The sequence below is a fragment of the Lemur catta genome, chromosome 10, assembly GCF_020740605.2.
Source record: "Lemur catta isolate mLemCat1 chromosome 10, mLemCat1.pri, whole genome shotgun sequence".
NCBI lineage: Eukaryota > Metazoa > Chordata > Mammalia > Primates > Lemuridae > Lemur > Lemur catta.
The window spans coordinates 49701545-49773633 of NC_059137.1; positions in this window are offsets into that span (position 1 = coordinate 49701545).

The window sequence follows — 72089 nt, forward strand, 5'->3', positions numbered from 1 at the left end:
CACCAGTTTAATACTTAGTTGTCACATTTGTAAAATGGTGATTAATATGAGATTCAATGAAATACTTTATGAAAAGGGTTAGCCCAGGTGCTAGCCACACAGCTCAGTAATATTGGTGGTTATTGTTTTTAAGGCAAGAGAGAGACAAAGCACTGCTCAGAGCTGGAACTAGTGATATGAAGCTAAAGATAAACTGGCTGAGGTGGCCTGTGTTTGCAGATCTTACTACCCACTGCATCAGATGAGGTACTGGCCTAACATTGGCCCTGGGAGAGAGACTGAACCCTAGCTCCATAATCCTGAGAGAGAGACTGAACCCTAGCTCCATAATCCTGAGAGAGAGACTGAACCCTAGCTCCATAATCCTGAGAGAGAGTCTGAACCCCAGCTCTATAATCCTAGGGAAAGTCTGACTCCTAGCTCCATAAACCCGGGGAGAGTCTGAACTTGAGCTCCAACCCTGGGCAAATTCCTGAATATGTCTGAATCTCAGAGGGGAGCAAAATAAGTATATCATAATCATGAAAAAGTGGAGCCTGGAGGAGCACTGACCTGACATCTTGCAGTGCATCTGCAAGAAAAATGGTGGGAAATTGGACTGGGTGTCTGGGTGAAGTGTGACTATAAAGCTTCTAGTGTCCATTTCTGAATATGGAATGGAAGGGAAAAAAGAATGTAACAAAAAGATAAAATTCAAAGCAATATATGCAATAGATCATACGTTTGAGAATCTAGAGGCAAAGAAGCCAGCTAGGAGAATGGAGAAACAATCTGGAAGTAGCAGAATGACTGAAATTGATACTTTAAAACATTAATTAAGAATAGACGGGAAGTATTATTTAATGGGCAGAGTTTCAGTTTGAGATGATGGAAAAGTTCTGGAAATGGGTAGTGGTAATGGTTGTACACAAAGTGAATATACTTACTGCTTCTGAATTATACACTTAAAAAGAGTTAAATGGCAAATTTTGTGTTATGTAGATTTTAATACACATAGAGTAGACAAGAAGAGGTACATACAAGACATTTCCAAGTTAAAATATGGTATACAAGATGGCTAATAGGATGTAGGTGAGGAAGGAAAAGAATTTCTCAAGGAAAATCATATGGACTCAGGCCTAGGTGCCCAGGGATAGCACTTTTGGAAAACAGGGAGTGAAGTAGGGGGTCTTTTTTGGTGAGGGAGATGATGATTGCTTTGGTGGACATCCTGCATTTCACGGCCTGTAGGACAGATAAGAAAAAAGAGTGATCCTTAGTAGACAGAAATACAGATCAGAGCTCAGGTGACAGTCAGAAGTGATTCTATAAATTCAGGAATTATCACCAATGTTATAAAAGGGAATACTGAGAACTGAAGTACTTCACTTTTCACATTCTTCCTGAAGATCTTCCTAAAGAACACACTATGATCATCTGGACCTCATGTGTTGTTGGAATGGATGAAGAAACCAAGCCTTAAGGAAGTAAGGTGGCCCATACAAGGTCACCCAGAGAGTGACCCAGATGTCCTGAAACCCACCCATTGGTCTTCCTGCTTTATTTACTTAGAACTCATCACCTAGATTCACTAAGTACATAAACTTTCTGGGAAAGATTATAGAGGGAAATGATGAGAGAAGTCACAGTTACTCTACAGAATGGCCACAATCAAGAAAGTCCAGTGATGGATAAGAAAAGATGTGAGGCCCTTGTGGGTCTATGGGAGATTAGGAGAGAAAATGTCGGGAGGAGAGTCATCTTGGAAGCTTGACATGAAATCTTGGAAAAGAGCCTCCTGACTCATTTCTACTATCTGTCTGAGTCACCTGATGTCCTCATCACATAACACTCACCTTCCCTAAGAAACCATCCCAAACAATGACCACACCTCTGCCTTGGGACCCCTCAGGACTCACACAACCTTGACTTCAATAACGTTGTGGTCATGTTCTTGGAGATGTCAGCTCTATTTAAAATAATATTATTCAAAGACAAATTTCCCACAGAAATATTGGTATAATTTTGGGTTTTGTTCCCAGAGAATCCCCAACTGACCTACTATACCATAAAATGTGGGGCAAAAAGTTAAAATAACTTATCAAAACTTACTTACATAACTTAGACAAAATAAATAAAACCCAAAGATAGCCAGTGACACCAAGACTCGTGCTTTAGGTAGAGCGGTGTTGTAGAAAGGACACATGATTTGGAGCCAAATGGGGCCTTTCTCAAGAACAGCAGGGGTCGGCCATATTCCACTTCTAAGGTATTTGCTAGTTCTGTGATTGGGTCCACCTTGGGGACATTGGTTTCTCTGGCTTGTTAACATGCTCTTGAGGCTTCCAGCCCACCCAGGTTTTAGTTTCTGACAGAAAGGAGTAAAACCACTAGCCAGGAATGGCAACTACTTTTCAAGAAAGTCCAGAAAAGTTGATGATGGATATTTAAGCTGCCAAACCATCGGTGGACTGCCCTGTTTTTGTGCTGCCTCTGCTCATGTTCTAAGGTTGTGGTAGAGAAATTGATTGTTTACTGTATCCTAAGGGAGTTGGAGGAGACAACTGTCTGTTAGAAAAAAAAAAAAATGTTCCTTATGTGTCTGGTGGTGATTCTGGGTTTTCTATTTTATTTAGTAGCTTGTATTCCTAAACTGCTTTCAAGACTTTAATAATGTATTTTCCTGACCATCCAAAATACTTAATCAGTGTCTTTAAAAATCTTGCTAGCTTCTCTCTATAAAGATAAATCGTGAAGTCGTGGAAATCATGCACTCAGAACTATGAAAGTCGTGACCTCATTTGACAACTGAATGAATGCTCCATTCTACCCAGAAGGGCAGAACAGATGCACATATATAATTGGTCAAGTTTCTGTAAAAATTGTCAGCATGATAACTGGTTAAAATGATTAAGGAATTAAAAGCTGCAAAGTAAGAGAATGCAGGAGCAGCACTTATTGAATATTAATTTATGTTTGTTTTCCCTAAAATACTTCCTTTTCTTCTTTTCAAGAAGATGGCCTGATTCTTAATAGTTTCCTGCAGGCCAGAAAGCAAGAGCTGCTTGGTTGCTCCGGTGCCTCCTGTCTTCCTAGAAGAGGTGCTGTGAGGTGAAGACGCACCTGTGGAGGCAGAGGGAGGCCTGTGGGGCAAGGACAGGAGCAGCCACTGAGGTTACCACGATGGCAAGAAGTGAGCAGGAGGCAGAAGTTTCCACAGGAAGTGGGGCCCCACGTTCTTCTCTCCCCCAGCCGGTGCCCAGTGGGGGGATGGGAGCACCTGCCCTGGAGCTCAGGGACATGCTACCTCACCAAGACTCCCAGGGGACACAACTGACGTGGGCTGGCAGGGGGCAACTCAGAATAACAAGTGTGGATGGGACTAGGTATGGGGAAATATCTCCCCAGGTGAGCTCTCCCTTCCTCTCCGCTTCCCTGGGGAGCAAGGAAACACTTCTTCACCTCAGACTACTCCCTCTTGGCCACACAGCACACATCAGATAAAATCCCACATTCTCACCATTTTCCAGACTGACTCTCAGAATTACAGCATCTCCGGGATGAAAAGGAACTCAGTCATCATCCATCCTCTCATATAATGCAGAGGACAAATGCTTTTCTGTTCATGGTATGCTTTAATATTTTATCTTATTTTAAATATGCTTAACTTAATAAAAATATAAAAGTTTAAAAAGCTTCTCTATTCTTACATCTTATTGTTTATGGGCCTACATCTTGTCTGTGAATTGATAAAAGATATAAACCCACAGAAAAGAGATTGAAAAGAAAATGAGGAAAGAATTGAAGTGAGGTGAGCAGCTCTCCAGAGGTGACTTGAGTTCATTCAGGAAAGTTGTGTGCAGCACCAGCTCCGCACCAACCAACCATGTGATCTTGCAAGAATCATTGTTCCCCTTGGGACCACAATGTTCTCATCTTTAAAAGGAGTCTAGTGCAGAAATGTTGGCCAATTCTCTTCCAGCTCTATTAGTCTGTGATTCTAAGCTGCACGCAGGGGATAATATGGACTTCCAGGAAGAATATTTGCATTCAAAAAAGGTTTTTAGGATTTCACAGTTTAACACCAGTAAGAATTGTATTCAGAGGGAAAGATATGTTTAGCAGGTGGGCCTTTTGTCTCCTTTAATCATAATATTATGTTAGGCTGACCAGAGTTTATTCTTCACTAGACATAGATATAAAACAGATTATGGCACTGGTAAAATAACACATTATCAAAGTAAGAAATTTCTGCAAATTATTTGGAAAAAATAGGAGGGAGACATAACTTATAACTTAATGTATTACAGTCTGTTTTATAGAAGACTTTATAGATTGTCTCTATGTTTTTATTGTAAATGCAGACAGAATATACCTTCTTTTTCAAAGGAAATTATTTTGTACCTTGGTATTCTTTTAATAAGATCTACAAAAGCCTTCTATGGCCAACATCCTTCTGCTATTGTTTTTAAGGGTTATGTCCTCTAGTAAGTACTTTCTTACTTATTTGCTGGATCAATGTGGGGAAAGGAGAATGGGATTTGAGAAGGGGGGAGGGAGAGAGAGATATCCTTAATTTCTATTTCATAGCTGAATTGCTCGATTTCTAGAATCCTAGTGATTCCCTATTTCATTAAGATACAGGGATTCATGTGGCGTATTCAATACTTTAGTTCAAATTGTACAACTTCAGGCTGTTTCTACCAACAAAGAAGACATCCAGAAACACTATCATTGGTGCTGTGGTTATAAACTCAAATCTGATTACCCTGGCAGTCCACTAATAGCTTAAGAGGAAATAAGACACAATTTTCTGATTTGCTATTACCACATCCCACTAAAATTCTCCCAAAAGTCAACCTGCATTTGAGACTCTGTATACCCAGTATATGTCTTTCCACCTAAAATTCCCTAATGACACGGTATAACACAAACCACTCAACAACTTTCTGCAAGTAGTTATTTGATAGACAAAAAATTTACATAACAGTCAGCAGCCATCAGACAATCTGTCACTGCTTAATGAAAAGCATCTAAAACGATCAAGGATTTAAAGCTTAATCTATTTGCAACCGCCTCCTCTAAACAAAGGTAAAGGCTTAACACGCCGCATGGCCACACCACTGGCACGGAAACACGAGGGAAACGTGTGCAAGACTTCTGCTGTGAGGGAAAAACAAAATGAAAATGATGATGTGCTGGTAGTCTTTGCTTTAAACAGAACTTCCAAGACATGGCAAGTTTCCTGGTGACCATTTTCTACTATCTGTAAACTGCCAAACCAACACGTACCTCTCCTTTCTCCCCACCCAGTCCCGAGGTCACTAACCTTCTCAGCACTGGCAGCGAAGACTCTTTAAAACAAGGATGACAAGATGTGAAAACTTTCCACATGCAGCTTGCCAAATGTCTAAACTGGATGTATCACTTTTCAAGCCCACCAAGCTAGAGGAACATTTTGGCACTGCTGAAAATGTTTGTATTCTCCTTCTATTAAAGCGTGTGTGTGTGTGTGTGTGTCCGTGCCTGCACCCCCACACACATCCACACACTCCATTTGTTAGAAATTCCCTTTAATTTTTCTCCACTCCTACTCCATTCACATACACCCACGCCCACACCCATTTATACAGCTATTACATCAGAAAATGCTGTCTTCGAGATATAGCACAGTGCAATCCATCTGGTTGTCTAGATAGTGAATCACAAAGTTATTTCTCTACAGTGTAAGGGAAAATAGCTCTATCACCTATGCTCTTCCTACTTGTAGCATGGGCTTCTCTTTAGGTCTAAGTGGCCTGGTTGCCTCCACATGCTTTTGCAATAGTTCACCCTGCCTGGCACCAAACCCTCACAGCTGTGCCATATGTCACACTTGATTAACAATGAGTCCCTGGTTATGCACTGAAATGCGGTCTTTACAACTCCTAGATGCCTCCCTGCTGGCTGCACTGCATCTTGAAGGACACACAGTTTGGAAGATCTCCCTTGTCGCTTCTCCTTCCCCACCCCGGTTGGCAGAAGGCACACCGGTTACGATGATGCATGCTGCTGATGATAAACTGAAATATCTTGTGCAGGAAACTCCCTCTATATTCTCACACTGCAACTATTTGTTGCAATCTGGGTTTTCACCACACTGTTTTTGCATCCAAAGGCATAAGCATAGACATATTTTTCAAAGATTCAGAGATAACTAATTAAAACCCACATAGAGTTGTTGGAAGAACTGCTCAATGTTAGATTTACCCACATCATGAGTTTACCCAATCTTCTTCCATTTCTATGTTTTTATGCCAAGCAACCATTGCTTTAAGATTTCCAAAGTATTATATTGATAGTTTGAAATTAAATAGTTGCTGTCTTTGCAGGCTCCAAATGCCATCAGCTGATTTTACTCCTCAAGCATCAACTGCATGGCTGCAACCAGTGGTGGGCACTCTGCCGTGTGCGGCGGACACAGCAATAAGCAGGGAGACAGACAAGTAAGCAGATGACTACAACATATGTGATCAAGACAATGGCAAAGGGGCCTTGGAAGCATATATTAATAGAAAGGTATTGAGCCCTCAATGGAAGGCCCAAGGAGGACTTCCAGGAGGCAGGTAATGCTGGAACTAAATCTCAAAAGAAACTGGCTACTTATAGGGAAGAGTAATAGGAAGAGGGACAAGAAGGGGTTTGTGAGGGAGATTCTGGAATGCTTGATCTGGGTGGTGATTACACAATTATGTTCACTGAGTTATAATTCATCACACTTTTACTTATGATTCAGTAAAAACCATTTTTTAAAGAAAAGCACTGGAGTATGTTATTTAGTTTAATACTGATCAGCACCCTATTAAATAGTTGAAATAATCTCCACTCTGAAGATGAGGAAACTGAGATTCATTCTGAATGTGAATGCTGTGTCAACTCTGTGACCGTGTTGGCATTTTGATGGAGGGCAAGGCAGGCAAGGTCCCTGGCCGTGGGATGTTCGCACTCTAGTTGCAACTGAGTAATTTGTCCCAGGTCACACTTTTAATAAGAGGCAGACCCAAAACTAACTATGGTCTATTACAGAGCCTCTGCACTTCTCAGCACAAGATTTAGATTTAGTCCTTTTGTTATAATCCACAGAAGCCACTGAAGAAATTTCAGTAGCCAAAAAATGATCAAAGCTACAGTTTGGAATAATCACTGACAGCAGTGTGGGGAAAAACATTCAGCAGAGAAAAATCGCTTATGTTATGGTCAACTGATTTTAAGTAAAGATGCCAAGATAATTAAATGGGGGGAAAACAGTTTTATTTTCAATAAATGGTGTTGGGACAACTGGATATCCACATGCAGAAGAATGAAGTTGGACCCCTATCTCACCATACAGAAAATTTAACTCAAAATGGATCAGAGACCTAAATGTAAGAGCTAAAACTGTAAAATTCTCAGGGAAAAAGGCATGTATAAATTTTTACTACCTGGGATTAGGCAATGTTTTGTCAGATATGACACCAAATGCACATGCAACCAAGAAAAAAGTAAACAAACTGAACTTCCATTAAATTGCCTTTGTTTTTTAACAGCAAGAGAGGGAACCTGCTCTAAGAATGTGGACTATTCTCCTCCCCCAGCAATACCAAACTGGGTGAATGAGTCCCTCCAACAAAGTCAAAAGAAAGAAGAAAGTTATATTTCCTCTCTTAAGCTCAACAGTATTTTCTGACATTGGACACTAGGAATTTTCTTGATATATTCAAAGGAGAGAATATTAGGAGAAAGAACTTAGGACTATAAAACTATGTTTTGAAAGAACAGAAAATGTTTGAATTTACAAAATTGCCTTTTGAATTACAAAGAAGTCGAGTATGCTTTGATGGCTTTCCTTTTTACTTCTCTTAAATCATCTTGAATATTTGGAAATTCAGATTTAAATAATTACTTTTTAAAAAACTTGTTCAAGTATGTCCTTAATTTTATATACATATGTGTATGTATCCATATGTATATGCATGCATATACTATATCACATATAACAGGTATATTCAATTGGACTTCATCAAAATTAAAAACTTTTACACAAAAGACATTCCCAACAAAGTAAAAAAAAGCCCACAGAAGAAAATATTTGCAAATAATAATATATGATGAAGGCCTAGAATCCAGAATATATAAAGAATTATCAGAACAATAAAACAACAATGTTGGAAAAACATTTGAATAGCCATTTTTCCAAAGAAGATATATGAATGGCTGATAAGCACATGAAAAGATGTTCAACATCATCAGTCATTACGAAATTTCAAATCAAAACCACAGTGAGATCCTGCATCACACCCAGTAGAATGGCTAAAATAAAAAAGAAAGACAATAACAAGACTTGGCAAGAGTGTAGGGTAATTGGAAGCTTCATACATTGCTAATGGGAATGTAAAATTGTGTAGTTACTTTAGAAAACAATTTGTCAGTATTTTAAGTTAAACATGGAGTTTAATGTGGAGTTCATTTAAACATGGAGCTTAATATGACACAGAAATTATATTTCTAGGTATGTACATGAAAGAATTTAAAACCTATGTCCACACCAAAATTTATACATGAATGTTCATAGCATTGTTATTTATTATAGTCAAAAAATAGAAACAACACATACCTCCATGAACTCATGAATAGATACACCATGTGGTATATCCATACAATGTTATATCATTCAGCCATAAGAAAAGAACAAAGTAATGAATCATGGTACAGCATAGGTGAACCTTGAAAATATTATTCTTAGCGAAAAGAGCCAGACACAAAAGGCCATATATTAAGCCCATATATTTGAAGAATTGAATTTCATAATATTATATGAATGTCCAGAATGGGCAAACCCACCGATTCAGAAAGTATGTCAGTGGTTTGCTAGGGGCTGGGGAAAAGAAGTCATAGGAAATGATGGCTAATTGGTACAGTTCTTTTTGAGGGGATGGAAATTTTCTAAGGAATTTTAAGAATGGTAATGATTGCAAACACTGCATGCAAAGTCAGTTTGGTGGTGTAACAGACAGCAGGAAAGGGTCACCAAGAAACTTGCCACAGTTTCAGAATTTGTTTGCATGGTAAAAACACACCATCATTTTAATTTCTTTTTTCTCATAGTAAGTCTTAGACATTTCCCTCTTGCATATGTGTATGTATATGTCATCCATATGCTGTATCATGTATATCAGGAGTATGGTAGGAAAAGACTGATAAAGTCAAAATATTAATAGAAGTTATCTTTAGTAGTCATCTTTCAATAGGATTTCAAATAACTTATTTTCACTGTAGTTCTTGATATTTCCTAAATGTTCTATAAGGAGTTTGTATTACTTTTGTAATTGGAGAAAAATATTTTTTACTGGTTTGTTTAATAAGTTTCAGGCTGTATAATTGCCTTTACTTCAAGGTTTCCCCTTTAGGGACTGACCCAGTAATGAAACTGTGGGTGGGTATTTCAATCCCAATGCCAACAAGACCAACAAAAATTCATTAATACCACAAAAACACATTAGTTTGAGTTTTTTTGTCTGCACAACTGTCAGGGTACTTCAAATTGTCTTATAAAAATGGAATCATTTCAAACACATGGCTGAATTTTATACACAGCTTTCCCTTTATGTAGAATTGTCTGTATTTGTTTTAGGCGAGGGAAAAAGAAAGTCCCTGATGACATTTCGCAAATACCAGTTGATGATTTTCAAAACTATTTCTTTTTGCTACAGCCAACTGTATCCTTTGGAAGTCTCTTGCCATCTGCCATCAATAAAAACAAACCTTATCTTAAAACATGGTTTTTTGAAATGTCATTGCAGTACTCCACCTATTTTCTTGTGAGGGGGAAAAAAAAAGCTTTTGTTTGACTTCCACATTCTAGAGTGCCAGACCATATTTCTGCCTAGCGTCTGTGTAGGAAAGGGGCTGGGGTGGGGGTTGAGGAAGGGGATGGATAAAGAGATTTAGTGGCAAACATTCATTTAATAGCTCTGTTCTATTACTAGTTTTTAGAATGTATTAGATTTTAGGACTAAGCAAGTTTGAGATATATTCTATATTGGTACCTCTGAAATTTAATGTGCATATGAATTATCTGGGGATCTGGTTAAAATGTAGATTCTGATCCAGTAAGTTTGTGCAGGACTAATAGTCTGTATTTCTATCAACAATGTGTGTGCTTTTATGTGTATGCACATACAATGTTATGCATACATAGACAAAAGTACATTTAATGAGGAATACGTGGTATTAGATATAACTTTTGTCATTTTATTTTTAATTCAAACTATTCTATGGCTATCTCATTCATAAAAAGGAGATATAAATTCCTGCTTAAAAGCCAGCCTCCAAGATGTACTTATACTTCCTCTAGTCCCTCTCACATTGTAGCAGGGATGGCATGTGATCAACAGAATTGAGCAAAACAGATGGCAGGCCACTTGTGAGATTAGGTCAGAAAAAGTCCTATGGCTCCCATCTTGGGCTCTCTTACACGCTGTCCTGGGTCCCTCACTTTGGGTGAAGCCGGCTGTCATGCTATGAGCAGTCCTGTGGAGAAGCCCACATGGCGAGGAACTGAGGCCTCCTGAGGGAATCCTTCAGCCCAGTCAAGTTGTCAGATGACTGCAGCCTCAGCCCACCTCTGTAACCCCAGAGACAGCCTGATTCAGAGCCACCCAGCTACGCTGCTCCCAGATTCTTGACCCTCACAATCTGTGGCTCCATAAAATTTTGTTGTGTTAAGCTGGTAAGTCCTGGGGTAGTTGGTTACATAGCAGTAGATAACAAATACATGGCATATATATATATATATGTATAAATATATATAATATATAAATATATATTTTATATGTATAAATATATATATAAATAAAAATAAAAGAGAGAGAGAGAAATGACTGCATGGAAAACTGGTCTGTTTCTAGAGCTCATGAGATTTTTCTAATAGAATTTTTTTGTCTCTCACAGTTAAAAGAACATGCTGTGTAATGGATTTGGATATTTAATCAATCTATTTCTATCTCTGTCTCTGCTACTCACGGAGCAGTGTTGGCAAAGGGTGAGAAGTGAAGCCAGCACCTCCTCACAGACATACACCCTGAGTCTGCATACCCCTGGCAACATTATTGCTGCACACTCTCCCAATTTAGCAGACCACAGTGGACTCCTCCAGAAACCGAACCATGATTGAAAGTAGTAGGAAGCAGCGCTCCACCTTCTCTGTAACATGTCATGCTAAAGAAGGAAAACGATCTCATGTTAGAGATATTCAGAAATGCAAGACATAATTCATAGGTAAAAATCACAATGACTAGCCTACATCCAAAATAAGAGCATGATGATGGCAGTAACTGTTAATTATAATAAAAGCAACTTCTTACATCATGTCTTACTTATATTACTGTTCTGATCCCTTTTTATATATTAGTTCATATTGTTCTCAAAAATTAATGAAGTCGGTACAATGATTATTCTCATTTTATAGATGAGGAAATTGTAGGTTAAGTCACTTGCTCAGAATCATAGTCAGTATGTGATGGGGCCAGTCTGGCTCCAGGCTCTCAGCTGCCCCTCATACATAACAAATATTTGCTATATTTACATACTATTACTTTAAAAGTCCAGGGACTAATTAAGTGGAAATAACATGCTTTGCATTATTTCTTCTTAGTTAAGAAATACAGGGATTCTAGACAAATCGGGAATGCTACCTTCAAATCAACTACAATTTCAAATAAAGGCGTACAAGTTTACAAGGGTATATAAGCAATTGGCTCCACTCTGTATCAAATTGACAGTGCAGATGACATTGCAGCTTTTTAAGTCCCACTAATCCTGACGGCTGAGGATAGAAGGATAAAATTGTCCCATCTGCATTTTGTGATTTTAACACTTGGCCATGCTGTTTCTATGTTTATCTTTGTTTTCTGCCTCTTGGTTCCAAAGTTTTCTCCCTCTCCCCCATTAAAGGCGATCTCAGACTGAAAGCTGGTTGGCCCACTTCTCTAAGCATACCAATCAGATCATGAGTAATGACTGGGCACTTTCATGTAGGGATGTTCCTAACAACAGGCTTGAGTCCAGCTGCCATGTGTTGCCTAAATTGAACATTCAAACACGGTGGAAAACACTAGACCTGTGTCCTTGGATACTGGTCGCTTCAAGGGCTGTTTATGGTTCATCGTCTTAAATCAAAATAGAAGGAGATTTCACACTGGGTCCTCCGTTTCCAGTACACATCTCCTTAAGCAAGGTTGTCATCCTTTTGCAGTAAATCTGATCTTTAAGAAGAATCACTGTGTGAACCAGATTTCTTGCCCATCTTCTCCATTTCTGAATGGCAGCAACAGCTCTTTTTAATTTTAATCAAGACACAAGTGATACTTTTTCACTTTCAGATCAGAAAGAATTTACAAAACTCATGAAGTAATAGCAAATTTAGTCCTACCTGCCAGATATTTACATAGGAGTTTATTTTAGAGCTTTAGATAACTATATATTCATGGTGGATTTAATTGCAATGGCAGATGTTATTTTTAGGGCTATGTTGTAAACAGGTATATTGAAAGGAAGTTTAAAGAATGTGAAGTTTCAAACGACCACACATTAAAGCAAAACATATAGTTGGTACAAATTTGTAACCCTCATGTGGCTAACCATGAGTGAATGGAGAAGCAAGGTAGCCAAGGATGGTTTTACTAGAGAGGTCCAACTTAACATACATTTTTTTAAAATTATTTTTTATTTGTTTACTCAAAAAATATTTATTGAGTTACTACTATGTGTCAGATACCATTTCAGAGATACTTAGGATGTTTCAGTGAATAAAATAGACAAGGATCCCTGACCCTGAGTAATATTTTCTAGTCAGGGAACACGGATACTAAATAATAAAATAAATAAGTAAATTCTATCATTTGTTAGGTGGCAAGTGCCATGATAAAAGAAAATGGGGAGGATTATTGGGAATACTGGGAGTCCCTTTTTAAATAAGATGACCGGGGGGAGCCTCATAGACAAAGCGCCAGTTCAACTAAGATTTAAAGGTTGAGGGAATTTATCTTGGGGATATCTGGAGAAAGAACTTTCCAATCAGTGGAAAGGGCTAATGCAAAGGCTCCAGGGTAGGAGTGTGCCTTGTGCATGAGAAAGAGCAATAGGCCAGAGTGGCGGGACCAGGGGGGCAAGAGTGAAGGGAGTAGGAGAGGAGTAATAGAGGCCAGGTGATGTCCGGCCTCGGTGGTCATTCACAGGACTCTGACTTTAACTCTGATAGGCGGACCAACTACAGAGATTTTAGCAGAGGAAGGACATTATATTTTGTACTGAATTGCTTTGACTGCTGCAGCAGGGCAAAAGAATAAGCATAGAGACTATTACAGCCATTTAAGAAGAGGAAGATGGAGGTTTAAAGCAGGTGGCGGCATGGTGTAGAATAAAGACTGATTGGATTCTAGACATATTCTGAAGGTAAAGACAGAATTCATTGCAGAATTGAGTGAGGTGTATGAGAAAATCGGAGAAGCCAAATAAATGCCTCAAAGGTTTAGGCTTTGGCAGTTTAAAGGATGGGGTTTCTTCAACTAAGATGGGGAAGGCTGCATGCAGGTAGGAAGATGGTCCTTTTAGACATTTAAATATGAGATGTCCATTAGAAATCTAAGTGGAGATGGCAACAAGGCAATTGGATATGAGAGTCTGAGGACAGGAGGCTGGACTAGAGACAGAGCATTTTAATAAAAATGGCCTGTTCTTGTGGTCACCAGATAAGACATCTGCTACATAAAATGCAAGCCCCTTTTTAACTAGCCCTAGGACTCACGGGGAACTACTGTGCATGGAAAAAGAATTGATAGGGAGGACTTCATAACACAGTGAGCAGAACGTCATTCCCAAGCAACGTGTCAATCCGACAGATACGTGTGCAGAACAAAAACCCAGTAACCAAGAGCCTTTATGTCAGAAACACAAGTCTTGCTCAGGATAATCAATATAACTGATGCAAATGTAATGATTTTGTTCTCAAAGACGTGCGTTGCAAGGGAAAAGTCTTACGTGAAAGCCATTTACACATTTTCCCCCTTACTTTCTGCTTCTAAACATATCTTGAAGCTACTGATTCTCTAAAGACAATCTGCCACAACTATGTAGTCCATTAACTGTCCATAAATTTCAATGTTCACAGTTTATGCAGTAGAAACTATCTACTATTTGTGATCTATCAGCATGTACTGGAGTCAAGACTTCAACTGCACCAAGAGGCAAAGCAATGCCACACCATGACATGACATGAACATGGGTGTGTCTCTGCTTCCTCGATTAGTGCTGGCATGACCTGGTACATGATTATCTCCACAAGAGCAGAGAACGGTTTTATAAGGCACAACTTAGTAGAACTATTAATAGAATCAAGCAGAAGCTCCCATGTGGGAAAGATTAGACTCTTGAGAGGAAACACTGTTTCCTTTATGAGAGGCAGCATGCTGGGTGGCTAAGGCATGAACTCTGGGGCCATACTCACCTAGGTTTAAATCCCAGCTCAGTACCAGCTGTGTGACCATGAGCAAGCAACATAACCTCTGTGTGCCATACCATCATTGTCTGTAAAATGAAGATAATCATAGTATCTACCTCCTAAGGGTTGTCAAGAATATTAAGTGAATTCATATTCATAAAGTCATTAGAAAAATGCCTAGAACATAGTAAATCCTATAGAAGTATCTGGTAAATAAATAAAATACTGATTTTTCTCTTTTAACGTGTACCTCCTTTTGCTTACCCCTGCCATTGGTGTTTTTCAAATTTTTATAGCTTTTCAGAAATTGCTGGCAGCAGTTAAATATTTGTGAGTTTTATTCCCATAATTGTAGACTTGTTTCTCCCTAAAGCTCATCTCTGAGGTAGTTTCTGAGGCATGCCAGGTCCCCCTGCCTGCCTTCCTGCCTGCCTTCCAGAAATTGCCTGCAGCATGCCTGGTAGAGTTCCAAGTTCTTCACAGTCAGCCAAGTAAGGTTTAGTGTTATTTTTCATCACCTTGACGTCAGTGAGAAATATCACTAAATTAATGCAAAAAAGATGTTCAATAGGATTTCATGAATAACTCAAAGCCCACTGCAAATAGAGGATTGTCTGTGATGTTTTGAATTGATGGAAATCTGTCTAGGGATTTCCAGCAATTCATAAACCAATTTCAGCTGACCGATTTAAAGTTTCGTTTTTTAAAACCTGGCAAGTTAGAGTGAAAGTAGAATCCCTTCCAGGCCAACACCCTGAATTGATTCAATTATCATTGACAACGAACGAATTCACTATAGGTATCAGCAAAGGTCCCTCATGGAGAAAGTCAACCCCAGCGGCTTAGGTCCAAACACTCTTGACTTACCTTAAAACATGACCGAGGAAAGAATTGTCTCCACCTCATTAGGCCTGCCCACACTGATTTCTAACTCCCACAGTCCCTGCAGCCTTCACCACTGTCTTTGGACATGCTTTTTCCTGCATGTGCAAAAGCCATTCCACTTGCACTCTAAGCTTGAGAACTTTCTCCCACATGTTTCTTGCAGGCTGCCAATATTCATCAGCAAGGGATTTAATATGAATCTTCTTTTTTTTTTTCTACTTGATATTTTCAGCTCCAGAGTCTGATGTAACACTTTTATTTCTTCATATATGAGCAAGATCAAAAGCAAAGTATTTGGGTCTCAAAAAATAATAATTTCAAGAAAATTCTTTATAGGGGAATCTTTAATTTTAATATTTTACTGTGTTTTTCACTCGGGTTTTCCCTTCCTCCCTCCTTTCTTCTGTTTTAGCACTTGTGCCGCCCAAGATCTGTCCATTCTGATATCACGGTACATACCTTGCAGTCTCCAGAAAGTCTGGTTCAGTTTAAATTTCCTTGCATGATGCCTGCAGCACAGACTTGTCAGGTCAAACTCATTCTCTAGGATCAATTCCTCTAGTTTGATTAAGCTGTTTGGTTTATATAGCTTTGTCTATAGCTGTTTCTCCTGATCCTGGGAGAATGTTTGAGTTGAATGGCCAACCTCTATCATTTTATTAAAACTGCTGTCACTAATGATTTTTTTTTCAACATGACATCCAATGAATACCTTTAGCCATCCTATTACTTGATCTCTCAGTGGCATGTGACCCAACTAAAGCCCTCTCTTCTTCGACCCCTAACATTCTACCTTTGTCCTTGGTAATTCTCTTACCTCTCTTGATGCTTCTTATGAGTCTTAATCTATCACAACTCCTATTCCATTCTCTGGAGTTATGATACTTGTCTTTTATTTCTCTGCTCAATCAACACAGCAATCCTAATTTCACCACCCACTAGCTCTATAACTTTGAGAAAGTTATTTAGCCTTCTCTGTGCCTCAGTTTCCTCATCTACTAAGTAGAATCACAGTATCTATCTCGTGAGATACCGAGTTAGATACTGAGGTAATGTTTAGTTTCTTAATAGTTAAATAGTTACTTAATACTTTGATATTAATATACTCAGTAGTTAAATAGAATTAATATTTATAAGGACTCAGAATAGTAATTGGCATCGAGTAATCACTATTTACATATTGTTTGTTTTTTTCATTAACTCTCATAGCTTCAAAAAAAACTCACATGCTGATGACTTCCCAGATCTACCTTCCAACCAAAGACCCATCTTTCTAGATCCTACATATCCTCAACCTAGATGCTCCCTGGGTACCTTGAAATTTAGCAGCTCTCATAGTACTTTACTCCTACCTGCTCTAACTCAAGAATTGGACTGCCCAGTTGCCTAAGCCAGGACCCTGGACCTTGACTTTTTCTTCTACTTCAACCTACACATCTCACCACCAATCCCATTAATTCTCTTTCCTAGACATATTTGTAATTTAACCTGCTTTCTTCAATCTTGTCCAACCCCATATATCCTCCTCACTGCAGTGTTTTCTTTCTAAGATGTAATCAGATATTTCCCCCAAGGAAAATCCTTCCACTATGCCTCCACCACAACCACCACTACTGTCATTAGTCAGTGAGGGCCCAAACGCCTTCGCATGGCCTACCACGTCCTCCTGCTGGACCTACTGATCGCCCTTCGTCTCTGTTTTCACAACCACATTTTACGTGCTTTTTGCAATCCAATCATATCTAAATGACTTATTTCCTGAGTACACCATATTAGCTCAGAACTCAGCCTTAGCACATACTACCCCACTCCTAATCCCCACAACCTTCTAGCTAATTCTTTATCCTTTTCTAGTCCCCCTTTTCCAGGGAGAAAAGCCCTGGACTAGACATTAGAACACCTGGGATTTAATATCGGCTCCACCATTACTGATGGACTGTACTAGTGTAAGCCACACACTAATGACTGTACCATTCTAATACTGTTTTCTCTCTGACAAATCACTCATTCAACAAATACATATTAAGCTCTTATATGTCAGACCCTGTGCTAGGTTCTAAAACTACAGCAGTGACTAGATGGTACCTCTGCCTTCATAAGGTTTACACTGTAGAGGGGATATTGATGTTGAGCTAGTACTCCCTATAAATCCCTACCAAATGGAGTAACTGCTTTGTGTTCTGCCACTGTCCCCTCCTATTATGCATGCTTCTATTACAGCTCATACCACTGTATCACTACTAATGATTTTCTGTGTGCTTTATATTAGGTTTCTTCCAAAAGGAAAAAAAAATAAGACAAGAACTTGAGTCCAGGTGTTTTGGGGGGATGATCTCAGGAAGCACAGGTGAGGAAAAATGAGACAAGAAAGGGAACAAACCCAACAAAGGAGGTGTTCATGAGCAGATGGCCGTTATAGGCAACTGGGTCTCAGTCCTCCTGAAATCTTTCTAAGAAACTGTGTGGAACATATCTTGATATTAGCACACCAGACAGCGTGGGACCTCAATTACACCATCTCTATTAATGGAGCATGGCCCCTTAGGGATATCAATTCCACTGCACTTCCAGGTTGCACTTGCATGTAGCCAAGCTGCAGGTGAACTCAGGTGGACCAAGGCAAGAATAGGCAGGGCCCCAGTGACATCTACTACACTGTCAGTTTCCCTACTAGCCTGAGCACTGCAGGAAGTACACATCAGCCATCTTCCCATTCACAGGACTTACCAGAGCTTCTGGGGCCGAGCAACCACCCAGTAAGTGTGCTGAATGGACAAACCTCCACTACATCAACGCGGTAAAATAAGCACTTGTAACAGGTTCTTGCCATTCTGTAACTCTGAAGGCTAAAAGGGCACAAGTGCGGGGCTGCAGTTGGGGAAACAGTTTTATTGATGAAATGCCAATTAGATGAGTTTTGTAAATAAAAAAAATAAAAAATGATTTATTACTTTTTAACTATTGATCACATTTGAAAAGATACATGGTACTGACAGTGCTGATGGGGTAGGTTTGCCAATGATATCAGGAAAGAGTTGTATGGAAATAGCTGCTGACTTTCCTTGGGCTCAACACTTGACATATGTCCTTATAAATGAAGGATATAAAAGAAGTTGACCCACAACTTCTTTCTCTATACAGGCTGTATTTAACTATAAGAGCCCCCGCAAAACAAGACAGCCTGTAGAGAACGGATGTAAGGTTTATGTCGGTCGGCCTAGAATAGACTCCAAAATTTCTTGTTTAGATTTTTGAGTAAATATTTGTTGACAACAATGGTAATAAGCTTTGCACAGTTTGCTTTTTTGGCAGAAAATGACTTCCCATTGCATAGGTACATAAAATAAGCACATAAAATGGTTAAAAAGGCTTCTTGGACATCAAATAACTCATACTAAACATACTGATGAGTTAAGTATAAATAAATGAGAAACACATGGATAAAATTTTCCTTAAATACATAAAGCTTTAGACATTAAGTGAAAAAGAGACTGACAAAACACATCTGGGGTTTTGCCCACTGGAAAAGTTATTTTTAGTTTTGGATATTAAAACAAATTACAATTCAATCTGTCCAGCTTCAGTATAAACTCTTGATTTATAAAATAATGCTTGTCATATAATGATTGGGAAGATAGTATAGACAGATAGGAGAACTTAGCCCTGACCCAAGATGGAGAAAATTCTTCAATCTCATTTAAAAGCAAAAGGTCAATTTCCTTGCTGTTATTTTTAGTAAGGGAAGCTTAAAGAAACACATTTCTCCACTTCACTCTAAAGAATGAACACATGGAAAGAGCATCATTTTAGAGAATAAAATTGCTGCTACCTTTTTCACATCTGCCAAAACCAGATCATAGCTTGGAGGCAGATGCCAGGGATATTTGCTTCACTTAAGTTTGTTAAACAAAGTTGATCCAAAACTAAGTTTAATCCCCACCTCCAACCCTGAGTCAACTGATACATATTATGGGAAAGGTGGTTGGGTTAATTCATACTGTACATGTGGGGCCAGATTAATTTTTGCTCCTTAACTGTCACCTTCAAGTGGGCCCAGCAAAGTGAGATCAAAAAAGAAAGCAGCCCTGGGGCCTCACTAAGAACCTTCTGAGAAATCTGGTCACTTTTCCTAGCAAGCATAAAGGGCGGCCTATTTCTACTTGGCTTAGAGGGTCTTCTATGCCTGAGCGACAGCTCTGTAGTCACCGTGGAAAGAATGGCAGCTGCAGCAATCCCATCCCACAGGGTTTTCTCCCACAAAAGCCACAGTGAATGATTGACTCAAACCTGGATTCCTGAAAGCACCTGGCCCACGATGTCCCATTTGGGGGCTGTGGCTTTTTCAAAGGGTAGTACAAAGGAGGTAGGTCACAGGAAATTATCTTTAGGCTTCATCCCTTGAACTAAGGATCTTAATTTCAGCCCTAGGTTCTAGTGGACTGAATTCTCAGAGACCTGCCTGGTCCTACAACCTCCCTACCTGCAGCTTTCTCTGGGCCACAGTTCACAAAACCAGTTTCTTCTTGAGGATCCTTCGACTGTCCAGAAATCCACGTGAATTGAATAGAATAGAATGATCAGGGATAAGCCTTGAGATGCCCCAGAGCTCAGAACCAGACCGTCAGATCCAGGTGAGAGACAACGAATGCCTGCGAGAAGTATTCAGAGAAAGGGAGTCCTCAGGCATCCGTGAGGAGAATGCAATTCAAGCAAAACTGAGTAACTAAAAGTAGTTCCTTAAGGAAATAGGAAAGCAAAAAATTAATGAATAAAGAAAAGGCGCCTAAAAGTCAGTGCTCATTGTGTGCCTGGAGTGGCTGGGCGTGGGGTGGAGCTGACCAGGCCTCCCTGCCTGTGTTCCCTTTTCTCTTCTCTCGATCGCCCTCTGCTCCTTTCCTGTCCCAGATTAGTTTGCATAGAACAGTGAATGGTGATACTGCTCATGAAGAAAAGGTGGCATTGTCTGTCACTCTCTGCTCTCTTCAGTTTGACGGGCAGGGTCAGTGGCAGCAGAGCTGTGACTCTAAGTCGCTTCCCCGTTATGTCTGAGAACTGTGGGCACTGTACAACTGCAAGAGTGGTGCCACACTGCCAAAAGCTAAGAGTTCTAAGGGACATGGGGTTCCAGTACCTATGAATTAGGCTACATGTTTTTGGTAAAGACAATCTAGTATAAACTTCAGATGCATGTTTTATTATCATATCATGAATAACAATTGCCCCAGTGACTCCAAATTCTGAAACAAGGACTTCCTTATAGTTACACCTTTTGGATTTCAAAGACATGGTCAAAAGACCTCCTGGCCATACCTTAAATTTTCCCTCATGAAAGAAGAAACACAAAAGTCCTAAACTGAAGTTGGAAGACAGGAGGCAGGGTGATTTGTTGCCTAGGGCACTTGATATTCTTCAGAATGTCCCCAGACTAGCCAAGCATAGGCTGCAAGGAAGCACTGCAGTCAACTGTGCCTCAAGCCAGCGTGCCCAGGCTACAAACCTGAATGTTTCCAAGGGATCCCTGGCAGACCTACTTAATCTCCAGGCTCTGGACAACAAGAACAGGAAAGAGAGAACAAGAAAGAGGACGTAACACATAGGAGTGACCAGATATGAATGTAAGGGAGTGAAAAATTATGAGAATTTATTTCCTCCAACAAACTACAAATTAGGTGAGGGATAGAAATTTGTCAAAAAAAAAAAAATGTTGTATTCAGCAAGTCCTAAATTTCTGGTGTCTACATATACAGTTGTGATGAGTCTTTCATGATTCTGTCTCTTAAGTCATTTTATAAAATTGCTGGTGAGTCGTGAAAAGACTGCAGGGTTGAGTAATGCCTATGGATTCATTATGGCCCCCAACTTTTAATAATTCTATGTCAACATCAGGGGTATAATGTTGAGATAAGAGACAAAATGTATCTCCCTCCCTGCCTTGCACACAGCAATGCTGTCTTGAGTAACTGCTGGTGAATTTAAACTACAACATGTATTCTGATAATTTTTTTAACCACTTAATATATAATATATATATATATATATTTTTTTTTTTTTTTTGAGACAGAGTCTCGCTTTGTCGCCCGGGCTAGAGTGAGTGCCGTGGCATCAGCCTAGCTCACAGCAACCTCAAACTCCTGGGCTTAAGCGATCCTCCTGCCTCAGCCTCCCGAGTAGCTGGGACTACAGGCATGCGCCACCATGCCCAGCTCATTTTTTCTATGTAGATTTTTTTTAGCTATCCAAATCATTTCTTTCTATTTTTGGTAGAGACGGGGTCTCACTCTTGCTCAGGCTGGTCTCGAACTCCTGACCTCGAGTGATCCACCCACCTCGGCCTCCCAGAGTGCTAGGATTACAGGCATGACTTAATATATAATATTTTTAATCCTAAGTATTTTTACAATGGATTCATAATTTAATAATTCTTATTCAGTAAAACCTTTTGGTAATTATTTTTTTTAATTTTTTATTGATACATAATAATTATACATATTCAAGGAGTACATGTTATATTTTGATACAAGCACATAAGATATAATGATCAAATCAGAGTAATTGGGGCATGATTCACCTGAAACATTTATCATTGCTTTATGTTGGGAACATTTGAAAACTTCTAGCTATTCTGAAATATAATAAATTATTCTGATAATTTTTATTTTAATGTTGAAAAGAGTTTCACGTCAAAGAGATAAATAATTATACAATGAAAAAGGAAAAAAAACTAGCTAACCCTCTCATCCAAAGTCCAGGACAGGAGATAGTAAATGACTCATCCACTGACTAATTTTTACTTAATGTTCAAGTAGAATGCAAGGGTTAACCAAAAATAGCTCTAAATATCATCTTGATATTGAGGATGCAGTGTTTTGTAAATAATGCAAGAAGTTCAAATAGAATTCCAGGGGTTCTTCCACCTCCTATTTACTACATGCAAACCAATTTTTTATATTTTAACATTCTCTATGATTGGGATTCTAAAAACCTTTATGATCATTATTCTCAAAACTCTTGCCTTTAAGAGTTCATGTGAATACATTTTGCCCAATTCTTGGGCCTTGGAGGAAATAAACACCACAAATTTTTTCTTCAAAAGCAGCTTTCACTCTAGAAAGGCTTTGCTCCAGTCTAAAAAAGACCTAATTTCTAAAATCATGCACTATAAAGCCACTCCCTATATGCTTTAAAGAGAGGGGATTCCTTCAGGCATCATTTTATTCTCTTCACCCATCAGAAATTGGCAGTGGTTTGGTGGCAGGAACCTGCACTGGAGGCTCGGCACTGTGGGTGTGATAACTGGGCTAGTCCAGACTTATTTCTTGTTCAGCATTTAACACTTGGTGGCATAACTTTCTAATCTGTGCCAGGTTATGTACCTGGCTTCCAGTTAATGCCTTAAGGTATGCAGTTGACATCATATTCACAATAATGGTTAATGTTTGTGGGAAAAATGCAGCACATGAAGCACAGTCTGGACTTCATGAATCTTCCTGGGCTGAAGCATAAGGAGATTGGTAATTATTTTTGTTTTATTTTTATTTTGTTGATTAATTATTTTCAAGTCTCCAGACTGTTATTTCTTTTTTCTTTTTCAAGTCTATATTCTTCTCTTCACAAGTCACAGAGTTTAGTTGTAAAAAGATTATGTGATTTCCAAATTCATCTAGACCTTCAGCTCCCATTGCCCAAAGTACTGCCATGTTCAGCATCACAACAAAGTAGTGCTCTCGTTTGATAGTGTCTCTCACAGTGGATTTCTACCCAGGCAGTTTTGTTTTAGTGTCATGCATGCAAGGAAATGCTTCTGCTGCAGGAGAAAGAGGTGAATTCTAGTGGTCATATAATTAAAATCTGCATTAGGACCCTGGGAATTGCAAAGTTCATGCATAATGACTCAACCAATATAAAGCCACTGGATTAGAGCCATCCAGTTCACAGGACGTGAAGAGAGATGAGAACTATCATAGCCTTATATGTGGGTTGTTAATATCTCCAAATCATAAGACTAACTTATAAATGAACAAAAGTGAAATATTATTCACAAAGTGGCTAGAGGAAGCTGCATAAAAAAGCCCAAATCTATGTAGATGACAACTTATTTTTGTTAGGCAGTAACGAAAGCTTTAACATGGAGATTACCACATCTTTGTGCAATTTTCCCCTCTGAATATATGGCCCTGGCAATATGCAGTCTATTTGATTACACATCTGGGGGCTGGACACTCAGGCCCATGCCTATCATCTGAACTTAGACCGTCTGTCCTGCTGGCTAGAACCTCATCCAAAAGATAAAACTATATGTGTAATCACTGCTACTTGCTAGCTGCTCTGATAATGCTCTGTTGAAAGTAACCAAATAAGTGAAGGTGAGGACGGTATTTTCAACGTCAAGAAGAGATTATGTAGATTCTATTTTAATTTGTCTACACTCTGTCATTTTGATCATAGGTAATTGTGGATTGGCTCTAGTTTAAAGCCAGCCAAACAGAGATCTTAAACTCATGCCATCTTTACAAGGTTTACAATAGCATGCCCTGCTTATTTGGGCCTTTTTTTCCTCAGCACAATAAATGTGTGCTAAGCAGAGTTGAAACTTGTCCTGAAAAACTCATGGCCTCAGGGGTTCCATTGAGAAATACTGTGTGGGCAAACAAAGCTCTCTCTTTGCAGCTTTACAAATGATAGGTTTTCACTTTATAAGATGTTTTCACTACATTTTTAAAGCATCTGCTGATGCAAAACAGCATGGGCCAGTAATCCCAGTTTAGCATTGTATCTGGAAACAAATGTCTATTCATGGGAGGCTCACGCTCTCCCCTAGTTAGCTGCTTTCATTCAGAAGCAAGGAGAACAAGATGTGGAGTAAGGGGGCCAAAGCAAGATGCTTTAGGCAGTGTGATTCCACTTTCCCTCAAGCACATCCCTCTGATCACTGGCCTGCCTAGTGATCGACTGGATAGCTTTGAACAAGCAGTACAAGAAGCTCCCAGGGTAGAAAGGAGGCGATGACAGTCACCCTAGGAGTTCAAAGACAAGAAACTTCTGCATGGAAAATAAACATAGAATCTCCTGACTGATGTTGCAGAATAGTCTCTTGCAGAACTGAGCATTCGACTGCTGTAACAAAACCTGTTCTGCAGCTGGTTTGTTTGAGTAGTTTTCCTAAAGCTTATCAGGGTTCATTTTTAGAACCCTGACACGGTACGGAGGGCCTGTGTTTTTTGTTCTGCCCTCCAAAGAAGATTACTTGACTAATTTGTCAGTATGGTTTTCCCAAAGGGAAAAATGGCTATGCAGGAGAAGATGTCACTAACTTAAATAGAATTATACCTGTGTATACATTCTAACACAATGGTATCTTTCTACAACCCGTGTATCTTTCTATCTTCCCAATGGAAACAGCCCATGTCCTTTATTGCATTTGGCATTACGGGTAAGGTGTGCAAAGCACTCTTTGTGAGGCCCATTTACTTTCTGCTTTCTTATTGCTATGTGATTTATCCACTACAATAATACTCATTCAAGTCCCATATTTTTCTCTCTAGGGCAGCACACTCTAGAAACTAAGAAGATGGTGTCTTATAAAATAGGGGGCTTAAAAATACTCATGTCGCAAAGAACAGGGTGGCTTCAATTTTGCAATATTAAATAAAGCAATAAAATTCGAAGCTCAAAAGGCTGTGAAAATATGAGCTGGTCAATGGTTAGACAAGGGTCAGAGAAGTCCAGAGATTTGGCTTCTCCTTCTCTTTATAGGCCATTCCTTTAGGATGCTGTCAGTCTCAACAAGTAGGGCCAAGTCCTGATTATCCGTAGTGATCAGGTCACGGATAATTAACATCTGCAGATCATAGACTCACAGAAAGCCAGAGCTAGAAGGGAACTCAGAGAGCACACAGCCCAATTCACTTCCTTTACAGGTGAGATCACTGAGAAAGAGCATTTTGCACACATTTACACACCTAGTAAAGGATAGAGCCTAGAACAGAACTGAGTTTCTGACTCAAAGTACTTATTTCTTTTCACTGTCTCCCACGGATTATTTTTAGACGCTATTTATTCATTTATTTAAACCTACAACCTTGACCTCTTTCCCAAAAATAAATGTTTATAGGGGCATGGTTGCTGAATAAACCCTAATTTACCCTTTCGAGCCGAATTTATCTTACTTTGCTTCTGTCCAGCCTGAGTTTGAATCATCCTGTAAGTGATAAAGTGACCAAAAGGCACCAGAAGGATAAAGAAAGCACAGGGTCACCTGCAAATGACTGCTTGTGGCATGAATGACTACATTTCAGCTCTTAAAGAGGCAGCCCAGACCAAGGATGGCCACCTGCAGGTTACAGGAAGCACAGGCAGTGACTAGAAGTCAGTAGATCGGGAAAAGAAAGAAAAGAGCCAGAATGGAAATGATGGAGACTCCAGTCTCTTTAGCACTAAGTACTCTGTAGTCAAGTCAAAGGCTGTGTGATTTGGACAGAGCTGCTCATCCCTGACCTTGTCCTTTTTCACTTGGGTGAAAAGTTCACCAGTGGAAGGGAAGTATACAGTAACTAGTGAAGGGAAGAAAGAACAGTTCCAACACTGCTAATGGTCTGTTCCATAAGGACCTTTGAAAGGAGAAGAGGCCTGGGAAGTGGGAGATATGCTCCACAACTCTTTTAAGAGCCTTGTGATTGCAGAGTTAGTAAATCTTCCTAGGCCCCAGCTTCCCATGAAATGAAAAGAGTGAACAATCAGTTTCCCAAAGCATATTCTAAACAACGTCAGTTCTGGAAGGATGTTAATATTTATCATATACATGCACACACAGATCAAATAAATTTTGGAATCTCTGGGTTATCAAAAGTCAAACTGGTTTTGGCACTAGGAACACCCCAGGGCCTTAAACATGCTGGTGTATTAGAGGTGTAAACCTGCGGTCTCCACGACAACAGGCACTGTATGCAGCAATGCCCTCAGACCACCTACGGGACTAGCGTTCCACAGAGCACATGTTCAGAAACAACGGCCTAGAAGATATCTATTGCCCCTTCCAGATCTTAAATTCTTAAATGTGGGCCGGGCGCGGTGGCTCACGCCTGTAATCCTAGCACTCTGGGAGGCCGAGGCGGGTGGATCGCTCGAGGTCAGGAGTTCGAGACCAGCCTGAGCAAGAGTGAGACCCTGTCTCTACCAAAAATAGAAAGAAATGATTTGGACAGCTAAAAATCTATATAGAAAAACTTAGCCGGGCATGGTGGCGCATGCCTGTAGTCCCAGCTACTCGGGAGGCTGAGGCAGGAGGATCGCTTAAGCCCAGGAGTTTGAGGTTGCTGTGAGCTAGGCTGATGTCATGGCACTCACTCTAGCCTGGGCAACAACGCGAAACTGTGTCTCAAAAAAAAAAAAAAAAAAAAAAAAAATTCTTAAATGTGATTCTATGGAATATAAATTGAAAGATCAAAATTTCACTTCCAAAAATTGCTCACATCACATACAACATTGCTGTTTTTACAGCAGGTACTCAAATGCTATTATAAACCTACAATGACAGATACTTGATAGCTTGTAATCCTAAAATACAAGTGCCATAGTTTAAAATTATTGATGAAGCAGAGAATATAATCCCTGCAATGCCCACCTGCCATAGGAATCTGAGTGGTTCTGTGTCTATTTTTCAGAAATTCACAGTGTTGGCCTGAAAATAAAGAGAAAAAAGTTGAGCTCTGTTATCTTCCTTAGACTATTTCTTAAAATATATCCATGTTCTTGACATCATAAAAATCCTCTGAAAAGATTACCATCTCTTGAGAGAATGTAGTTTATAAGTATTCAACCCTGATTTTAAAAATACATGTAGCATGTAATAAGCTTAAAAGGTCATATGTTTTACTGCAAATTGTCCCTAAAATCATCAGTTAGCCTAGTCCTAAGCATGTAAAATATTTACAATGAAAAACCCAGATGTCTTTAATTTTCAATGAAGAAAAGTGTTTTTCTAACCTTTTGCAATCTAATTTGTTACATATCACTAAAGATCTCTTTATCCTAGAAATTTCTGGCATCTCTGCTTATTATAAAATGGCCCAGGAATATAGAGAAATCATTTCTCACTCAACAGTCTACTTTTCAGACAACAGACATGGAAGTGACGTAGCACCTATGTACAGGGAGGGGAGAATACTAAGAGTCAAGGGCATCAGGGTCAAGGGTACTTAAACAAAAATAACCAGCGCTGTCCTAATCAAGTCAGTGTCATAACTGGGTGCTCCACCTCTGAACTTTTTCCTCCCTGACCCATCATCCTCACAGAGTCATCTACTAGCTCTGATTGTACAAATCTATTATTTGAAAACTTTTTAAGGATCCCTTTATCTACAAAATTAAGTACAAATTCCTCTACCTGCCATTCATCCCTTGATAATCTATATAAGCCTTCTATGCTAATTTCTACAACTTCCTTTTACGTATCATACAGACCATGCTAAACTGGTCTGTTTGGCATTACCTGAGCACACCCCATGTTTTCTTCCTTGGTACCTTTGGCCAAGCCAGCCCCATCTGTTGGATTGTTTGTCCTTTCTTCTTTCTCTACTCTCATATCCTGCTGATTAGAATCTTATCCATCATCTAGGACATTGCACAATTCTAACACTGTCATGGACTTTTCTGAATCCTGCACGTAGATGTGACCACCAACTGAACTGAACCAATACCCTCTTCCCCATTCTGAACACATTTTTGAAGCATTATGAACTGCTTTGTTCATATATGATACATAAGAGAAGGCCATGATACACAGGAAAAAATGCCATGTCTTTATCTCAGGCACTTGGTAAATAATATTTTCGGAAATAAATGAATTTCCAGACTTTTCTATCAAATAAAGTACATACACAAACACTTTAAATTGTAAATAAAAAGGAATAAATGGCTGAAAAAAACACTAAACACAAACTAAAAATTTTTTAAATGGCTGAAAAAAACCATGAAACATTTTTAAGAAATTTGAATGTGTGAAAAGATCAACTTAAGTTAGAAGATAGCAAATTACATTCAAATGGATTAAGAATGACATCCTTTTAGGGAGTTTCTCTAGCACAGGAGCAGGGAACCTGCAGCCTTCTAGGGCCTCAAGTGAGGCCTTTGGCTGAATCTATATTTTACAGAACAAATTCTTTTGGATTCAGTGAAAAGTCTTCATTTGAGGCCCTAGAAGGCCACAGTCTCCCCACCCCTCTTTCTAGTATATTCAAAAACTGATATTTTTTTAAATATTAAGTAACACCTTTCCCAAAAAGTACTCAAAGAACAATGTAAGGGAAACATAAAAATGTACCCACACACATATATTGAGGCTAAATGAAAATTCCTGTCCCTGCCCTAAACACAGTAAGTTTCACTTATCTACCTATCACCACTCTACACCTATACATAGAACCAACTTTCTTGTCAGGAAGAAAAACCAGTGTGACACAGAGAACCCTATTCTCTGATCTAAAGTCAATACATACATCCCTGCATATGCCCACAAGAGCCAAGGGCCAGCTAATTCTTTCTTTCTTTTTATGACCAGCTGGATTCTCAACCATGACATCTTACTTGAACTTAGCACATTCAGTCAATCCTACCTATGATAATTATCTACCTTGCCTTCTCTCTGCCATCTGTTAGACCTCTATCTCTTCTGCCCATACTATCTTCTTCCCATCTGAGTTCAGAGTAATCCAGTAAAAGGTGAGTTCAAGGAACTCACATACACACAAAAAAACACTAACCATAAAAGAAAAAAAAAGATAAGCAGGACAGATATATATCTGAAGAACTTGTATCTAAAATATTTAAAAACAAAAAACAAAAAACCCATCCTGGCACAACGGCTCATGCCTGTAATCACAGCATTTTGGGAGGCCAAGGCAGGAGGACCACTTGTGGGAGGAGTTTGAGACCAGCCTGGGCAACATAGCAAGACCCCATCTCTACATAAACTCATGAGCTCAAGCAATCCTCCTGCCTCAGCCTCCTAAGTAGCTGGGACTACAGGCATGCACCACCACGCCTGGCTAATTTTTCTAATTTTAGTAGAGATGAGGTCTTGCTCTTGGTCAGGCTGGTCTGGCACTCCTGACCTCAAGTGATCCTCCCGCCTCAGCCTCCCAGAGTGCTAGGATTACAAGTGTGAGCCACTGCGCCCGGACTCAGTTTGGGTCTTAAAATATCAATTCCTACTAAAAGAAACCATCAATTCTTGAGAATCAGAAATGTTGGATTCTAGGACTGGAACAAGAATTATACAAGATGATCCTGAAATATGTCATGGAACCAGCACTAAGAAAGTTATCAGAGTAAGAACATGTTAAATTGATGAGGCTCCCCTGGCAAATTTTGTGATAATTTAAACTTTCAAGAGTATGAGAATTAACATTGATTGAAACCCACCAAATATATTTAAACCCATTAGCTCAAATCTGTGCACATAACATGGGTGCTCCATTGACTGCTGAGCCCTGACTGGATGCAGTACTCTCAAACTTGCCTCTGTGTGTGATTTACCCCTGTAGATCTTGTTAAAAGATATATTCTGATTCAGAAGGTCTCAGGTGGGGTCTGAGAGTCTGCACTTCCAACCAGCTCCCAGGTGTCACTCTAAGCTGCAGCCATGAACTGCCCTTTTAGCATCAAGGTTCCAGTTTTGAACATGTGACCTACATAGAAAGACAGGATGTAGGAAAACAGGTAAAAGATAGGACTGAACTTCCTAATTCTGTTCTTCATATTTTTAAGGGCCAACTATAATTATGTTTAGACTTGGGTGGCATTTACTGAACCTGATGAAATGAGGCAGAGTCATCTTTAAGAAAATCAAAAAGTATTTAGAGAACAGAATCACTGCACAGATACCATATAGAAAATACTCCACAAACACAATGGATGACAAATCTAAAATGCATAGGTGAAGGGTGCATGGAGGAAAAAGGAAGGAAGAGGGCAGAGGACAATATTACTATGCACATAATGAGGAAGTTGACACAATGGTAGCATATATGGTATGTCATTGGGGCACAGTGACAGAACCAGATGAAGTTGGCTGGTCTCAGCCCATCACTGACTGGCTGAGTAACCACAGAAAACAGATTTAATCTCTCTGGGCCTTAACCTCTTCATAAGTAAAAAAGAGATACATTCTTAAAAGCATCTGAAAAATGCATAAAAATTTTGTATCACAATGAGTGGCATTTAATAGACAATAATAGTAGCTATTACTCATAGGTTTTCTAGTACCCAGTTTCTATTGGTCATTAAATATGAAATGTCCAATTTCTAATCAAAAGTGTAGTTTATTCCATCTCAAACAAGCAGTACATTTAACCAAATGATGCGCCTAAACTATCGACACAGTTTTGCCATCTTAACGGTAGCTTGTTTACGCCAGCAGTGAAGAAGCCTAGAGAGCAAGGGGGAATGATATCATGAAAGGTGTTTTCCACAGCTTGTTGAGAAATGTATATTTGTCCTTGCAATAAGTGGTCCAAATTCTGGAAGAAGTGGTAGTCAGTTGGTATAAGGTCTGGTGAAGATGGTGGATGACAGAGAGTTTCCAAGTCTAGCCTGTGTAGTTTGAGCAGCGTTGTTTGTGCCACATGTGGTTGAGCGTTGTCTTGCAAGAGGAGTAGCCTGTCTCTATTGACCAATCTCAGCTGTTTAATTGCAAATATCCTCATCATTTCATCCAAGTGGTTGCAGTAGACATCCACTGTAATTGATTGACTAGGTTTCATGAAGCTGTAGTGGATAATACAAGCACTGGAGCACCAAACAGACACCATTAGCTTTTTTTGATGAATATTCGGTTTTGAACTATGTTTCAGCACTTCATCTTTATCCAACCATTGTGCCGAACACTTGGGATTATCAAAAAGAATTCATTTTTTTATCACATGTAACAACACGGTGTAGAAATGATTAGCCTTTATGTTATGACAGCACAGAAAGGCAAGCTTCCAGACTATTTTGCTTCTGCTGCTTGTTTAATTCATGTGGAACCCCAATTTGTTTCAAATGGTCCAATATTGTTAGAATACTAATGTCAAATCTTGCTGCTAATTCACATGTAGGTTGAGATGGATTTGCTTCCACTACAGCTTTCAGCTCATCATTATCCACCTTGGTCTCAGGTCACCCACATGGCTCATTTTCAAGATTAAAATCACCAGACTGGAACTTCTCAAACCATCAACTTACTGTGCGTTCATAGCCACATCCTTCCCAAACACTTCTTTGATATTTCAAGCTGTCTGTGCTGCATTGGTCCCACGACAGAACTCATATTCGAAAATAACATAAATTTATGACTTATCCATGGTTTCCCAGAAATCACCCTAAAATTTTTTCTGAAAGATAATCACAAGCCAATCCATGTGTTTGAAAGACTGAGGATGTACCTTCACAATAAAAATAAAACAAGAAGTGTCAAAGTCAACTGTCAAATTTAGTACTTAAGGAAATCGGACATTTCATACTTAACCTAAATAACTTCTGAAATCTACTCTGAGGACATCACCCAATCAATGATTTCTCAGTGTCTGACAAAATAAAATAATGCACCAACTCCCAAACCTGAAATTCCACCTGGGAGCCTCCTATTTTCCAACTACTCAGCATGACTTATAGTTACCCACCTCTTTTCATTCCTTTCCTCTTGGAGTTGCCCCATAGCACAATAACGTCACCATATTTCTCTCTTTAGGGAACTCCATCCTCATCTAGCCCCAATCTCTGTCTTTAAAGCACAGTTCAAATACCAACTTCCCCAAGAAGCCCTCCAAGATCTCTTCCTCACTAAAAAGTGATTTCTTTATCTTCTAAGACCAAAACTCTAGTACTGTGCTCTTTACAAAGTCTTTTGACACAATTCCCAAGGATGGCTAAAAACTTTAGGAAAGCCTGCTTCTCAGTTTCTAAGGAATTTGATTAGATTTTTATAGTTACAGTTGTCAATAAGTAACTCTAAGTAATAACATATATTTTTCTTATATCCTCAGCCTACTGAGGTGGGGAGCAGAAACTTAGAAAAATGGGTCTAGACCTAATATATATTTCATAAACCTAAAAGAAGAGTTAAAATTGGTTAGTTTTTAGAATTATTTCCAGTGCTGCCTCATGCCATCTGAATTTGAACATTCCTTAACCTTCATCTACTGAGAGGAAAATATATATGTTCTATTCAAAACTGCATTGCATCTAAAAATTTAAATTAGGTATTTGTTAGTCAACTAGTTCAACTGGCCAAAGAGCTAACAGAATGAGATCAGAAGATAATATAGGGGTAAGAATACAAAGAAAATCTTCTGGTTTTTAATCTACACCTTTGAAAAATATTGTAGGATTTTTTCTTTACTATCTTTCTTCTAAGTGGCACCATTTCTTCCTTGCCATTTACAAAAAAAAAAATCAGTTACTTATTTTCTCTATGTGTTAGCTGCTACCTGTGCAGTTCCATTACGAATGGTCATTAGTTGCCAATCTCAGCATTATTACCATGAAGCTTCCATAAACTCCATCCCATTGGTCAGTCTTAAAATATGGCACAGCTACAAAACAATGTCAGTTAGGATTCAGCCCTAATATTCCCTGTCAACAACCTTGTTCAACTTCCCAGATATTCCTACTTGTTGCCAAGTCCATTTTGTAAATGAAATCTGTCTTTTGAAAATCACCATATGAATATGTCAACAGGTCATGAAATATTTTCATTACAAATCTTAAAGAAAAACTTAGCTCTAAAGAAACAGTTTGGAAAATGTCTATTTCATTAAGCACAAGTGTGAAATCTTGATAGAAAACATTTATTTTGGCAACTTTCTATTCTGTTGGTGGCCCCAAAGTATCCTGACCAGATTGTCTTTGTGGGAGGTGAAACTGGGGGATTCAGGAGCAAACGAAAAATTCCTTACTAGGAGTTTTTTAGACTGTGAGCATTGGGGAAAGACTGGGAAAATCAAAAGTGCAAATGCCAGGCAATAAGAACTTACTCCAAAAGCTCCTGTGTGATTAGAGTCATTTATCCATGTTAAGAAGAAAGAAGTAGTGGTATGGACCAAAGACAGCAGATAATCCCTTAAATAATTCCTGTTTGACTTTGGAACAAATGTATGTGTGTGTGCACACACATTTCTCTTACTTCACTCTGTTGCTGGAGTCATTTTCTCTGCCTGGAAAGACTTGCCACCGTCTTCGGCTTGACAAGGTCTACTCATCCTTTAGGATCCCATACAAATGTCACTTCCTCTGTGAAGCCTTCCTTGCCTTCCTAGAGAAATGATCTCTCTCTCTTCTGTGCTGTCACAGACTTGGGTGCCTACATGTCTTATAGCATTTGTCATGTTGAACTATAATTGTCTTTTTATGAGTCTGTCTTCCCCAACTGTCTTGGGAGATCCCTAGGGTGAAGCCAATGTCTTCTTTATCTCATGGTCCCCAGAGCCAAGCCTCAAGCATACACAATGTCCAGTAAACACTTTTTTGAATGACTTTTTTCAGGTAATCCCATCCTGATTGGGGAAGAAGTATCCCAGAAATATCTATGCATGAACAAAAATATCAGAGGAAATATCAAATTGGGATTAGAAATTGACATAGACCATTTACCAAAGAATTCAATCAGGATAAGGATTCACGAGATTCCTTAAAATAAGGAGCTTGTCTTGGACCTCTCTGATTTCCTTCCGAGCTCTTTGGCACTTTCTGTTCACACCACTCACAGTACCCACGCTGCTCTGTTTTGTCATTTATCATTTTAGGAACAAGAACTGCCTCTATACTAGATGGATGGGACCATGCCTTAAAAATTATAATGTTCTTTTACTTTTTAATAGCATGTTGTGTTTACCAGTTACTCTTAGCCACATCACTCTGTAAGTTTATTGTGACAGCTATACCCATTTGCAAATGAGAAGACTGAGAATCAAGAAATTTAGACAAGGTCACGCAGTTTAAAAATGGCAAAACTGGGATGAGGACCTAAATGTCTTTGACTCTCTTGTGTCTTAGTGTCCTAAACACCCTCTAACAATGTGATAGCTCATTCTCCATAGTACGAGGAAGGTTCTGATTTCAGAGAGAATACCTCAGGATGAGGGACGTTAAATGGCACTTTCAAAGATCTGAGAGAGGCGCAGCCAGGGGCCAGGTTAGAATTCAAGACTCTACATAGGCTTATTAATTCAAAGACTTGCCTCTTTCAAGGTCTTTTTTTTTTATAAAATATGAATCACAATTTACTATCATGACACTTCAGCGTGTCCTTTTCCAAAAGATTAATAACACTAACAAAAATAAGACAGGTAAGACACCATATAAACTTTATAGAAGCAACCATTTTTAAAATGAAAAATTATGTCAGTGATACCAAAAACAAAAAACAAACCAAAAAAAAAAAAAAACAGTACAATGGGGATAACAGTTGACAATGAGTTTATATTCAACAATGGGCTGATTTGATGTTAGGTGTACACATACACAGTGCCACCTACTTAACAGGAGATTGTCTCAGTTGGAGAGAAAAGCTTAATGGAGAAGGTGGCATCGAGCAGAACCTGGAAGGATCGGTAAGAAGGAGAAATGATACGACAGCATTCCAGGTGTGCACAAGCACAGGAAAAGAAGGGGCATGTGGTTATGAGGGGCAGCAAGAAGACTATCTTTTCAACCCAGGAAAAGGAAGGCGAGAAGGTAGAAATAAACTTGGAAAAGGGTCTTAAATGTCAAGCTGGAATGAAATGGGGGTGGGTTTTATTTTACAAGTTAATTTTTTCATTGTGTTTCAAGATACATAAAATCTACCATTTTAAATCATGTTTAAGTATACACTTTTCTGGCATTAAGTATATTCATATTGTTGTATAACCATTACCACCATCTAGCTTTAGAAATGTTTCATCTTCCCCAACCAAAACTCTGGACTGTTACCAATACTGCCTGTTTCCCCTCTCCCCCCCCCCGCCTCTAGCAACCACCACTCTGCTGTATCTATGAATTTGACTACTCTAGGTACCTCGTGTAAGCAGAAACATACAATATTTGTCCTTTGGTGACTGGCTTATTTCATTTAGCATCGCTTTAAAGTTCATCCATGTTGTAGCATGAATCAGCATGTCCTTTTTAAGGGTGAATCGTTTTCCATTGTATGCATATACCGCATTTTGTTTATTCATTGATCTGTTGATGGACACTTGAATTATGTTCATTTTTTTGGCTATTGTAAATAATGATGCATGAATATGGAAATAAAAATATCTGTTCAAATCCCTTTCGGTTCTTTGAGGTATATGCTTAGGAGTGGAAACCCTGGATCATATGGTAATTCTGTATTTAATTTTTTTAGGAACCACTATACTGTTTTCCAAGGCAGCAGTAACATTTTACATTTCCACCAACAAAGCACAAGGATTCCGATTTCTCCACATCTTCACTAACAATTGATATTTTCTTTTTCTTTTTTTGTTATAGTAGCCTTCCTAATGGGTATGTGAACAAGTAGTTTTTAATGACCAAGCATTTAAGCTGAAGATAAAAGTGTTAACAACTGTTAAAACACTGTAACAACTTCTTAACCATATTTTACCAACCTTTATCTCTATAAGTTAATTTTTAAATTTTATTTATTTTTATTAATTGTATTACAGTGCTAAGACCACTCACCATGCAATCTACCCTTTCAACAGATCTGTAAGTATATACTACAATATTAACTATATGTACAATGTTGATGTACAGCAGATCTCTAAAACTTATCATCTTGCATACCTGAAATTTTATACCTGTCAATAAGCAAGTCTCCAATTCCCCTTCCCCCTAGCCTGCCCCTGGCAACCACCATTCTACTCTCTGCTTCTATGAGTTTAACTATTTTAGACACTCCATATAAGTGGTATCATGTAGTATTTGTCTTTCTGTGACTGGCTTATTTCACAGCATAATGTCCTCAAGGTTCATCCATGTTGTCACAAGTTACAAAACTTCCTCCTCTTTTATAGTTGAAAAATATTCCATTGTATGTATATACCACATATTGTTTATCCATTCATCTGTCAATGGACATTCAGGTTGTTTCCACATCTTGCTGTTATGAATAATGTTGCAGTAAACATGGGAGTGCTAATATCTCTTTGAGATCCTGACTTTAATTCTTTCAGATAAATACCCAGAAGTGGGATTGCTGGATCATACCATAGTGCTATAGTTAACTTTTTGAGGAACCATTTCTCTGTTTTCTGTAGTGGCTATACCATTTTGCATTCCCACCAACACTCTACAAAATTCCAATTTCTCCACAACCTCGTAGTTTTTTGTGTTTTTGATAATAGCCATCCTAACAGGAATGAGGTGGTATTTCATTGTGATTTTGATTTGCATTTCCCTGATTAGTGACACTGAGCATCTTTTCATATACCCATTGGCCATTTGAATAGACACTTCTTTGGAGAAGTGTCTATTCAAGTCCTTAGCCCATTTTTTAATCGAGTTATTAGTTTTTTTGCTACTGAGTTGCAGGAGTTTAACCGCTCATCGTATAATTTGCAAATATTTTCTCCTATTCCTCAATTTGCATTTTCTGTTGTTTACTTTGCTGTGCAGAAGCTCTTTAGTTTGATATAGCCTGACTTGTCTAACTTGGCTTTTGTTATCTATGCATTCGATCATATCCATGAAGTCACTGCCAAGACTAATGTCATGAAGCTGTTTGCTTATGCTTTCTTCTAGGACTTTTACAGTTTCAGGTCTTATGTTTAAGTCTTTAATCTATTTAAAGTTGTTTTTATGTACACTGTAAGATAGGGACCAATTTCTTTTTTTCTGCATGTGGATATCCGGTTTTCCCAACACCATTTGTTAATAATACCCTGTTGTATATTCTTGGTACTCTTGTCAAAGATTAGTTGACCGTATATGTGTGGACTTATTTCTGGGCTCTCTATTCTGTTCCATTGGTCTATACATCTGTCTTTATGCCAGTACTTGCTTTTTTAATTACTGTAGCTCTGTAACATATTTTGAAATCAGAAAGTACATTCCCTCCAGGGATAACTGTTTTATGTAAGTAAAAGAGCCTAAAGATATCTATCAGATGTGAATGGAGTTTACTTCATTGAAGCCACCAGAGATGGCCAGCCACCTTCTATTTCATCCTGAAGGACATACAAGTGGCCAAAACTAATCGTATGCTCTACAACTTCTCATTGCAAAAGACCAAGAACATTTACTAGCTGAGGTACAACACTGACATGGAGTGCTTTATTTTGTTTAGTAAAACGTAAAATTGATTTTCTTCTATCTTTTTTTTACAGAAAAATCAGAAAATATTTTCAAGAAAATATACTTAACTATCTATTACCACACCCATCCCAAGACAACCACTGTTAAACTGCTACATAACTGTCTATATCCTAAACTCAAACATGTCTACTAGTAGAAAACTTTAATGTTTCTATCATAAAATGCAAGCCCAAAACTACATAGCCACATGGTTCAACATCAATTAATAAGAAAGTACATATTGTAAGGAGATATATATTTAAAAAATGAAAAATTTATGAGAATTCAGGCTGATTCATGGTCTCCACTTTCATATTATTATACTTCAAATGACCCAGGAGAATTCCTCATTACAAACTAGCTAAACACGTGGATATTTCCAATCCATAGTTTATTAATTCAAGAATTATCCATGCACAAAACTTAATTGCTTTGGAAATGGAAAGTTTATTTGCCTTTATAAAATATACCCATTGCTAAATACATTTTGCCAAAATTTTCTAGAAGACAGTGCTTTGATATGAAATTAAGCATGAAAAATACTGGCTGAAAGCATTTTTTTTTTAAGTATTCAGGGAAAGGTAAAGAGAATTTTATGACTGAAATTAACTACCCTGTGTGATCATGAGAAAATCAAAAGCAAAAAAATGAAGTTAACACAATAAAATCGCTATCTAACCCAAGTCAGGCAAAGCAAGATTTAAATATCTAATAACAAAATTAATTCAGCCACATGAGAATTTTGATTGAGAGATAACTTACAAAAACAGAGTTGATTGCAGAGGTATATAACAGGCCAGTGTTTGAGTTGTCTTAAACTTGCAAGCAATCAGCAATCATAAGTCATCAAAATGTTAAGCCCTGAATATGGAAAACTTTTTAAAAATGAGAAATATTCACTGTTTTCAAAGCACTAATAAGTGGGAGCTAAATGATGGGTTTACATGGTCACAAAGTGGTGTAATGGACATTGGAACCTAAGAAGCAGGGAAGGTCGGAAGGGGTAAGGGATAAAAATTTACTTATCAGGTACAACGTACACTATTCTGGCAACTGGTATACTGAAATCCCTGACTTCAGCATTATACAATTCCTTCATGTAACAGAAACACTTGTATGCCCTTAATCTCTTGAAATAAAAAAGCACTTGAAAACAAATAAAAAATATAAAGTTGATACTTACAAAAAATTAAAACACGACTTATTCATCCCACATTAAAGGCTAATGCCCAACTTTTTACAGAAATCAACAATAAAACCATCCTTGTGTAAAATCATTTATAAGCTTTCTAAAGAACATATAAATCCATTAGTCAAAGCAACCTAGTTACCAGTCACTTAAGGCTGTATTTAATATGCTGTTTTAATCAAAGTGTACAAGTTCTTATCTTGCTGCTTAAAATAATATCTCTTTTATTTTTATGGCAATAAATCAGAAGGTAAAAGAATGTAGTTATCATAGTCATGGAATTCAGAGAAGCAACCTTAGGGAGATTTTGATCTAACTTTCGAGAAAATTTAGGATTATATGATGGCTCTTAAAGAAATTGATTTGGGCTGTTTATTTTGCATTTTTACTCATTAAAAATTCCTGTGTACCAGGCACGGGCAATGGAATTCAAGACATTGGTCACTCTGCTTTATTTAAGGTTAGTCTCTTGTTCCTCCAAACTGCAATTGGCAAATGCTTGAAGGCTTCACTCCTCTATTTGGTGGTCCCTATCCCTGGGAGGTCTGCTCTTCCTTCAGGCAGGACTTTATCTTGTGCCTGCCTCACCCTGTAACAAAGACAACCTCTGCAGTCAACTCCATGTAGTGATCAATAGGCGATTGTTACTTATCATGCCTAAAAACAGAATTTCTAATTTCCCTTAAAATTTTGCTTTTCTGATATTCTTCCTCTATTGTGGTAAATGGCAATGCCAGTCACCTAGCTACTGAGGGCAAAAGCCCCAGAATCCTCCTTGACTCTCACACTCAATCTGACTGCTCCCATTCATCCTACCTTCTAAACGTGTTTTATAATCTGACAATCTCTTACCATCTGCACCGCTACTGCCCTGATCTGAGCCACTGTCATCTCTTGCCTGCATTAGACAAATAGCCTCCTAAGTGCTATCCCTGGTCCTATCCTTGTTCCTGCCATAGTCATTTCACCATCTAGCAGCCAGAGTGAGCCCTCCAAAGGCCAATCAGCCAGGAACACGTATGTAATGCTCATCATGCATGAGGCACTGAACAAGGTGCTTTACTCGCATTAAGTCCTTTCATCCACACAACTCTGTGAAGAAGGTGCTCTTACGTTCTTCAAAGGCAGCAAAGCTGGGACTCAAGCCCAGGCAGTCCAGGCATTAGTGCATCATTGTTTCCAGGGGGCTCCCACCAGACACAGAGTACAAACAAAGTCCACAAGGTCCTACATAATCTAGCCCTCCCTCAACATGTCACCTTCTAATGTCCTCACTCACTCACTCCACCCCAGTCTCACCTCTCCCTTGCTTGTTGTCAAATATACCAGCATGCTCCTAGCTCAGCATATGCTCTTCCTCCGGGTACCCACATGGTTGGCTCAAATGCCGGATTATTAGTAGAGTCTTACCCAATTGCCCTATTTAAAATCGCAGCCCTCTTCTCTCTTCCCTTCCTATCCCCATTGCAAGCTTTATTTCTATCCCTAACACTTAGCACTGCCTGACAGGATATATGTGTTACTTGTGCATATTTCTGTCTCACCCCACTATGATGTCAACTGCATAGTGGTGAGGACTTTTGTCTGCTTCTCTTACTCTTGTGTCTCTAGCACCTAGAATGTGTTTAGCACTTGGGTGGATGAAAGGAAGGCAGGGGAAGGGAGGGAGCTTGAGCTATATGTCGATATTGATCAGTTGTTTTCACTGTGTTAGAGGTGACTATGAATTGAACACTAAGGGGGAGCTAGGAGAATTCCATCACCACCTCTTGATCTGACTTCAGACCACACTCACCTAACCTGTCTGGGAAGTGGTGGTCCAAGGTATTAATAAGAGTGGGGTTTTAGACTTGGAGCTCACTTTGCAAAGTGGTTTGGGAAGTAGGTAAGCTTGTTTATAATGGGAAATGGGAGGAGGAGAGTCGTCTTCTTAGAAATCAGAACCAAGTATTTTTCCTTGGTGACTATTTCAATCAGCCTCCTTTAATTTTCGGTCAGCTTTATTTCATTTTTACTCACTCCCATCCAGAATGCTTTGAGTACAGAGAAGGCAGGCAACTGCCTTGGTCCAAGTCTATGGAAATGAAAACTTGGACAAAGGGTTTTCTAAGGTAGTAAGCCCTAAAAAAGAGGAATAAATAACTTAATTTTTAGGGCCAGAGCAAGAAATTGTATTTAGCATGGACAATATAAGCTAACTTTAACGACAAAAATAAGATTTGTAAGTTACGCAGAATATCCAGAAACATTGTTTAAACCGAATGTCTTCCGGACAAGGTTATTCACACAGTTCTGAATAGCAGGCACAAAACAGCAAATTGTTCCTCATAAAAAGCCCTGGTTGCACCAGGTTTAGAATTGGAATTCCAGATGACTGCAAGTCTGTCTTTCATATAACTCTTAAGTGCCCTGAGATTTTCAGAGCTTTACACAAGCAAAGGTTTAAGCCTGAAATTACCTACAGCATTTGAACCAAGCCAAAGGCTAAATATCCACATTAAAACCAGACATAAATTTTTCTTGGGTGATGTATGGCATAGTCAATCATATGGGCATTTTTATTCACAAAAGCCTAGTCTCATTGCCAATGAAAGATTTCCTAGCATGATAACTTCTTCTTCAATGACTTTAGCCAATTGTAGATGAATATCTCCAGATAGCATTCAATGTTACAGAGCTCTAACCTTGAGACCTGAAGTCATCACACAAGACAAACCTGCATTTAAAGTGCCTGAACCCTGTTCTTGCCACTGTCTTTCTGATACTCATAGGTTTCTCAGCCTATTACTATTCCAATGGTCCTAAAGACCTCAAGTATTACCTTGAGTAGTAATCACACTTAAAAACACAAAGGCTCATGTTTGGCTCCAAATCCTCAAAATAAAAAGCCTTTTTGTCTGTCTCAAGTCTTATGTCCTACATGTTGCTCTATAACACTACTGCAATAAAGAAATACTTTAAATTTCTCCATTTATTCAGTCCTTATCTATTAATAATATTTTGCATAGTGATTGATTATATCGGAAATCCACATTCCTGTCAATATCAGTTGTGACATATTACTTTCATTTATAATTGATCACATTGGTTTTCACTTCTAATTATGGGTTTTTCTACTCTCCTTATCATAAGCTTCTCATGTGGTCAGTTATTTAAGGATTTTTAGGTATTGGAGGCCATTTTCCCTTGGTCCTTTAACCTAACTTGTTCTTTCTTACCTCTGCCTCTTCCCTTTCTCAGCTTCTCCTTCTTCTGCAAGCTTCTTCACATCAGCTAGCAGAGGGATGTCAGAGAAACCAGCCCCAAATCTGCTTGAGCTACAGTGGGAGACCACCTGGAGAGGGGCAGTGGGGCAGTGGGGCAGTGGACAGTGCTGGGGTCACCTGGTCTGGGGAGGCGTGAAGGGTGGGCAAGTGAAGAACGCCTCATGCAGTATGTATCTTAAAGTGTCCTTATGAAGCTAAAAATGGTTTAATCTAGGTAAATGGAAATAATCAAAATGCAAAAATTCCCTTTAATTTACATTTTCTACTCCTTCAAAACTTAACATGGGCACATATTTAGTTTCATACTTCTTATCCTTCATATGTTATTTAACAAAAGAAATATGTTGTTATGCCTTTACATAAACCTGCTATCCTAAAAATATGAATTAAATGTTCAACATTAAAAATAACTATAGTTGAAAATAAATTTATTCACATTTTGGTTCTGTTAAAAATATTATTTCAACAGAATATATTTCAAAAGAGTGATTCATATCATAAGAAAGTGAAAGTTTAATACATATTGAACTACCAATGCAGGAACGTTTTTTGTATAATAAAGACTCTTCATCAATCTTAGCCTTGTACTCACACCATAAGTACATGTAAAGAGTTCATCCAGAGTTTATCCACAAACATATTCTTGTATTTTCACAGATATATAGTTTTTCTTTATTGTGTTAAAACAAATTGTTTAAAACAATGCAGATACCACTTATTCTTGTATCATAATCTTCAAAAAACTAAACTATTAAAATTATATCAAAATATAAATATGCAAAACCCAAGGATTCTATTCTTGTTCTTTGGTTTGGGGGAGGTATGAACAAAATGAGAAAGCAAGTCATTTTCTCCCTTTTAAAATTCTGTTCCTGATTTTAGTTTCTTCAAGATGAAAAAATTTTTATGGAATTGTTAGCTTGATGGGTTAAACAATAAGCTAAATAAATCTAACTTTATTTCATACTCTACATTGATGAAAAAGTTCTATGGAGTCTGTATAATACCCACAGACAAGAATAAAGCTTTATTCTACAACATAAAAAAAAGGATGAACTTGACCAAATGACATGCATTGAATCAGTGGAAATCTGCAAAAATGTGTCATTCAGCTATACTGATTTTAAAGAATTTTGCCCTGATCCACCTGCATACAATTTTCATGAAGACTTGTTAAACATTTAATAAGACCACTGAGTACTCTTGTGTACAAGGTCAGCTGTAGGATGGTTAACTGTTCTTAAAGATTGGGAATGCTTTATAAAGTGAGAGTAATATAAAGCAGAAAAAACAATGGAAAAGAATCATTTGTGTTACAAGTTGAAAAAAAGATACTCGTTCACAATAAAGCATTACTAAATGTGAAAAAATAGTAATAAACATGTAATATACTTTGGGACATGCATCCATGATCACTAAACTAGATGGCATCTCCTCCATAGTCTTCAGAACTAAAAGAGCAGTTTTCCACTCTGAGACCACATTGTCTGCCTACTAATTCTGATAGATTAGACTTCTTCCCATAGTCCTCCACCACTCACAGTCACAAACTGCAAAAATTGTTAACATTACAAGTTTTGCAATGTTTTTTCTTTTTTTTTTCCCAGAATAGTGATCAGTTCAAGCTAGCAAATCATCTCATTGTGGAACATACAACTAGAAATGTTTTTTAGTTTAGATGTTGGCATTACATCACCAGATAAATCATTAACATTTAAAAACTGACTCACAAATGCATAAAATATTTTTAACTAGAGTTCTGAAATATTTATTAATATTTTAGGACTTATAATAAGAGAGTGGCTTTTTTTTAACTAAAATTACAAGTTTGACAAGTCTAGATGTCTTGAGTGAAGGATGACAGGATGACTATGAAGTGGAAATGATACAGGACTCAGAACCAGAAAATCTACATTCAAGTCTAATTCTACTATTTGGGAAAATCACTTAATGCATCTGGGCCTCAGTTTCCTAATCATGAAAGGAAGAAAACAATGTCTAACCTATAGGGAGTTTGTCTCTATAAAATGATGACTTGATTATGAACATGCTTTGTAAGCTGCTCTTCCAGTGGAGGGTTTTGGCCTTCAGGGTCAAGTGACTTAGCATAAATCACAGACCCAGTTGTTTGTAGACACAGCATAATGTGTACCAATCTGTTTCCCAGCAGTTGCTTGTGCTCTTTCTACCACAGTGTACCTTTCTCTCTGGGATTGTATACCTATTCTCAGAAAAGGGGATATGATCACAATTCACAATGCATAATGACACCTTAACATTTTGTCCGGAGGCACCTTGTCGGTATCCTCCTAGCCCGCCCTTCTCACTTCTGCACCATTCCTCCCCCTTAGTCTTACAAAACCGCTGCTCCTCTGAGTCTCACACCACCCAAATACTCTACCCTCTACTTCGCAGCTCTTGGATGTTTCTACCAACTTTGTGATCGCTACTCCTTGTTCACTGAGGACTTCTGGTTCAGCCTTGCCATCTATTTCCCACCCCATCAGCATTCACACAGAAGAGGGACCATCTATCACTCTGGGTTCTCACTCCTTGACCCACTTACACCTTTTCCATCCTACCTCTGCCATGCCCTCCTGTGCTCATACTCAGACCCTCGTCATCATCAGCAAACAGTCCACTCTAACCACCAGGTCCTCTCTGTCCAGCTCACCCCTGGTCAAACACTTCCACAACCACATTCTTCAGTATCACGTGACCTTCAATCCATCCACTTCCTCCCTATCCACCAGTCCTCTCCTATCTTCATTTACTCTTTTTGTCCAACTGGGATTCTAAGCTCCTTCAATAAAATCATCCCTTTGGAAACACATCCAACTCTCAAGTGCCTATAGTACGTCCCCCCACAAAATAAATCTAGATGCTCTCCAACCATGTTCCTCTTCATATATGTGCCAAGGTTTTCTCAAAAAAGTATTTAAAGGGGTTAAAATGATATTAAATTAAAACTTTTTGACTTGAGGTACCAGGACATGATAAAAATGAAATTCCAATGTGAAGTGTTAACCAGAATGCAAATCTTCAAAGAAAAGAGTGAAAGTGATTTTATGGCATTTAAAACCCTTCATCTATGAGAATAGTAGCAAAAGACTGAGAATCTATTTTGAGAAGAGAAGGATTTGTTTAGCAAGAACTACTGGAATGCTAAGCCTCGTCCCTACCACCATAGGAACAGGTATCTGGGGATACCTGCTCCCTGAGGTGAAGCCTAGAGAGGGCTGAGTCTCTGGGACCACTCAGCTCAATACAGCACATGTGTGGACGGCACACAGATGTTCCCTGCCCAGGAAGCCTTGAAGACAAGAAAGGTGGGCTGATAAACTGCCTTGATATGGAGGCCAAGGAGAGGTGGCTGCATGGAATCCACTACCCTGCAATTTGTAAGAGCAAAGGAAGCATGACTGTTTCTTGGGGGCAGAGATGGGCCAGAATAGAGCCTGCCTGGTGCTTTTTTTTTTTTTTTTTTTTTTGCTTGAGCTGTAAAACCCATGGGAAGGTAATGGATTCCCACAGAGAGAATGCAAGTGGGCTGCACTAGGAGCCAAGAGGGGCGTGGTAGTCAGAGGAACAGAATATGCCTACATCACAGGAATTGCAATTTGAGGGGCTTAGGAGGGAAATCCAGGAAAACCCACAAAAGTACTAAAAAAAGGATACAGTTTTAAATATACACCAGGACTAAAACAGCATCTATCTGCCTTACAGGTGCATCTGTTAAGCAGAAACAGCCTGGACTCTTTCCTGGCCTGTCTCCCTGAGCACCAGCCCTGGGGGAACCTGAAGTCATAGTCAGCAAAAGCCTGGCTGAGAATGAGAACAAAGGCACTACAGGTGGGAGAAGAAGTCTCACCTTTGAATGACTGAAATATGGATGAAATGTACAATCTGACACTCATATTTCTGAGTCTAGACTATTTTTCAACTTGCTATAACTGCAGGCACATCTATTTTCATGGAGGCATATGGACTCCCCAGAGTTTCTACCTGTGACAGAAAACTTCTCCTACTGCACAACTATAAAAGAGACGATGAGAAAAAAATTATTTTGTTCTTACTCTATCTCGTGAGTCACACTTATGGAAGTACTGATTACACTGGTTTCACTTGAACTCCATGTTCACAAGCCCCAAATGGTCTCTCAACATAGCCCAGTAGGGCTACTACTTTTCTCTCTCTAGCAGGCTTGTTTTCTCACTATTCTCCTACATGCCTTTTATATCTTCTCTCTCAGTTCAAATCTCCTCCCTCCATCCTTTCCCACCACCTCACCTTTAGATGATGAACGTATCTCATACTTCACTGAGACCCCGGAAACTCCAAGATGGGGAGGCCCTAACTTCTCACCCATGAAACTGCCTGAATCAGCTGCATTTTCTCCTGTTAGATCCAAAGATGACTCTTCCGTAAGGCTAGTCCCTCTCCATCCCCTTTCTCCTGCCCGCAGCAGTCTCTCCCTCCTATGTTCTATCAGCACACAAATATGCCTTGGAGGCCCCAGCGGCTGGCGCCTATAATCCTAGCATTTTGGGAAGCTGAGGCAGGAGGATTGCTTGAGGCCAGAACTTTGAGACTAGCCTCAGCAAAAGTGAGACCTTGTCTCTACAAAAAATGGAAAAATCACCCAGACGTGGTGGCTCACGCCTGTAGTCCCAGCTATTTGAGAGGCTGAGGCAGGAAGATCACTTGAGCCCAGGAGTTCAAGTTTGCAGTGAGCTGTGATGATGCCACTGCACTCTAGCTGGGGTGACAAGAGCGAGACTCTATCTCAAAAATAAATAAATAAATAAATCCACCTTGGGCCACCACATTACTTTGCAGCTATTTTTCCATTTTTTTGGCTTTTGTTTACAGTTCAACTTTTCACGTAAGTAGCATTTACTTGATGTCTACACTTCTCCACCTCCCATTTACTCCTCAGCTGCTCCCATGTGGCTCCGATCACCACTCCTGTCTTTGAAATTGCTCAACAAGGTCACCAGTGACTTTTCTGTATTCTGTTAAATCTAAGGGACCTTTTTCAATCATGGGACACATTTTCTCAACATTACATAAGGTTCCCTCTCCAATCTCAAAACACCTTGCACTCTAGATTTCCATGAGATCACTCTGACCTAGTTTTCACCCTTAATTTCTGGCTACTGCATCTCAGTCCCCTTTGCAACTTCCTCCTCTTCTAACATGCCTCCAGCGGTGGGAGAGTTCGGGGCTTGCCTCTGGGCCTTTGTATCTTTGTTCTCTGGCCTCTCTTCCTCTCTGTGTGAAATATGCCTTTCCATGGCTTTAAATGCCATTTGTATACTGACAACTACCACATTTATGTTTCCAGCCCAAATTTCTCCTGGGAAATTCACTTTTATATCCAAGCACTCATTTTATATACCTCCATTTGGATATTTCTCAGGCATGTCAAATTCCACTTGTCTGAAATAGACCACTCAATCTCCACCCTCCTCCTCCTCCCAGACTATTTCTCTTTCACTCTTTCCATCTCAGTAAATGTCACCACCATTTAAAGAAACCAGGAACCCGGGAGTCATGCCGTGTCCCTCCTTTTTCCTCTTCTCCCACAGCCAAAGTATCAGTTTATCATTCCAAGTATATCCGGATCGGTCCATTTCTGTCTCTGCTACTTTACGTGGCTCACCTGGACTAGTGCAAAAGCCTCCTTAATACACCCACTTTTCCTCCTCTACACTTTATCAAAAGTGATATTCCAGTGATGTATCAACGGACGCATCATCCTCAAACCCTCCTCATACACGGAAAGTCCCTCAACACACTCCACAAAATTCCATCGCCCAGCCATTAACTGCAGCTCCTTGCTCACATGGTGTCGCCACACTAGCCAACCTTAGTCACCTGTACACATCTCTAAGAGGTCCTTAAATGTTGTGTTCTGACTGGAACATGCTCAGAGCACTCAGATCCAAGCACAAGTGCATTTTATCTTTTCCAAGACTCGGCTTCCTAATGCTCAGCTCCTTGGGGAGGCCATTCCCCATCCATCCATTGGGGAACTATTTTTGTCACTATGCCCTCATCATTTCTGTGATAGCACTTGTAACCACTTCTGATCGCGCATGTATTTGGTCACTTCTTTCCCTACAGCTCCTTAAATGTAAGAACAATGTCGGTGTTGTTCACCTGTGTCCCACCATGAGGGCAATATCTAGCCTACAGAAAGGACTCAGTAGTACGTGCAAAAGACTGTATTAATCTGGTAGCATAGCAACATGGTCATGGCCTAAATTTCATAAAATATTTCAGGTATTTTCCACATTGAGCAATCATTTTATTAGGGCTCAGCTATCCACACAAAGAAAGGGAATAAAATAAAAGATTATAAACTACAGAAACAGACCTCTGTTTCAAAGGATTTGAGGAAGTCACAATTATTAATGTCCACATTGTTTAGGGAAACCAAACAGGAAAATAAAAGAGAAAAAGTAATATCCTCATTCTTGAATCAGGAATTCAGCTGGAGGTGAGGTTTATCTTATTGTGCAACATTTTTAGTTTCTCATTACTCAGGTGTGTGTGTGTGTGTGTGTGTGTGTGTGTGTGTGTGTGTGTGTGTGTGTGTGTGTGTGTGTGTGTAGATACTATAGTACTTCCTTTGGAATTCAAATGGATTGAATGCCAGTTTGGGACAGCTTGATCAATAACTATTCAGTCAGCACCTTGTACAGGGACAGGCCTGCCTGCAGCAGAGTCTTCCCTATATTAGCTCACCTCTAGGCTTGGAAATGTCCCCGATGGCTGGGTCAGCTCTGACAGCTTCTTCAGCCTCGACCTCCTCCTGGGGTTACACAGTCCTCCAAGGGTGGGTCGGGGCTGAGGATGTCACTTTCTTTCCCTAATCCATTTTCTGATATTGGCTATGATTTTTGTCTTTTTTTCCTTTAGAAATGAAACTGTTTTTTTTTTTTCTTGGATAAATCAATGCAGTCAGCTAGGGGATATGCCAGAACTGAATGATTTGATGTGCTATAAAGTAATGAAATTGACTTTTATAAAACTTTTATATTGAAACTGACTTCTTCAAACTGTACACATTAACCTCATTTTATTACATAGTGATCAAACTACACAGCTTTAGAAGGGTAGGATGGGGAGAGTGAACCCTAACTCCTTCATGGCTCCCATACATGTTAAACTACCATGGCTTTTTTGCTTCAGATAAAACTCTTTTGTACATTGACTGTGACCTCAGATTAGATGCTTACTTTTACAAAATGCATACAAGTGTACCACACATCTTCATGTTATAGAAGTTTTAATAAATTGAATAACAGCTATCATAATATTCTCATTAGAATAAGAAATGATACAGAAGAGGGAGATGGCAGTGGGGGTGAGGTATTGCCAAGAGAAATAATTCCAAGTTGATGGATGAATTTTTTTTCTCTTTAATTTTATTTTTTTATTTCAGCATATTATGGGGGTACAAATGTTTAGGTTACATATATTGCCTTTGCCACACCCGAGTAGGAGCTTCAAGCATGTCCATCCCCCAGGTGGTGCACACTGCACCCATTAGGTGTGAATATACCCATCCCCACCTCCCCCCTTCCACCTGCCAGACACCAGATGAATGTTATTACTATATGTGTACTTAAGTGTTGCAGTTAATACCAATTTGATGAGTACATGTGATGCTAGTTTTTCCATTCTTGTGATACTTCACTTAGGAGAATGGGCCCCAGATCTATCCAGGATAATACAAGAGGTGCTAGATCACCATTGCTTTTTGTGGCTGAGTAGAACTCCATGGTATCCATATACCACATTTTATTAATCCACTCATGTATTAATGGGCACTTGGGTTGATTCCACATCTTTGCAATTGTGAACTGTGCTGCGATGGATAAAATTTTAAAACAGCAGGAACTTCTGGACCTGGATTATTCAAAATACTCACCAGAGTTTGCAAATAGTAATGACAAAGACGATCAAGATTTAAGTTGCCATCTGGCAGTGATGGTGCTGTACCAGAACACAGAAAAGCAGATATTGTGTGAGCTGCTCAGGACTTTTTGCAAGTTAGTAACCCGGCAGCAAAAGAGACCCACAGGTACGGACAGAGCTACGTTAGACAGTTTACTCAGTTCAAATGGTTTTCCTGATCCTGATTCAGTACCGAAGTTTGGTCTCGTGGACAGCACGTTAAGCTTTCTTTCCCAGCATATCAGATTGACTGAGGCAGTTTTTTTTCCTTTCCACCTAAACACTTATGAGGACTTTCTCTCTGCCCCTCATCAGTATGTGACCTGCAAACAGCCTGTGGGAAAGTAGTGATCCTCGGTTGCGTAATTTGATTTTAGGCTTTTGGAGAAAAGGACCCAAATGACCCTCATGTTTACAAAGCATCTATGAAACCCTATACATGCCTAGTTTGTATTCTTCATAATTTATCAGCAAACACAAAGAAAAGTGTCTTACTTGAGAGTGTATATATGCACATGTACATGTCTGGAAATAATCTTTTAAATGGAGGAAGTATTGGAGAAGGAAATACATAGACCTACAACTTTGAGCAAATAGCAGCAATGTTTTAGGAGTTGAAATTTCAGATTTAAAATCTTCAGCCCCTACTACTTCCCTGTGTGTGGGGGGAGAAAAGGGTTCTGGTTGTCTTTTTTGTTTGTTTGTTTGTTTGTTTGTTTGTTTGGTGGGGAGGATAATTTTGTTCAGTCACTCCTAGTGACAAAACTTTGATTTTTAAGGACACTATATTAAATGGAATCATTCTGAGTTTGAGGACACTCCAGAGGAATGGAGTTCAATGTTGCTCACATAGTAAAAGCTTGCTCCCCTTTAGAGCAGAGGGAATGCCTATCTTTAGACATCCCTCGATTTTCATACCTTATTAATACTTTGTTATAGACAAACAATGTGACTGGAGAGTGTTGCTCTGGCTTCTGTGTTCTGGGTTGTGAAGGTCATTTGAGAAAGAACTCTTACTATGTTGAAATGCAGAATTTTAAAAATTTAAGTATTAAATTAGGCAGTAAAAAAAAACAATAAAAAGAGATGAATAAATGGAAAATTTCCTTTAAAAGGAAAGAAAGCTTTGTATTCCTTGTTAAGCAGTATAAAATGTATTATAATATCCAAAGTTAGTTTAAAAAATATTTCCATTAACTATTTTTATTTAAAATAAGCATTTGAGGGAAGTCACTAAGGGAGCTCTTTTCCTCAAAAGTAATCAGTTCCTCTTTGAAATAACACATTTAGGGCTATGTTATTACGTGGGATTTTTACTCAGAAAATTCTAATGATTATTTTGCATAAAAGATTTTTAAGTAGGATTGAGGCCTACATAGGGAATAAAATATTATCAAAGTCTATAAAAATAAATTAATTTTACATGTTCTCTTTTATGACAGAGAACACTGGTTCTGTTTTTTTCAAAATTAATGAATGATTGATTAATGGGTATTTAATATTTCTTCCCTTATTGCTGATTCTTAGATTGAAACCATTCTTTATATTTGGATTGACTTTTCAGAAAACTCTCTTATCAACAGGTATACAACAGTTAGCTAAAACTGTACATTTAGAATGGAATAGTTCAAATACTAGATTTCAGAAGTCTGAAAAATAACAAAGATGACTAGATTTGGAAAGCATGGTCTACAATGGCTTGTCAAATTCTGAAGCTATAAGAATGGATGTTTCAACCTGTGATAACAAAACCCCATTTATTATTTTAAAAATATACTTGAAATAAAAATTATCAAACTAAAGAATAGAAAATAATAGAAATTTCAATTACCATTATAGTAAACAAATTTGTGTTAGGGCTCAGGGGAAAGTAGTTTTTCCCCCTCACAGAACTTTTATAAAGGAAAGATGAAAGGAAGGGAAGAAAGGAGGGAGAAAAGGAGAGGGAGGGGAGAGAGACAGAGGAAATAGAGGGAAAAGAGAGGGAAGGGAAGGAGGAATGTCTGTTCACTTCAAATAAATCTGTCCTGCCTGGCCGACAAGAGTCTCTCTCTCTCTCCAATAATGAAAAATACAAAGTGGTGAGATGAATAAATTTGCCAAATAAAAAATGGCCAGAGTAGAGCGAGTCCTTTCCTCCACAGCCACCTGAGAACAAACAAGGTCCTCTTTGCTTCTCTGCTCACATCACATCGATTTGTAGGTATCTCCATCCAATGCCCCTCATATTTTGGCAGCGCACAGACATCTGGATGATGCCTTCTGCATTGCATTCACAGTTTTGTTGTTTTTGTTTTGTTTTTTTGAGAGAAAGTCTTGCTCTGTCGCCTAGGCTAGAATGCTATGGCGTCATCACAGCTCACTGCAACCTCAAACTCCTGGGCTCAAGTGATCCTTCTGCCTCAGCCTCCCAAGTAGCTGGGACTACAGGCACAGGCCACCATGCCCAGCTAATTTTTCTATTTTTAGTAGAGATGGGGTCTCACTCTTGCTCAGGCTGGTCTAAAACTTCTGGCCTCAAGCAATCCTCCTGCCTTGACCTCCCAGAGTGCCAGGATTACAGGTGTGAGCCACTGTGCCTGGCCTAACATTCACAGTTTTATAAAATAAAATGACTTCAGAAGCTCAGAAAGACATCAATTAAGCCAAAGGAAAGCCTGAGTTGCTTGTCATTAGAGCACATGTGGCCTGGGTCAGCTCGTGGGCATGTTAGACCTACACCAGAGCAGAGGGGCTTGATTTTATTTCATGTCCCCAGTTCTCAAAGTTTAAAGAATTCTAAGGTGCTCCAAGAAATAAGAAATGAATCAAAAAAACTTAGACCACTCACTGAAAAATAAACAAGCCTACTTCCTCCCATTTCCTCTTCCCCTTTTAATACAATAAATTCAGAGTTTCACAAGCAAAGCATCAAACAGACTGATAACCCCCTGAGTGAAGCCAGCATTTAGAGAATTAGCCTAAAATAGGGCTTGAGGATTCTGATGTAGAATTCCCATTCCCCAAGTATATCCTAAAGTTATAACTAAGACTACTATGCTTAGCAAATGACATGGCCAAGGCCCTGAAAATCAGGTGACTCATAAGGTCTCAACTTCACAGAAGTTGATGCCCATTATTTTTAATTCCTTGCCAGGGCTCACTCAAATACACCATGCTGTCTTGTACCTTAATACAACTCCAGGAGTATCAAAAATGCATTACGTTTTTAAAATGTCAATAACATGATGTGGTTTCTACATGAAAGTATTCATAAATTTTCACCCAAGAAAGAGTGTGCCTTGATTCTTCAGAGATGTGTTGTTTCTACACATGCACAAAATGGGCCTCATCCAAAGCCCTTTACCCATCTCCCAATTGTATGTACAACTCTGGCATGTAATTTCTTCTGCAAATGTGTAAAATACAGATGGCAAATACACGAGACCTCTCTAGATCTTTCTTGGTTCTATAAATATCATCTAGACTGATTTATAAAGCACCTCTTCACAAGAGTTCATGCAACCAAGTAGAAAACAGCACAACCAGTTGAGGGGTGAATGTTCATCCAGCCGAGCGTCCATACAGGCTGAATTATCCAGTTCCACATAGCCTTCTCTCACAGGGCACACAATTCAAGGTATGAACTGAAGTATGTTGTGGACTTTGGGGGTTGCTTTGAAGAGTTGACAGTGAGTATAGTTAATCCATGAATTCCAAGGAATCCAGGAATTTGGCAGAAAGGAAGACAGGCAGCAGGCGTGGTAAGCCTGTTCCGTGTTGCCTATAACATCATGAACTTAAGTGTGCTTCACTGATGAAGATAATGGTGTGATGACAACTCTGTTAATCTACCCAACGAGAAACAATCTAAATTCACCTTCATTGTTTCACTTCCTAAATAGGGAACAAACACTGAACTGGACAGTACATAAAATATCCCTAATGTTACCCCTAAGCTGCAAATGGATAGCAGATACAATCTTTACTAGAAAAGAAAATTGTCTCATCTTTGGAAAAGACAAAGGATGTTATCTAAGCCAGAAATAGTTTTGCAGGTCAGTTCCTGGTAGCGTGAACTGGGGAACAGTGCTATTCTTCACTGAAAATTGTCAGCCTAATAACTGTCAATCCTTCAGAGAGAAGTGGACCCTACAGAAATGTCTAGACGAAAAATGCAGGTGGTCTAAGATTTTTTTTCTGTCTAAACAAGGTTGTCTCTGAGAGATCTGTAGATGTTCAATCTCTAGCAATACCAAGGTTTAAGTTACATTATTCGTAAGGTGGAAAATTCCCTACTTTAGAAACAAAAACAAAAGCACAAAACACACTATAGTGAGTTCCTACACCCAGCTCACACAGTATACTAGCAAATTGTGTTGGTTTCGAAGAATGAGTCAAAAATTGGACTTAGTTCCTCAAACATAAATCCAGGAACCTCTACAAGATGTGGGCAAATGATCTAAGATTATTGTGATCCCCATTTAAGAGCCACCTTTGTTTTATTCCTGCTTGCTGCACACCCAGCAGTGTGACCATCACATGAAATCATGTTTTGCTTAACAGTAGTAAGAAACATAAAAACTGTCAGTTGCCACTGAAAGTAATGAAAAATACTAACAGAGGTCTTCAGTCAGCCCATTTTTTGGTTTTGCAACTATCATTTCCCTAAAAAATAAGAAAAATGACAAATCCAGTCCAAAAGTGAGATTCCCCACGGCCCATGGCTCTTGGACCACCCAGAAAATGCAAGCTTGGCCACAGGAAGGGCAATGTTCTTGCTCTAACAGTTGCCAGAATAGCTAAGAGCCTTAGGACATTTCTGGCACTGTCAAGGGCTTGGAACTGTTACACTTGCTCAATATTAAAAAAGAACTCAAGATTCTTTTTTCTCGGATGGAGCTTGAGGATCATGTTCTATCCAGCACATAGGAAGTACAGCTGATGCTGATGAATCTAATTATTCAGCACCCTGCACAAGATCTCCCTAGCACCGAGTTCCAAGATCCCCAAACTGAGTCATCCTAGAACACACGGTTCATCAATAATTCGCTGGCTGTACTCTGAGCACGTGGGCATATGCTTACAGCAGTTACCCTACTACTTCTTTGGAGGAAACACCTGATACAGGAAAACCGCTGGACAGGACATACTCCCTTTATGTGCTTCACTCGTGCTCTGCTAGGTATACAGATAAAAACAGAGGGCCATTAGCAAATGTCACCTCACCTGTACCTGCCACTAGGTTTACTGTTACTGCTCTCTGAGTAATTAGCATTCTTTGCATTTTTATCATATTCAAATAATTTACAAAGTATTTTTCACATGTGAGAATTTGGACAAATAATCATTACTGAGCCTTTAACTGAATCCTGAACTACATTCACTCAACTATTTCTTCACCATGGAGATCCCTTTATACAAGGCAGGAATCCCTGTTGTTCCAAGTATCTTGACAAAATGAGGAACATACACACCCACTTGTCTTTGTTATCCAAACAAATTCTAAAGTGCGTATATAGATATTCTCTGAATTGACCAAGTCTTTAATTACTGTGAACCTGAAAATATATAACAACAAACAGAAAGCTATGGTTCTCAATCCTCCTCACTAGTTTTCATGAAACTGTCATCAGCTTGGGTACCTGCCATTCCCGACAACGGCACTATCTTGGAAAACTGATCTCAACACTTAAACCCTGACTACAATCTCCTTTCTCTTCCACTTTTTCTTCTAAATATACTTGAATATACTCATTATGATTCTTAATCTTCTGATCCTTCCTATTTCTTCTTTCTTTGTTTTCCTGCTTGCCTGTCTAGCTCTGGTTACACAGCTCTGGAATGAACCTGACCCTCAACCAACCCAACACCTTTCTTCTCTGCCCCTAGACCTGGGCTGCTGAGTGCTGCTAGAGAGTGACACGTCCCATATATCTGGTGCCACCAGCTGTACGTCCCCAGCATTTGATCCCCAGGGTGGGGGTGAGCATTACCACCGCAACCAACCCACCCGCCTCTCCTCTCCCTTTGCTCTTCATTCAGCCATTCCGTGGCTTCTGGTTTAGCTGTAAGACCCCTCCGTCTCCCTCACAGCTGAGTCATTTAGCTCAAGCTTATATGGATTCTCAAATCTTTTCCTTCTTAAAATAAAACTCAAAAATTATCAACCAAAATACTCCCTCAAATTTGCATCCTCCACTTTCTACTATTCATTCACTTATTCATGCAATCCTATTCCCTACCTCTCTCTCATTTCCTCAATTTCATATTCCTTCCCCAGTCAAAATTCTACAAAAACTATGTAAGAATCTATCATCTCTATTTCTTCCCTTTCTGTTAATTTCCATCCAACTGCAGTTGCCTGCCCTGCCTCTTGGAAGCCTTCTCATGGCTACATAGACCAAGTCTGGGGAGCCCCTCCTAGCACTGGGCTCCCTGTGGAATAATTAGTGTCCACTCCTGCATCATGCTCTTTGCTCCCGTGGCTTCACCAGACCATGCTCTTCTATACAGTCTTTTCTACGGCTCTTCTGAATCTATGCATACTCATATTTCTCAGAACTCAGTCCTCTTACCTAGCCTCTTTTCACTGTGGATTCTGTCACTGGTTATCCCAAATATACGTGTAGCCTCATATCTAAGCTAAACACCAGTGACTTTACTCAGTGGTTCACTCTAGAGCTCAATAATTCCTAGTCTCCTCCAAGCTATCTCCAAACCAGAGATTCACCTGTAGACTTTGACGCTCCCACCTCCCACACGTAATCTCTCACCAAATCCCATAGCATTTCCCTTTCTCTTCCCCAACTTTGTATTGATTCTCTTCTCTTTCCCACCCATGCCACGTCCATAGTTAAGAGCCTTCCTGATCTTTTTCACAGAATATCAAAGTGGTTTCAACTCCACGTCTTCATTGTGGTCATCATCTCACTTCTACTCAACCCAACCCACCTTCCATGTACTGACAGATTCTAAAGATAAATCCAATCATATCACTGTATTGATAGGACAAAACATCTCAGCAACTAAAGTCCAGATTAGGTATAAGATTGTATTTAAATGTTTTTAAAACTGAATTAGGACCCATAAAGGGGGTTTTGAAATCAAGTTAAAATGGGTTGCAACCAGCATTAAAAGAACATGAAATCGAATAGGATAGACAATAACAGAGTGCACTGCAAAGCAAAATGGTAAACTTATGAAACTTTGGTTTAAGTTTTCACATATTTCTATATATGTGTATGTATGTACGTGTATATGCAATAGGTTACAGTGTAATACACACTTCTTACTGTGAGTGAAGTGTGAGCCAAATGTGCAATTTAAATTTCTCCAGTAACCACATTAGAAACAAATAAAAGTAGTAAAATCAGTTTAACAGCATAGTTTAACTCAAATCTATTCAAAATATTATTTTACCATGTAATAAATAAAAAGTGACATATATTTTGCATACTAAGTTTTTGAAGTCTAGTATGTATGTCACACTTAAAGCACATCTTAATTCAGATACCACATTTCAAATGCCCACTAACCATATGTTGTTAGTGACTACTGATAGAGCAGTTCTAGACTCACAGTTAACTGCCTAAACAATCCATTCTTCCTTCTACCTTCCTGTCTTTGCACATGCTGTTCCCTGTACCTGAATTCCCTTCCCTTTTGTTCTTTTGTTTTTAAATCCATCTGGTAAACTTCTACTCATCTGTTTAGATTTATCTCAATGGCTACCTCTATTGGAAACTCCCTTGATTCTACAAGGCCAACTTAGGTAACCTCCTTTAGGGTCTCAGAGCAAAATGCTCCTAAGGCAAACACTATACTGCATTGTAATTGTTCTTCGACATGCTGCCTTAGCTAGTTAGAATATGAGCTACTTAAAGGCAAAGAATGTATCTTACTTGCTTTCATATCCTTAGAACTTAGCACAGTTATTGCCATGTAGAGAGTTTTCAGTGAAAACTTAAGTATATTAAAATTTCTAGATTCACAACATGGAAAATTTATAAAAGGATCTGGAGGACACACAGTCATGGCTTAAGCTGAGAACCTTAGTCCCCAGGACTGAGAGGTTTGTGTGTTTACTTAAGAAACCTGGACTGAAGTCTTTCCTTGTGGGATTTATCATTTTTAGGTACACCTGCCTCTCAGTGCCCATGAAGAATTGGTTCCAGGACTCATGCAGATACCAAAATCTACGGATGCTCAAATCCCTTATATAAAATGACATAGTATTTGCATAGAACATACACATATTCTCCTATATACTTTAAATCATCTCTAGATTACTTATAATACCTAATACGACATAAATGTTATGTAAATAGTTGTTATACTGTACTGATTTTGATTCGTGTTTTTTTTGTTTTTTTGGTTTTCTTTTTGAATATTTTTGATCCTCGGTTGGTTGAATCCACGGATTCAGAACCTATAGATACAGAGGGCCAACCATACTTACATTCTTACTGATGGGAAGAGTTGCTACCTTAATAAGGAGTCTATTTCTGAGAGTCAGGTGGGCCAGCCCTTCAGTGACCTGCCAAAGGTGCCTTCTTAGGCAATATATCCCACCACTATGCCTCAAGGCAGGACCAGACCAAACTACTTCAGACGGCTATTATTATTATTATTATTAAAACCACCCAAAAAGCTAACTTACTCAGTCTCTCTTTCAAATTGTTGGGGAAAAAAAAAAAACAACCCTCCTGTTGAAAAGCTTTTCTTACCCATGCTAAATCCTCTGGGCTGCACTGCCAACCCAGCCCCTCCCCCTTGGATCTCAGGAGAGCTACAGAAGAGCTTACCACGAGGCTCTAGAAAAGAACCCTCTTATGCTTCAATAACAGCATTAAATCACCCTTTAAGTCTTCTCTTCTCCAGGGTAAACAATCCAAATTTCTTTAGCCTTCCTCCGTAGGTCTTATTTTACAAGCTTTTAATCACCGCCTCCAGACGGGACTCTCCAAGCTCCCGGGTCCTGCTGCTGTTGTAAAGCTTAGTGCTGCTGACAGCTCTGTGTGCCGAGTACTCACTGCTCCTCCATCCTTACCGTGAATAATAGCCCTCCGTATTATGTAATGCCCTTAAGACAACTGGAATATGAATTAGCATGATGGTAATTCTCAAAATTAGGAATTTTTTATATTTAACCTAAATTGCCCACTACTCACACTCACTGGAATAAGACAACAAGAGCACAACAATTATGGTTTCAATGTAGTGTGTGGCGTTTTATGCTCTCATATTTCTCATACAATAGCAAAAAAAAAAAAAAAAAAAAAAACCCTCCAGGGTAGGAGGTGTAGAGGAGGAAGAGGGGTGATATCAGCTAGTGTTTTTGAATGTTTACTGCATGCCAGGTATTGCTCCATACATTATACCTATAAACTCTATAAATAAGTATTAATAAAACAAATGAGGTAGGCACCATTTTTATTATTGTGATCTTAGCAATGAGAAAATAGGCACAAAAAGACTGAGTAACTTTTTGAAATTTACAAGGTTAGTAAATGGGAGAGCCAGGATCAGTATTCAAAGAGTCTGGCTAACCCTTAACCATTTTGGTTTCTAATCTAATAGTTTGTTCACCCAACTCACAGCTACTATCTTTATTAGGACCTCATAGTCATAATTTTTAAAAAATTTCTCCAGGAATTGCTTTGAAGCTTGTTGAAATTAAGGGAATAAATACCAAGAAAATATTTCAACAAAATACCTAATGAGAATAGCAGTTGTTATAATTACCTAAAAATGCAGAATCTGTATTTCAGTAAAGAGTTAGTCTTCTAATATTCACATGCATTCTGGATATAGATACATATTATATAAATGTATATTTTCAAAATGGAGTATAGATATATAAAATAATGAAAATAAGATTTTATATATTTTAAGACTACCTTAAAATTAATGAGATTTAAATAACCCTACCTCCTGAATCTTAAGTTATGTGAATATTTGTAACTATCTCTCCCTATGTAACTCAGTCACTAGTTACCCTGGTTATGCTACCATCCCAGAAATATAAGAAATTTATTATATAACTTTATTTTTTCCTTTTCAGTTACTGTGTCGAAATCCTTAATTATAGAGCAGTTTCCCAAGACTTGGGATTCCTCACAACTGACAGTACCTAGGATTTGGGGTGCACCAAAATTGTTTTGGGGAGTATGCAAGATGATTTGAAAGAGCACAGTCACACTGTATCACATAATATCACATCACATAATCAAAAGCTTATTTCTTTTCTCATCTTTTTCAATCATTCTGATTAAATGACGGAGAGAGTCACTGGGGTGGTACTATTCTTTAACTCCTTTCTAACACTTGAAAATCTCCCATATAACAGAGTGAACAGGTCTCAAGAACGGAGAATTGAGCAGATAACAGTACACAGGTAGAATTTAAAGACATCATTTTGCTTTCTTCATATCTATTTTTAGTTACTTTTCATCTGTGGCTGGTGGTATTACTTTCCATTTATGGTAGCCATATAAAGTTCACTTTTAAGTTAATTGAATCACAAAGTAAGCCGATTTAATGACATATCAAAATATAATGGTCATGAAAATGGCAATAATTATCAAGAGGGCGTGCAAACGACTCATCTTTGAGGAAGGAATGATGAAGTACCACGAGTTAATCCACTCTTATCAAAGATGAACACCTAAATCCTTACAGACGTGCAGTCTCCTTACTCTGACTAGAAATTGCCCGCAAAGTCTATAGCTTATGCCGTCGCTGTGCACAGGAAATCTGTGCATGTATATCCCAACAGAGATGTGTATCTGTCCCTCTGGGGAAGACATGAATCAGTATAGTGTATAGAGCCAGCCTTCATGTTTTGGAGTTAACTGTGAAAAAAGTTTTATACGAATTGACTTTCCCAGCTGCAGAGAAGCTCTTGGAAGTTGAAATTGTTTTTCCCCAAGGTACTGAACTGCTTCAGACATATTTAATAAAAATCCATATCTTTTCAACCCTTTCTTTGTTCCCAGATTTATTCAGAGCCCACCAAAAAATAAATCTACAGCAAATATTGCCTTTTTTGAATCAATCTTTGAACACCAGTGTGATACTGTTAGGAAGGAACAACGATCATGTTTGATATTTAGTTTCAACTCTTGACTCAAAGACATCTCCAGAAAATATTACTATACCTAATGTCTATAAAGTTTTCTAAGAATATATATAATATTCTTAATTAAGCATTTATAATCCCCCCAAAAGGATATAATCTACACATTCAAGGCAAGAAATCCAATGAGATTTCACAGAAATATAATCATTAATCATTAATTTAAGGTATGTGTAAAAATTCTTTCATCGATTCATCTATTCATTCATGAATGCTCACAGTATTAGATTTATGCTATAGAGCCTATAAAAAGGAAGACAGTCTGCTCTCAAAGACCTTATATCTGTGTTAATCTATTGGATTCTTAAAAGTGAACATAGAAACTACGGACTCAGGAAGGAGGTAATAGGACTTTCGCTTTATGTTCCTACCTTTAAGCCTTTTGGAATTAATTCTGGCAAAATGAAACTCCTAAATTGTGAGCAGTAAAAGAAACAGCCATAAAGCTCATCTAAACCTGACTTCTCAAATTCCAAGTGGCTCTAGAAAGCTACCGTGAGCTTACAGTTGGAGAGCCTGAGAGTCATCTGAGATGGAGGAGATTAACATTTTGCAGATTTCTCCCTGCATGTCCCTACAGACGACATTGATCATTCCACGGTGCACCCCCCAACACACACACCCTTCTGCTTTGCTCTTTTGAATAAAGAACCCCATCCAGCTGCACAGTCCCAGGGGGAGGCTCAGGACAGCTCAGTACACTTCCCAGATCCACAGCTTGCTCGTTTAGAAAGTGGGATTCCATATGGAGCTACAGCAGGATCATCTGTGTTTATCTATTTTAACTTTGAAAAAGGGAGGGGATTCATAAAAATATACATGATGCCATAAATGAGAGGAGAGAAGGGAGGCAATGGGGATAAAACGTGAGTCCTGTGATTGTTGACTCCGAACCCACATGGAAATTGGAGGCCTGGCTCTGGTGCAGAACACCCATGCAGAAAGGAGGTGCAGAGCCCAGTGTCCCTGCAGTACTAGGCAGAAGCTGCAAGAAAAGAGGGTGTTGTGACAGCCAAACCACTCAGCCCAAAGACCACTCTGCCTGGGCAGATACTGAAAAGATGATTCTGGTTTACTTTTCCCAGTTACTTATTTACAAACTCAAAGCGTACTGCGTGTATGGATTTCCCAGGAGCTCTTCCCTTGTGGCACAATAACTGAGCATGACTGTCCCTGTCCCGAGTGATGGGCTCCCCACCATTCTGACACACCCCAATCAACACGGCCCCTCCCTGCCTCCGCTTCACTAACAGAAAAGAACGCTGAGTGACGCCTGTTTGTGAACACTTCAAGTCCCTGTGGCCTCTTCCAGGACTGAAAATGAACACTTCACAAGCATGTTTAGACAAACGAGAAAACAGATTTAAGTTATTCACTGCAGAAATATTTCTTCCTGCTTATTGAAGGCTGCCCTTAGTTAACTATTACAAAATAAAAGGGTGTATACACCAACTTTTTCTTAAATATGAAAACTTATGTAATAAGAATACTGCATATTATAAGAACTTTTTAATAATGTCAATTTTTCTTGGCATAATGTGTCATGCAAAATAGTTTCTTTTCAACAACCAAAGGAACAAAATGATACTAAATGTAAGGAAATTAGAAAAACCAAGAAGGAGGTGATGTTAGCAAGTATCTATCTAACGGTAGATTTCATCAAAGTATCTGGCCATATATCAGAGGGAGAAAGTTGAAAAATCACTTCTAAAAAGTTGAATTTTCAAAAGCATCAGATTTTTTTTCAGTGCCATCATGAAACCCAACAGACTGAATGGATAAAGTACAATTATTCAATTAAGGACTTTAAATTTATAGAATCTTGTATAATTCCTTAATTCCAAATATTTATGTTATGACTGTTGTCCTTACTCACAAACTGTTCAAAGTAATTTCTTATTCCTCTTATAAAATTTCTGATTTTCTTCTTTCACTGATTTGCAATTAAGGGTAGATAGATTAAAACATATTAGATAGCCCATATATGAAAAATGTTTAATAAGTACTCACTGAATAAAAGGATATTGATTATTGTACAACTTCACTCATGTATTTTTATTCTATTGTGTTTCACATGTATTTCTTATGATATTTATTAAGATTAACAACAAAGATCAAATATATTCTACAGGCTATTTTAATGTTCAGTAACTCAATAATTTTAATTAAATTTCAAACTTTCACTTACCTTAACCTAAAAAGACTTGCATAAAATAAGCATATTGTCTAACATTCATGTACAAGTTAATCATGACATTTTTCAATCAGAAGAAAATGTTGTAAATTTGAAATATTCCAGAAATGGAATCAGTAGTTTAAAATATTCAGAATATAAAGATAATATATTTTGTGTTGCCCTAAATTACCAGCTACTCTGTAGGCCTGTCTTAGTCATGTCTCTAGGGAATGTATGTGGCCCATAAAATGCCCACTATTCCTGTTTCTGTAAATCCACCATTGAGTGTGAATGTGTCCCTAAACTGTGAATCAGATTGCTGCATGTAGCTCGTGGCTGGCCCCAGACTCACTGCACTGTAACTTGGTCTTTCTCAGTCCTACCACCAAGCAAATGACAAAGTCAAACTGTACAGCCTTTTGTTGATCTTCAGATCCTGTTCATGAAAGTTCAGTCATTTTTCTGCTGAAAACTAAAGATGCCACTTGGAGAGTCAAAGCATTTCTATTATGGGAGGTTTTGAAACTGCTAATGAACTTTATCTATTGCATAGACTCAACTAGACGGACCACAAACTGATCTCTTTGAAAGATGAAAAAGAATGATTTATAAGAGACAGTGAAGTGGAACTTGTTTTTAAATGATAGGACACTAACGTCAGACAAATTCAGTTCAACAAGTACGGAATACAACATGTACATTGCATTTAGCACAATCCCAGCTTCTCTGGGGGCACCTAACCTGATCCTTGTTGAGGAAACAAGATTTTTTCACAGGAAGCAGTTAGAGCTTAGTTCCAGTCCATGTGTAAGGAAACGACACACTAATATTTTATATCTGCAGAGTACTTTATAGTTTATGAGGGCAATTCCACATATGTTAATATTATCCTTGTTTGATCCCCTCAGCAATTCTGTGATACAGTCAGGGAAAGAGTTAGTAGTACCACTTTACATGGGAGTAAAACGAGGCTACCATGGCTTGTGGTAGAAGCAAATAATTATGAGTTCAGAAAATATGAGACATCAGTGGAAAACAAAGGAAGGCTGCATGAAAGAAAACCTACTTGATCTTAACCATCAAAGCATTTCAAAAAGACTTTTGCTTTGTAGTTGATAATGCCACTATCAGAGATGCTATGTGACCTGCCTAATGTCACACAACTAGTTAAGTGCAACTGTTTAGTGTTGACCAAGACATTCTAATAATAAGTCATGGTTCTTTCTTCTACTCCTCCTATCCCTGACTTTGAGAAGTACAGAATCTCGATTTGCTGAGCCAGAAAATGGAAAAAGTTCACTATTAAGTTATGACACTAAAACCTCCATTGCAAAAGAGTTTGAGTCACAGAAAACTGACATTATTAACAGGTAGAATTATGTTCTAGTTCAGTTTGGGGTTTTTTGTTTACTAAGATGATACAGTACTTGTTTAATTTCTTTCATAAAGAAATAAAAAGGAGAACAACAACAATAAAAAAACACGTTCGCCATCACTGAGATTTGCTGGTTTGGCAAGGACAACCAAAAAGTTGTCCAAAAAGCTAATAGGTCATGAGTATATTTACTAAATATGCAAAAAATATTAGAAATGACATTATTAACATTAAATAGTTACAATGCATATTTTAGCACATAAACAGAGAGTTTGAAAATTTCTAAACGTTGAGAGTGGGGGTGGTGAGAAGAATTAGTGAGTTAACCTGAAAAATCAGTAGGGAAGACATGCCAGAAGAGAAAATAAAAGGAGATTTTTTTTTAAGTAAGCAGAGTATAATAAGAAATAAATGATAGGCATTTCTTGTTTCTTTGCCAAATTTCTACAGGCAGCTTACTGAAGTCATTTTGTGTTTAGTCTTGTCCAACACGTCTGAAGCTGAAGCTGGAAATCAGGATAATCATAGACACTGTGACCCTTAACGGACAGAAGCCAGATTTGTAATTAGTTTTGAAATGAAGAAAACAAAATTTTGCATGTGGCTTAGCCCATAGTGTCATTTGACAGATCTGAGTTACATACAACAGCAACTGAACAGACTTGCAGCAAACATTCACATGAACCCACAAATGGAAAGTCACTGTAAATACAAATATTTGATCCAGGTTAAAGAAAGGATTAAAAAGATAAAGTGAAATGTAGGATATATGAAATGCTCTCACTTGCATTTTAAAAATACACACACATATATATATGCATTTACATATATATGGAATGCACTGTGTGTAAGATATGTAAGAATAAACCAAACTCTGGAAGGATACATAAGTCACGACAACAGTTAATTCCAAGGAGGTCAACTAGGTGGCTGGGGGTCCACAAAGGAAGAGATACTTATGCTATCTAACTATATGCTATTTTGTACCTCTTAAATTTTATACTATGTGACAGTATTACCTAATCAATAAGAAAATAAAATTGAAGTTTTTTTTAAAGAAATGTTTAAAGACTTTTGATTCAATAGAAAAAAAAATACACATAAAGAGAACTTAAAATGGTACCAAAGAAAGATTTATAATACAGGCTGAATAATCATGCCAAATTCTGAATTTTTATTTATCTCCAAATTGTAATGTTTCAAAATTAATGAGGCAAGGTAGAAATCTATTTTTATAGCTTAAAAAGAATAAAAACATGGGATATACAAACATCCCCGGGTAAGATTTTACAAGGTCAAGAGCAATTATTTAAGAGTAGACCTTGGACCTAGTGTCATGTGTATTGTCTGTGAGAAAAAAAATTCCATTTTCCCCTGAAACCCATCAAAATCATACCATAAAAATAACTGTAATATAGATCATACATACCAAAATGTTACCAGGCTTGAATATGCTAACTTCCTAATCACCATTTTCCTCACTATATTAAGAGGCAACAATTTTGTACACGTTCGAAGATTTCACAAAATATGACACCAAATTATCAGAAATGACCCAACAAAAAATGATATTCAGTTTATCTTAATTCTACAAACACCCCGCATTGTTGAGACTGCAGTTGCTGTGAAGGCACTGGAGAATGCAAAGGTGACGTGAACCCTGCCTTTGTAAGGAGCTAACAGTAGTACAATTAACAGACTCAGGGGCGACTCTGTGATGGGTGTCACATTTCATATCAGGAGTTTATGTTCGTGATACCCTCCAAGCCAGTGAAGCACAGAATTTGATGGAAAATTGGGGACATCAGGGCAGAAGGAAGCAAAGAAGGACAAGACAGTGGGCAGGGCCAAAGTAGATGAGGTTAATCTTAAGCAAACATTAAACACCACATGATTGCTTAGGCTTAAATAAGAATGTGCTTTTATAATTGGCAAGCTTCCTTCCAAAGATGAAATGCAGGAATCTCCATGAAATTTCCAAGCTTTGCAAGCTATCGACTTGGAAGCTCACATAGGGCTGGCAGAGTAATTTGTTAGAAACTTAAAACTGGCAGTTACAACTGCGGTTTCTTCTGCTGGAATTGTTCTTGTAAAAGATTTATGAGAGGCAAACGTTCCTCCTTGGCTTATTCATAAAAGAAAATGATGTAGAAACACAATAGATGTACAGACAAAATGTTTTAATACAGTTTCTCTGTGCATTCATGATATAAGGACAAAGCAAGTTCTCTGTTTTGGAAAGAATCAGTGAAACCCATTTCATGGGTCAACGGTGTAGGGTTTTACACAGTTTTCCTTATGTGAGCAATACCCATATTTATACTCTTATCAGTGAAATTCCATCCATCCCCAAATCCTCATTTATATTACATTCATTGAAAAAAGAGCAAGTATTCAATATTTACAATGTTGGAGCATTATATTCTGAAATGAAACAAATGGCATACATGCCAATGAGATGTAATATTTTATCTTCAATGATTAACTTTATGAATGGACAAAGACTAAAGTAAATAGAGCAGTTATATGTTAAACAACAATTTCTAGAAATGTAGTGTGCCCATCTGATCTCCTTCCTTGGTAGAAATCTTATTTTCAGGTACCCAACAGATAGAGTGATCTGGAATCTGGCAGAACACTCTATAGGGATGAGAGGGTTTATATCCTAATCTTTAATTGATTGGACTTGGATTGATAATTGTGTAGAAATCAAAAGAATATTTTAAATTACTATTCTAAACACTCACATTCTTTCATTCTTTCTTCCATTCATTCATTATTCCATCTATCCAGTCTTCTACCCATGCAGCTAGCAAATATTTATTTAGATACTTTTGTGCACCATACATTTTGTTAGGTGCCAAAGATACAATGATGGACAAGGAAGCAGATTCCTTTGCCCTTATAACTTACAGCCTAGCCAGGGAAGCAATGATAAACAACCATGCAGATAGCTATGCATTCACAGTTGAGATAAGCACCTTCTGGAAGAAATACTGTAAGCAATTAAGATAGGTCATGTGGCGCCCTAAACAAGAGTTGGGGTTCAGAGAAGATGGACTGCTTGAAAAAGTGAAATTAAAACTCAATCCTAAAGAATAAGAATTAGCTAGATGACAAATGCTGGGAAACAGCATGTGTAAAGGGTCTGAGGCAGAGAAAAGCTTGGTGAGTTCAGCAGGTAGGGCTGGAACCCAGAGACCATGGGTGGTGGTGGCAAGATGTGGCTTTGGACGGGGCCTGGATGATGTAGGAGCTATAGGCCATGGTCAGGCCACAATCAGATTTTCATGTTAAAAAGCTTATTCTAACCAAATACTGAGTTTTCCTATATGATTACTCCCTTGTTTTTTAACAGGAGTCACATATACCCCTCACCTGGGGTAAGGAAACTCGCAAGCCCACTGGTAGCCAACTTTCCCTGGGTCTTTGTGGACATTTTACAAATATGCTCTGAATATGCTGGAAGAATAGAATGATTTTTGTACTTTTTTAAAACCTTATTTCTGATGATGTTCATGAAACCATTCCTTAAACTAGTACCCCATAACCAATTCCAGAAAAAATAAATTAGATAGGGAAATAGTTCAGTCTCTCATTAGTCTATTTCTAGGGGATTTTTCATTATGGAGGGAAAAATCATCTGACTCAGTTCCACACACAGGAAAACTAGGTGCATAGTAATTCTTCTAGTGCAAAATGCAAACCCTGTGGTCTCCACTGCTCTCAAAACACACTACATTCTAGAGAAGCTGCTACCTGCCTGCCAGGGGAAGGGTCTCTGCTTTGGTGGATGTCAACATTCGTCACTACCAGGACAAGGCGAAGCCTAGCTGGATGTTTCCATAGCGAGAGATTCCTGGTTAATTAAAGGGAGAATCAAACATACCAAACAGTATTACATTTGCCATCTGACAAGGTTTAATATTTTAAAGCTCCAGTCTTGAAAGAAACATGAAAAGGGAGACAAATGAAAAGTAGGGAAGAGAAACTAAAGAGAGGTCCCCAAGTGACGTTATGGGAGGGCAGGTTGGGCAGAAACCGAGAGGAGGTTCCCCTGTGAGGTCTCGAGAACGAGCGAGGTGAAACGTGGCAGGACGTGTCCCCACTGTGGTTCCACCTGGAGGGTCTCAGGGATTAGATATGTGTTTGTGCACTTAAGATTCCTCCTCTTGGCCTGTGACTGGGCTCTGAACCACATGCCATGTTGAGATTTGTAGTTTGCAACTATCTAAGTCTCTTTTTATTGCCTCTTCAGTTGCTCCCTACCTCCCACAGAAATATACTTTGCCAACAAATACCCGGCTCCCTATGTGTGAGGGAGTGCCAACAGGTCGCCCTCTGAAGGTGGAATTACTCATCTGCTTTCCGGAGCAGGGAGCAGAGCTGTGGGTAGTGTTAACCTCTCAGCTGCTGCTGCAGACAGCCCAGATGGAGACAACACTGGAAAGTCAAGGATTTGAAACAAGCTCTTGCCGAGGCCCTTGCTGCTAAATAGATCCAAGCCTGCCTCCAGAGTCAGAAAAGGAGAAATTCCTATTTCTCTGCTAAAAATATCTCTTGCTACATCTTCGAAAATTTCTTTTCTTAGTGTCTCGTGGTTCTCCCTGTATGTGTCTCTCACATCTTTCGTTAAATATATTCCTAGATATTTAATTGTCTTTGAAGCTACTGTAAAAGGTATTGCACTTTTGATTTGAAACACTGCTGGTGGGACTGCAAATTGGTGCAACCTCTGTGGAAAAGAATTTGGAGATACCTCAAAGAGTTAAAAATAGAAATACCATTCGGTCCAGCAATAGCACTATTAGGCATCTACCCAAAAGAGCAAAAGACATTCTATAATAAAGACATCTGCACCTGAATGTTTATGGCAGTACAACTCACTGTTGCAAGGATGTGGAAACAACGCAAGTGCCTGTCGATTCATGAGTGGATTATTAAAATTTGGTATATGTATACAATGGAATATTACTCAATTGTAAGAAATGACAGTGATGTAGCACCTCTTATATTTTCCTGGATTGAGCTTGAGCCCATTATCTGCAGTGAGGTATCACAAGATCAGAGGAATGGCCTCCACATGTACTCGCCGTCAAATTGGCACTAACTAATCAACACTATGGTGGTCACACGGTAGTAATATTCTCCAGGGATTAGGGAGTCGGGGGCAGGGGGGCTAAACTCACAACTAATGGACACGGTGTACATTGTAGAGGGGAAGGGCAAGCCTCTAAACCTCACTTGGGTGAGGCAAAGACATAAAATATAACCAAAATGTTTGTACCCTTATAATATCCTGAAATAAATTTTAAAAAAAAAAAGTCTCTTTCCATGGCCAGGCATGGTAGCTCCCGCCTATAATCCCAGCACTTTGGGAGGCCAGGGTGGGAGGATTGCTTGAGGCCAGAAGCCAAGGCCAACTTAAGACCAGCCTACATAACACAGTAGGACCTGTCTCTTCACAAAAAATTTAAAAATGAAAAATTTAGCTGAGCATGGTAGTGTGAACCTATAGTCCCAGCTTCTTCTCTTGGGAAGCTGAGGAGCGAGGATCACTTGAGCCCAGGTGTTCGAGGCTACAGTGAGCTAAGATCGCATCACTGCACTCCAGCCTGGGCAACAGAGCGAGACCATGTCTCTAAAAAAAAAAAATTAAAATTAAAAACCAAAATAAATTTTAAGAAATTTTTTAAAAATTTAAAAATCTTCCATATCAACATTTCATAACTTTGGAAAAAAACCTTTATTTTTCTGTTTCTTCTTTAAAGTATGACACTGCTTTTTGATATTGATCTTTTAGAAGACATTTTAGAGGATGTGAGAAGCCTTTTGCTGAGAGGAACAAAAATGTTACCCTTCCTAAAAATCTAACAGTTCCTAAGGCCCCTTTCCCTTTACAGGGGAAAATGAGCAGCGGAGGCCTGTGATCTGTACAGCAGATCCCAGGAAAGTGTTTTTGCCCGTGGTTATCTGGTCAATAGCTCAGACAGTAAAATTTTCAAAAAAATGTATGTTGCAATAGTAGCAATTCAAATTAATGAGTGTATTTTTAAACTCTTTAAAACCTCAACATGAAAGCACAGTTAATAGCTGATTGCCCTCAGAAGGGCTGCGAGCCCATATTTTGAATATTAAACCTTGTCAGGATGGCAAACGAATGACTTGGACTTGTAAAATCTAGGAAATTTAAAACCAAAACCAGAGCTCCATCCTAATTTACCTCATTATTCTTCTCTATCGTAAATATCCTAAACTGCTGGAGGCATGTGCAGATTCAGTGATTTTACGCACGGCACACTCTAAGACACAACGCCCTAGCGATTAGGTGACATATAGACAAAGCATGTGCTTATGACTCCTTGTGGTTGTTACTTTGAAAGACTGTGGAATTTTAGGAGGGAACCATAGAAAAGCAAAAATCACTTTGGTCTTTGTACATATATTAAGCATTTAATGTATTGACATTCAAGTAAGTCTTATGGGCTTATTTATCGTTTATAGAAGGGTTTTTAGACTAGCCTTTATAGTTTCCATGAGAAAACTTTAATCCACAAAAGCACAAGGAGATTGACCCTACTTTTACACACTTCCTTTGGTGGGGGTGTGGCAGCATTTACCACATGGAGGAAAGGTAATACAAGTGAGATGATTATAAACAAACGCTTTGAAAACAGAGCCAGTGAAACTGGCCTGTGTTTGTGAGGCCCAAGGTCTTATATTTTACAACTCAGTCTGGAAGAATAGCCTCATAGCTGCTTTTATAATACTAAACTGACTATGAATAGGTGCTAATAAGAACACTGTTACCACAGACTTCAGTATTTTGGTTGGGATACCATAATTATAGTCTGCTTTTTAGGAAAACCGCTTAGTAGAGACTCTGTGTGTGCCACAATCCCTTCACAGGATGCGCAGTGCTTTGTCGGAGCTGGGCCGGGGGGAGTGGGTCGCCCTGTGCCGACTCCTCCGCGCTGGTGGGCTGCACCTCACTCCGGAGAGATCCGCTCCCTGCTCTCCCCAGTGCCACCTGAGGAAGCACGCCCCAATGTCAACATAAATGTCCTTCCAAATTCTGTAAGAAGTTCGAAGCAAATGATTGGACCAGTCCAGTTACTACTTCTACAGAAAGACTAGGGTTTGGTTTTTTTTTTTTTTAATGCTTCTCTAAGTAAAAAGAATCAAAGAAAAATCTTCACATATTACATGTCCCCCTCTAGGGGACAATGTCAATTTTTCATCTTATCCACATCCTGCCAAGCATCTGGATATATAGAACAATGTAGATAATAAAATGACAGCCTTGATGAAAAGGGGTTTTTAA